The 72,089-nt window shown below is 39.7% G+C and overlaps 1 protein-coding gene across 1 annotated transcript; it reads left to right on the forward strand.

Moving 5' to 3' along the window:
* Positions 1-28,402: 28,402 nt before the first annotated feature.
* On the forward strand, positions 28,403-58,917 carry IRX6 (iroquois homeobox 6). The gene is made up of 8 exons (XM_033942898.1): positions 28,403-28,592; positions 47,479-47,531; positions 54,308-54,577; positions 55,008-55,117; positions 55,645-55,955; positions 56,642-57,238; positions 57,673-57,786; positions 58,631-58,917. The coding sequence occupies exons 1-7, from the start codon at positions 28,403-28,405 to the stop codon at positions 57,783-57,785; spliced, it is 1,644 nt and encodes a 547-aa protein (XP_033798789.1). The 3' UTR covers position 57,786; positions 58,631-58,917.
* Positions 58,918-72,089: the final 13,172 nt, after the last annotated feature.

A 72,089-nucleotide genomic window follows, 5' to 3' on the forward strand; every position in this document is an offset into this window, starting at 1 on the left:
TTATTTTTTTCTTTGTCTTTGACTTGAGCAGTGAAAGGAAATTCAAACGACAGCATTTGCCAAATGAAGAGAGTATATTGTTAAAATTTTCACTCTAAAAATTCCACTTCATCTTTTTCACTTAATATTAGTATTATTCTGTACATAGAGAAGACATTATGATGTACGGGGCAAACTCATTTACGACATAGTTGTGAGTTGTCTGCCTGGGGGTATACTGCTGTTTGCAGTTCCCCAGTACTGAGGTCTTTCTTTTTAACACTCTCCTCATTTTGGTTTAGGTAAAAAAGGTTTATTGTCTTTCTATTTTCTTTGCCAAAATTTCTTTGGAATTCTACGTCTCAGCTGGCCATATAACACCTGGAAATTTAGTGCCAAATTTCCTGTTTTGCCACAGACTGCAGGAGATAACTGGCTGATTTCCATGGTCAATATTGGGCAGGTATTCTTTAATAATCTAGGTCTGGGCACCTAAATATAGCAATGAACATTAATTTGCAATATTCTGTAAGGTACAACGAGTGAAGTGATTAAATTTGCAGATGACACTAAACTGTTCAAAGGATTAGGGGTGGAGAAGAAGGCAGGACCGCCACCACCCCGGGTGCCTCCTACCCTTGCTATACCACTTTCCCCTATTCCGGTCTCCCTCAGAGCAATCGCTAGTAACAATTTTTATAGGCAACCTAAGCTGGTATTGCAGTTTTCTCTCTACTGTATCACCACTAGTGAAAGGATGTTACATCATTGAGGGCAGGATGCAATAGAGGGATGCCTGTAGAGCCGTTGTGGGTTGCCTATAAGATCTGCCACCAGTGATGACTCTGAGGGAGACTGGGGGAAACTAGACGAGATGTTTCAGAGAAAGATGGGAAGATGCCAGGCCAGAACATCCATGGAGGAGCAGAATGCAGATTTGTAGTAGAGAACATAAGAACATAAGAATTGCTGCTGCTGGGTCAGACCAGTGGTCCATCATGCCCAGCAGTCCGCTCATGCGGACCAGTGCCCTAACTGAGACTATCCTTACCTGTGTAAGTTCTAGTTCAGGAACTTGTCTAAGTTTGTCTTGAATCTCTTGAGGGTGTTTTCCCCTATAACAGCCTCTGGAAGAGCGTTCCAGTTTTCTACCAATCTCTGGGTGAAGAAGAACTTCTTTATGTTTGTACGGAATCTATCCCCTTTTAACTTTAGAGAGTGCCCTCTCGTTCTCTCTACCTTGGAGAGGGTGAACAACCTATCTTTATCTACTAAGTCTATTCCCTTCATTATCTTAAATATTTCGATCGTGTCCCTCTTTTCAAGGGAGAAGGAGCCCAGTTTCTCTAATCTCTCACTGTACGACAACTCTTCCAGCCCCTTAACCATTTTAGTCGCTCTTCTCTAGACCCTTTCGAGTAGTACTGTGTGCTTCTTCATGTACAGTGACCAGTGCTGGATGCAGTATTCCAGGTGAGGGCGTACCATGGCCTTGTACAGCGGCATGATAACCTTCTCCAATCTGTTTGTGATCACCTTCTTAATCATTCCTAGCATTCTGTTCACCCTTTTTGCCGCCACCACTCATTGCGCGGACTTCATTGACTTGTCGACCATTGCTCCCAAGTCTCTTTCCTGGGGGGTCTCTCCAAGTACTGCACCAGACATTCTGTATTCATGTATAAGATTTTTCTTACCAACATGCATCACCTTACACCTATCCACGTTAAACCTCATTTGTCATGTCCCCGCCCATTTCATGAGTGTTTTATGTCTCGTTGCAGGTCTTCACAATCCTCTTGCATCTTCACTACTCTGAATAAATTTGTATCATCTGCAAATTTAATCACCTCACTCGTCATACCAATTTCCAGGTCGTTTATAAATATGTTGAAAAGCACAGGTCCAAGCACCAAACCCTACGGCACTCCACTCATGACGCTTTCCTAGTCTGAGTATTGTCCATTTACCCCCACACTCTGTTTCTTATCTGCCAGACAGTTTTTAATCCACATTAGTATTTTACCCTTGATTCCATGGCTCGCAATTTTTCAAAGTAGTCATTCATGCGGAACCTTGTCGAATGCTTTCTGAAAAGCAGATATACAATGTCAACTGGTTCACCCTTGTCTATCTGCCTGTTTACTCCCTCAAAGAAGTGCTGCAAGTTCGTCAAGCAAGATCTTCCTTTGCTGAAGCCGTGCTGGCTGGTCCAAATTAGAGAGTTGCACGGGGACAGAAATCCCATCCATCCCTGCCCATTCTCGCCAGGATCCTCTCCGTCCCCACCCGTCCCCGTCAGGATCCTTTCCGTCCCCACCCATCCCCGCAAGGAATTACCTCCATCCCCACCCATCCCCATAAAAAGCAGCAATTACTTCTGACAGGATCATCAATTCCAGTTTCTTTTGTGTTTGCGCTGCTGTTTTCCTTGTGGAATCTCTTTGGTGGAACCCTTTTTTTGTTTTCTGTTCAAGTAATTAACTTATAAACCTCCTCTTTTACTAAGGCTGATGAGTCCATTATATATATATTTTTTTTTTAATTTTATATTTATCATTTCAATTTATCATTACACACAATGATAAGGAAATACTGAAATACAATACAATCAGTTCATGCTGATAAGCAAATTAACATAAGGAAATATTAAATTCAACATAGTCCACAATAGGTGGAGGAGAGAAAAAAAGAGTATAACAACCCCCAGGGAAAGGGGTACATTAACCATTTTAAGAATTCCAAAAATAAAGAGCAGTAACAGCCTTCCAAAAATTAACGCCAAACAATCCTGTTTCAATCTGGGTGCGTAGGGACACCCTTACCTTCTAAGAAAAAACCTAATTGGGCAGGTTCAAAAAATGCATATTTAGTTTCCTGAAGGGAAACCACACATTTACAAGGGAATCTTAACTGAAAAACTGCCCCTAATGATATCACTTTCATTCGGTATGTTAAAAATTATTTTCTTCTAGATTGCGTCCATTTTGAGACATCAGGAAACATATATATTCGTCCTCCCAAGTAGGACACTTGTTTCAATTTAAAGTACAATTTCAGCAGCAATTCTTTATCTTGATGAAATACAAGAGAGACTAGTAAAGTAGCCCGACCCTCTATTTCGATATCAGATGATTGTAATATATCAGATATATCCATCTGGTCTCCACCTCAAGTTGATTCTCCTTCTTTATTTAAATTTTTCTTTAAGGAATAAATTTTTTGTAGTGGTGGAAGATCAGATTCTGATATCTTCAATATAGTTATCATGAAATTCCTAAAAATTTCCCGGGGTGACATAAACTTGGCTATTGGAAAATTTAAAAGTCTCAAATTCAAACTTTTATGTTGGTTCTCCAAATTTTCAATCTTCCTCAGGAGAAGCATTTTATCAGAAACTTGTTTAGTCATCAAATTTTTAGTCTCTGTTGTTATTTTCTCTAAATTCTTTATCTCTGTTTATTGCTGCTGAAGTGATGTCTCCAACAGGTCTATCTTAGAAGCTGAGTTTAAAGTAATTAACACAAAGTTAGCACATACCGAATGCAGGTTCTCCAAAGCCGTCCAAATTGAATCAAGTGTGACCGCCTGAGGCCTCACAAGTGGCTTGAGGGGGGAAATAGTCGCTAGCTTCTCCTCTGCGACTCCTCCAGGTGCCGAATCCTGGGTTCCCTCAGCCTCTCCACCACTTGCTGCTCGGGGTTCACTACTCCCTTGCCGCTGCGACTCCCCGGCAGGAATCGACGTCGGCGTTGATGTAAGCACTTCCCGGTCAACATCGGGTCTCGGTAGTGTCTCTCCCGCTACATTCGGGGAGCTCCCCCACAGCGACCGGTCCCTCGATGTTCCTCCAGGCATTGGGGGCATGTGTGGCTCTCTCGGGCTCAGCGACAAATCGCCGTCCAAGCTGAGACTTCCCCTAGACTCAGCAGCAGATCCGCCCGAAGTAGTTGGCTGGACTGTAAACGATGGTATTACAGTCTGTCGCATATTGGAGGAGACAGAGGTAAGTGGAGGGAGTCCCCTCTGTTTCCCACGTCTTTTGGGCATTAGATAGCTATAATAATTATATTTAATTCAAAAGAAATTGCCCCGTTGACGGAGAGCACTCCAATATGTGCTCTGCTCAAGACGCCATCGTTTTTCTCTCTCCCATGATGAGTCCATTATATTATATGGATGAACCCTGCTTCCAAAGCCTTCCATCCCTGTGGGAGTCCCATTGGCTAGAGGGGGGTCCCCGTGGGAGTCCCGTGGGCCAGAGGGGGATCCCTGTGGGAGTCCTGTGGGTTAGGGGGGATTCCCATGAGACCCCCGCGGGACCCACGGGATTCACGCGATCCCCGTTCCCATGCAGACCTCTAGTCCAAATCAGATTGTGTCCATTAAGGTGATCAATGATGCACTCCTTTATCGTGCCTCTACCATCTTTCCCGGTACCATTAGGGTTAGAGGAGATGAAAAGGAAGAGAGAGGGAGACATAGAGGGGCAGAGCGGAAGGTTAAAAAAAACTATTTATGTATGAGGTGGAGGTGGTGTAGGCAGGGTAGGCCCACCCATGTTAAATCTGGGCCCACCCAAATGGGAAGGTCTGGTTACACCCCTTCAATAAAGACTGTATTCAGTCACTACTGCTAATTTTTCTCAGACTGAATAAGAGCCTGCATTCTATCTTAAAACTGGTGCATCTGAATGATGCCTGTTGTGGCCATATTGATTGTTGTTGCTGCTACTATTTAATAATTGAAGATATCAGTCTTCATTTATTAATGCCTGAGGAGGATATCTGTAAATATTTTCTACTTTCCTAGTTAAATGTTACTCTGTTCAAAACCTCAACTGTAGCAGTATGTCTAGACTTTTTACATGGTGAGAACAGTTTCTTTAACATTTCATCAGTACAGCACAATAGGACTAAATCTATCTATAGAGGGGTCTGGCCCACCCTTTTCTAGTGAGATAATTCATTCCTAGGTTTATGAAACATTCCTATTATTAGCAATTCAGGTGGAATCCACACAGGTGGAACTCCCTCTCCCTCTCCTGATCCACTTCCCCTTGCCTGGTCCCACCCGCTCTGCTCCCCACCCCCCTTTTAACTCCCTCCAACTTTTCTTCCTTCTCTGAAATCATGAAGGAAGAAACTGCACAACTTCTGTCCTCATCCAAACATACTACATGCCCCACTGACCCTATTCCCATCCCTCTACTTGACCCCTCACCTCACCTATTGTTATTCCTCCCATTTGCCATGTTCTCAACCTATCCATTTACACTGCAACAGTCCTCGATGCCTTCAAACATGCAGAGGTTAAGCTGTTTCTCAAAAATCCCTCGCGCCTCTCTGCCCTTCCAACTATCGCCCTGTCTTCTTTCTTCCATTCCTATCCAAGCTACTCTGTCACTGCCTTAACTTCCTTTCATCTTGACAGAATCTTGATCCTCTACAATCTGGCTTTTACCCCCTACACTTCACAGAGACTGCCCTTACCAAAGTCTACAATGACCTGTTCCTGGCCAGACCTAAAGACCTTTACTCTATTCTCATACTTCTTGACCTGTCTGCTGCTTTTAATAGTATTAATCACTGCTTACTCCTTGATATACTGTCCTCACTTGGATTCCACAAATCTGTCCTCTTCTGGCTTGCCTCCTACCTCTCTCATTGCACCTTTAGTGTATGTATCGGTGGGTTCTCCTCTGCTGCTATCCCGCTAGTCTTAGGACCTCTTCTCTTCTTTTTCTATACCTCTTCCCTTGGTGCCTTGATTTCGTCTCATGGCTTCCAGTATTACCTATAGGCTGATGATTCCAAGATCTATCTTTCCACACCTGAGATTTCATCTAAAATCCAAGAAAAAGTCTAAGCTGGCTGGTATTTCTGCCTGGATGTCCTGCCGCCACATGAAACTAAATATGGCCAAGACTGAACTGCTCCTCTTTCCTCCTAAACCATCTGTGCCTCTCCCTACATTCTCCGTCTCTGTAAATAATACTATCGTTCCTGTCTTCTCTGCTCATAATCTTGGAGTCGTCTTTGACTCCAACCTCTCATTTTCTACCCACATCCAACAGTCTGCTAAAGCCTATTGCTTCTATCTCTACTGTACAACTTCACCAAAATTTGTCTCTTCCTTTCTGAGCACACTACCAGGACCTTTGTAACCTCACACTTAGACTATTGCAATCTGCTTCTAACAGGTCTTGCACTGAATCACATCTTCCCTCTACAATCTGTACAAAACTCTGCTGCATGACTTAGTTTTACCTCTTACCTTAGTTTTAGAAAACTTCTCAAAACGCACCTCTTCCGCGAACAGGGCTCTTAATCCCCCTTGCCCCCTGCTTCTCCCCTTTCCCACTCTCCCCCCGTTCTGTCTGCTCCCCCTCCTCCCCCCCCCTCTCCCCACTAGGTCTCTCTCTCATTATCGCTTTCCTTCCAACCCTACCTTCTGTTTTACCGTTACTACTGCTAATTCTCAGTTAAAGAGTTCCCCACGCGCCACTCTTCATTGTATGTAATTTTGTTAAAATTTTGTAAATCCGTGTGTCACCGCGGATCATAATTAATGAATGTGAACCTCCTAGAACTTCTTTGGGTATGGCAGTATACAAGAATAAAATTAGTATTATTATTATCTTCTTCCAACCTCACTACTCTCAGCTCACTCCTCTCCTCAAATCACTTCACTTGATCCCTATTCTCCTTCGCATACAGTTCAAACTCCTAATACTAACCCACAAATATTTTCATTCTGCAGCCCCTCAGTATCTATCCTATCTTGTCCGTTCCTTAAATTGCTTTTATCTATACCCTTCTCCTCCACTTCCAATTCCAGACTTTGCTCCTTTCAGCTCATTGCCCTGTATGCCTTGAATAAACTACCTGAGTATGTCCGTCATTCCCCTTTCCTTCCCTTCTTCAAAAGTAGGCTGAAAACCCACTTTGTAAAAACAGTCTTCAGCTAATAACCCTACTCTCCTCTGCTCTCTGCTCACTATCCTAGCCAGCAGTTTAACCATGCCCTTTAACGTAACCCCTACTCTGGCATACTGTTTCTCTGTCTTGATTTCTAAAATTATAAGCTCATTCAAGCAGGGACTATCTCCTTTGTGACTTTATACAGTGTTGTATATGTCTATTAGAACTCTAGAAATCATTAATAGTAGTAGTAGTACGATGACATATTTGCCAACTTGCAGCAAGATATATAAAATCATAAAATGAATATGAAAATGTGTAAACCAATGGGTATTTTGAGGGTATATTCAAGAAGAACATACATACTTTATATTTTGCAAATACAGTATGTGTCATCACCTATTTGTAGAACAACTCTATTTCCTCATTTTCCGAGTCTGTTGTAAGAGCATATACTTGGATCAAGGTGACATTGATCGGCTTTCTCTGTAGATGGATTGACATGATTCTTTCACTGATAACATTGTACTTTAGTACTGTCTTTGAAAGCTTATTGTTGAGGATAAATGCCACACCATTTTTCTTGTGTGTTTCATGACCAGAGTAGCAGATCCAATACTCATTTGATTGAAAATGACCCTGTTCTGTTCATTTGATTTCAGTGATCTCTATCAAATCAATTTTGTTTGGGGTTTTTTTCCATCTTATCTTTAACAATTTCCAATTTTCCTTGGTTCATGCTTTGATGAACACGATCTGATGTGGACCAGCCAGCACAGTTTCAGCAAAGGAAGATCTTGCTTGACGAACTTTCTGCACTTCTTCGAGGGAGTAAACAGGCAGATAGACAAGGGTGACCCGGTCGACATTGTATATCTGATTTTCAGAAGGCGTTCAACAAGTTTGAAAACTTGCGAGCCATGGAATCAAGGGTGAAATACTCACGTGGATTAAAAACTGGCTGGAGATAGGAAACAGAGAGTGGGGGTAAATGGACAATACTCGGAATGGAAAAGCATCACCAGTGGAGTGCCACAGGGTTCGGTGCTTGGACCCGTGCTCTTCAACATATTTATAAACGATCTGGAAATTGGTGTGATGAGTAAGGTGATTAAATTTGCAGATAATACTAAGTTATTCAGAGTAGTGAAGATGCGAGAGGCTTGCGAAGATTTGCAACGTGACATAAACACGCTAGAGAAATGGGCAGTGACATGGCAAACGAGGTTCAACGTGGATAAATATGCGGTGATGCATATCGATAACAAAAATCTTATACATGAATACAGGATGTCTGGGTCATTACTTGGAAAGACCCCCCAGGAAAAAAAGACTTGGGAGTGCTGGTCGACAGGTCGATGAAGCCATCTGCGCAATGTGCAGTGGCGACAAAAATGGCGAATAGGATGCTAGGAATGATTAAGAAGGGGATCATAAACAGATCAGAGAAGGTTATAATGCAGCTGTACTGGGCCATGGTACTCCCTCACCTGGAATACTGCATCCAGCACTGGTCACTGTACATGAAGAAGGAGAAGGTACTACTCGAAAGGGTCCAGAGAAGAGCAACTAAAATGGTTAAGGGGCTTGAGGAGTTGCCATACAGCGAGATTTTAGAGAAACTGGGCCTCTTCTCCCTTGGAAAAGAGGAGACTGAGAGGGGACATGATTGAAACATTCAAGCTACTGAAGGGAATAGACTTAGTAGATAAAGATAAGTTGTTCACCCTCTCCAAGGTAGGGAGAATGAGAGGGCACTCTTTGAAGTTAAAAGGGGATAGATTCCGTAGAAATGTAAGGAAGTTCTTCTTCACCCAGAGAAAACTGGAATGCTCTTCCGGAGGCTGTTATAGGGGAAAACACCCTCCAGGGATTCAAGACAAAGTTAGACAAGTTCCTGCTGAACTGGAAAGTATGCAAATAGGGCTGGTCTCAGTTAGAGCACTGGTTTTTGACCTAGGGGCCTCTGTGGAAGCGGACTGCTGGGCACAATGGACCACTGGTCTAACCCAGCAGCGGCAATTCTTATGTTCTTATGTTTCAATGTTAAGAATATCTTTACAGCTTCTGATCTCCCTTTTCTGTCCTTCAATATCAGTATCAGGACGTCCTGGCAGTTTTGATTCATCAGCTTCATAAACACTTGGAATACTCTGAGTTATGATCAGCTCTTCCCTAGTACCATGGTGAGTGCCTTCAGACTTAGGGAACCATCTTCCAGCACTATATGTCAATTCTTTATATCTCATCATCATCAATTTTCTAAGCAGAATACAGAAGCAGATTGCTGGACCTTTCTTCTGGCAGGATAAATTCAATGTTGTGGCTGTTGTCACATCAAAAACAATCCTTCGCCTCCAACAATGCTCATTTGCTACTGCCCAGATGGGTTTTACATCATTAGTCTGGCATCTCCACTGAAACCTGTCTACCTTAGGAGACCCTGCTTGTAGTGATGTAGGGTCATGAAATGGTTAGCTTTGTTTAAAATATTGCTCTGGCCTACATAGCTGAAAACAGTGTATAATCTACTGACCTCATCTGCCTAAAATGTATGTCCCTAGCTTACCACATTGTAAGCTAAATAGATAAGAGTTTGAGCCATGATGTACCCTACCCTCCTGTACATGTAACATTTAGAACTGTAAGATTTAGATAAGCAGAGAAATGAGCTAGTTTTCTATAGGACTATAAGTTGTAGCCCTGAACCTATCATAAGTGCTGGCTTAGGACCAATAATAATTGTAGTAAAGTTATAGAAGTAACAAATGAGAAGTTGTAGTTTTTGCATGTATTAGTTTGCATATGTTTAGTGAAAAGGGCATAAAAGTCCGTGCATTTCCTGATTCTAACACTCTAGTAAGCAGGCTGTTCACTGCACTAGAGTCTGGCATGCTGTAAATAAACCTCTTGTACTTTCTTCACGCCTCTGACTTTGTGTGTCCAAGTGACCTTTCAGTAAAACTACCAATGGCATAGTTTTCAGCTTCTCAGATACATGCAAGCCCCAGTACAAAAGAACAAATATCAAAACATGATCTACTGATCGTTATGGGGGATTTCAATGCAAAAATAGGAAGTACACCTAGAGATGCAGTTGTTGGCAAGCACAGCATAGGAGAAAGAAATTAAGCTGGTGATAACTTAGGGCTCCTTTTACGAAGGCGCGTTAGGGCCTTACGCGCAGAATAGCGCACGCTAAAATGCCACACGTGCTAGCCGCTACCGCCTCCTCTTGAGCAGGCGATAGTTTTTCAGCTAGCACACCCTATAGCGTGTGCTAATCCGGTGCGTGCGCTAAAAACACTAGTGCACCTTCATAAAAGGAGCCCTTAGTACAGTTTTGCAAAACAAAAAAACTGTCAATCATGAATATGCATTTTTAAACACCACAAACATTGCCAGTAAACGTGGACTCTCCAAATGACATGTATTGAGATCAAATTGACTATATCTGCATAGGACGGAGATGTAAATCTTCAGTGTTTACTACAAAGACTAAACAAGGAGCTGATTGCAGAAGCAACCACAAGCTTTTGACATGCAAGATCAAATAAAGCTTTGCAAGAAGATCATTAGAGACCTCCCAAAATATGACATTGAAAATATTCCATAAGATTATTGGATAAATTCCAGTAATGGTATATGGGCTTGATGTGTCGCTGGGGCTCTGAGAAGCTGAAAGCTATGTCATCAGTAGTTTCACTACCTGGAGGTCCTCCCAAGTTGGACAGATTTCAGTGGAGATGTCAGACTAATGATGAACCATCCATCTGGGCAGCAGCAGATGAGCAGTTCTGGAGGCAGAGGATCACATTTGATGCGACAACGGAGATAACATTGAATTTATACTGCATAGAAGGGCCGGCAATCTACGTCTGTATTCTGCCAAGAAAACTTGATGATGATGAGACATAAAGAATTGACATATAGTGCTGGAAGATGATCCCCTAGGTCAGAAGGCACTCACCATACTACTAGGGAAGATCTGACTGTCTCCCAGAGTATGCCCAGTGTTTATGATGCAGATGGATTAAAGTCACCTGGACATCCTAATGCTGATGTTTCTGGACAGAAAAGGGAGATCAGAAGCTGTAAAGATATTCTCAACATAGGAACATGGAAAGTAGGAAGCATGAATCAAGGAAAACTGGAAATTGTGATAGAGAAAAAGTATCACAAATGAACCGAGTATTTCAACATCAAGTTTGGCAAGACAAAGAATGATATCTCAAGGATATTTGTCAGAAAATTGAATCAGAACATGGAAATGGAAAAAGCAGGAGATTAAGAGATTGCGGTAGAACTTCCAACCTCGACTGGGGATGCTTAAAGGCGCCAATGGAATAATATTGAATGATCAAGAAAGCATTAAAAAGAGATGGAAAGAATATACAGAAAATTTATACAAACAAGGCAACAAAGTTAATATTGGGGAAATTAAACTGGAAACTGAAGCCGATGAAGAACAATTAAAGCTTTATCGAAAAACAAGTCACCTGGTAGCAATGGTATTCCAATTGAATTAATAAAAGGCTCAGAAGGTACTATCAGTGCCCTCACTCAACTGTGTCAATAGATTTGGAAGGAAAAACCATGCCAACCAATTGGAGACGATCACTGTTCATATCTATACTGAAGAAAGGTGACGCCAAGGACTGTAACAACTATAGGGCAAGTACATTAATTCCATACACCAGCAAAATATTGCTGAAAATAATACAATGAAGGCTCCAATCATATGTTGAGCAAGAACTACCTAAAGTTCAGGCTGGTTTCAGCAAAGGTTGAGGAACAAGAGACATTATTGCCAATGTTACATGGATATTGGAGAAGAGCAAAGAATACCAAAAACCCCTATATCTTTGCTTCACCAACCAAAGCAAAGCTTTTGACTATGTGGATCACAAAAAAATATAGAAAACTTTAGTGCAAATGGGAATACCCAAACACATAACTCAGCTGATAAAGAGCTTTGAATTTTTGCCTAGAAATAGCTAAAAAGAAAAAAGTTAAAAAAATTTAAATTGAATCAGGTTGGACAAACTGGATGGACCATTCAAGTCTTTATCTGCCATCATCTACTATGAATTTGTCATCACTGATTGGTTTCCAATAAAACATGGCATCAGGCAAGGATACATCTTGTCACATTACCTGTTCAAACAGTATGGTTTCAAAGTTGGTGGCCAAAATATAAACCTGCGCTATGCAGATGATACAATGCTCATCACTAGCAGCAAAGAAGGCATACTGTATCTACTGAGAAAAGTCATAGCATGAGATTAGAACTAAACATAAACAGTGCTATATGAGGAGGGTGAGGGAACATTTTGGGGTAGGTGGGAGGGGTTGAAGGAGTTTTGTTTTGTTTTTTCTAAACCAAAATACTATTTATGTGGGTCCTGGTCTGATATTCAGCTAGAGCCTGCATAAGCTTATGAGTTGTCCTAAAATCACCCACTTATCTTATAAGGACCCCAGATGAATATTGCTGGTGCCTGCATAAGCCTCAGCTCCTCCATAGAACCACCCTCTGGCTTGCCCCTAACCAGCCCTTAACCAGCCCAGTTTTTTTGGAGCTGATCAGAGCCAATATTCATTAGCCTTGCCCACTTAGTGCCACTAAATATCAGCAGTTGGCCACTGATAGATGATTTAAGCAAGCATTTACACCAGCTTTATTGCTAGGGTAAGTGATCACATCAAAAATATAGACACATTTTTGTCCTGTTATAATAGTATTCTGTAAAATTTTTAAAAAAGTGTCTACTGAGCTTTATGGAATAGGGTAAAAACAAGTACTTTCTTGGCACCTAAATATAGGTACCATTTTATAGAATTACCGTCCACATCTACCACTGGCTTCTTACAAATACAAATTTCTCCTCCCTCTCACAACTGTGGGATTATCAAGTTAAATCACCAAAGTGTGACTGGGAAGTGACACCACCAGGGTTGATCTCCTTTTGCTGTGAAACTCCTCTTGAAGACTCAGAAGCTGTCACTACATCTTTCACCAGCTTCTCACAGGTATGATTCTTGCCTCCCTCTCATTATTTTGATATTTCAAAACATCATCTACTTCTTTAGAATATTTTTATAGAAATGGAGGCATCTTCAGTAGATATTATGTGTATGTAGGAACCTGGTTTATTTTGACTGCCTTTGTGCATTGTGCATCACATTTATTCTGAAAATAAGATGACAGAGTAAAAATTAATGCAGTGAAAACATTTCTTGAACATGAATCATCAAATGAAAATATGTTTAATCAAGGGCACAAGAGGCAAATTAGAGCACACTCCTAAAATATTGCTAACAGATCTAGTATTTTTGAATGTTGATTAAATTTTGCATACATTTGTATAGGAAGAAGGTTAGTTTGAAAAATATGACTATCTCAAATACTAGGCCATTTTTCCATCATTGACATAGGGTGATCTATATAGTTCCATGAGACAGAATCAGACAACTCTTGGCCCAGAGTTAACCATATAAGTCTAAGAAGGGCAATGATTATTCTGGAGAAAGGACCAAAAGTTATCCAGTGAGAGGCATCTCCCATAAAGGAAAACTAGGGACCTCCCTTCCCTTCAGAATCACCAAGCTCTGGAACAACCTTTCCTCCCCTCTACGGAACATGAGCTCCCTCCAACTTTTCCTCAAACATCTGAAGACCTGGCTATTCTCAAAAATCTGATTCTTTTCCCATGTATGACATCCTAAGCCCTCAAAAAACTCTTCATACTTGGTCCTCTAACCCTTCATTGTAGCTCCTTTCTTTCCCATCTCCTGTAAACCTATACCTTTCATTGTAGTTCCTTTCTATCTCATCTCTTATAAACCGTGCCGAGCTCTACGAATGTGGAGATGATGCGGTATACAAACCTAAGGTTTAGTTTAGTTTAGGCAAATTCATCTGCTGTCCAGATAGTATTATCTGTTTACTATAGCAGCAGAAAGTGCAGTCCTAACTTAAACTGAGAAATTATCTATTTAAGTTTAGGACCTTGTTATCAGCAATCCTACCTAAATAGACAGGGCCATTGAATATGTGATGTAAACTGGATAAGACATTTGCAAATCTTTATGGAGAAGCCAAGCAACTGAATGTTGACCCCCCTATGTTAGATCTAAGGCTAGGAGTTAGAATGATTTGCTCTAAGTCATATCAAGAGTAATTGGGAGAAGCAGGGCTGCAGTTAAGGAAGTCTCAGACTTTCCTTCAGCCCTCAAGGCTGCCAAGATTCCATTGTACTTCTGATCACACCACAGGGTCTGAGAGCAAAGAGATAAAAATGTGCTCTAAAAACAAATATAAACTGGTTCATGCAACAGTATTTATTCATCCATACTTTGAGTGTACAAATAGATCTGTCATGTGAAGTTAAAAGAACCTTTTCATTATTTTGCTTTAGTGGCAGATCCTTGCTTTCCCCTCTTAAATGTTTTGCCTGTGCTGATGTAATTATGCAACATCAAGAAATTTCTTCATATGAAAGCATTTGATATTTTATTTATAGGCATCAATCTCTTGCAGGAATCCAAATTTGGACAAATATGGCCCTATGTAATATTAATATAATGATCAATTCTGCCTTAGATAAGCTAACAATAGTTATCTCAGATTCAGTGCTAAGATCACATAGTCTTTCAGTTTTATAATAAGCACAAATTATAAAACGTAAGGCAGTACTTGTCAATAAAAAGAAAACCCTGCAGCAATAACATATTGACAAATTAGTTTCACACACAATAGTTTTGCAGCAAGACTGAGAAAAGTAATGATTAAGTAAGTCAATCAGTCATTAAAACTCAAGTTATTTAAGTAAATAAAAGATATCAATGTTTTTCCAGCTTGCTGATAGAATATTGGATATGTACCACAATGACTATCTCCAATTAAATAAGCCTCAAACAGTACTTCAAGACATTGACAATGTCCATTAATAGATATCAACATAATCCTGCTTCAATATTGTAGTACAGGAACAAGGCCTTGAGGTACCTCTGAGATATTTATGACTAAGCAACCAAGGCAAGATTGGAAAAGCTGCTTTGTAGTCAGTAGACAAACAAAAAAAAAAAATGTAATAGCATATACGTGATTTCCAATTTAAGAGACAGAAAATGTGAAAATCTGAGTTGTTTTAATGATAATCTTAAACATAAATTTGCTACCAGGGATACATAATCCTATGATCCCATGCCTTAGCATTTTCATGCTAAAGTATGATAGTTTTTAGTGGCAATCCAACCAAACTAGTGCTGGATTTTACAAAGCTGTAGTAGACATTTCTACCGCGGGCTGGCAAGGTAAATGCTCTGATGCTTATGGAATTCTGATGAGCATCAGATAATTTACATTACCAGCCTGCCATAGAAACCCCTACTGTGGCTTTGTAAAAGGAACCCTAGTTATTTATTTAAATTAAATTGGCTCAAAAGAAGTTTAAAGTGAACATGATAGATAGATTCTTCTACTTTGGAAATCCAACAAAATCCAGTATTGTCAGGGAATTTTTTGAGTTTGTGTTTCAAAATTCCTTCCCGTCCCTCAATTATCTGGTACAGCACACATTACATTAGTGATTTATATTCTTCCAATATCTTGCAGTTCAAGGCGGATTACATAAAAGTTTTCAGAAATTACATAAAGGTTTACAGGAATAGCATAAGAGAAGTCGTAACAGTTACATATGAATTACCAAAGGGTTGTTGAGATCTCAAGGTGATAAATGTTTGGGTAATAAGAATTACCAGAGAGTTGTCGAGATCTAAGGTGGTAAGTGTTGGGTAAATAGAGGCATTTAGCATTAGTTGGGGGCATATTAGAGTATATTAAGGGTATAGAGTGGGAAGGTGGGGTTTGGGTGGGAACTGGTTGTGTTAGATAGGTTTTATGTATTTTTTGAAGAGTAGGGTTTTAGTATCTTTCTTGAAGGTTTTGTAGTCTGTGGTCGATGACAACAAAGTGGTGATTTGTCTGTCCAGTTTAGATTCTTTGGTGGCTATTAGGTTGTCATATAATTTTCCTCATTTAACATTTTTGGTTGGTGGGTGTGTGAATAGTGAGTGGGTTCTCCTGTGCCTGGTTGAGGTGGATTGGGTTAGTTGGCTATTCCAGTAGGTTGGGCTTTCTCCGTTAATAGCTTTGAATAGTAGGCAGTAGAATTTGAAGTGTACTCTTGCTTGTATTGGGAACCAGTGAAAGTCATGGGCAGGGCTGCCATCAGAAATTTCTGGGCCCCTTACTGAGCAATCCTATTGGGCCCCCCCCCCCACGCACCCCTTCCCCCCACTTTTGTCCGGGGGGGTGCTATCAGGAAATCGGCAGGGGACAAAAAAAAGTATGACAGCAGTGTTTATTGTTTATTGTTGTGCACAGCAGAAGCATAATACAGGAATTTGTGCTATGGTGGCCTAGGACCAATGTTCCCTCTAAGGATTGATGAGGTGTGTGCAAAAAAAAATATGTATGAGCGACAAGTTACATACTCCACAAATTTATGAGCAGGCACGGAGGACACATTTTTAAACAAATGTAGTTTATCCTTGTACTCCTTATGTAATTTTAATCATCTATGGATATGTTTGTATGTTTATTGTTCAAATGGTTTTATTTATTTCCCCAAATTTATTTTTGTTATACGCATTGAAAATATTTGATATTGCGTTTAAATCAAAATCTCAATAAACTTGAAACTTGAAACGAGTGCCCGTGAGATTGTGGGAGGGTTAAATACTCAAACTTAGAAGAATAACAATTTACTTAAAGTTTTTGCTACACCAGCTTTCTGGTATCTTTACATACAGTGGCGTACCTAGCATATGTAACACCCGGGGCCCATCATTTTTTGCCCCCCCCCCATCTGTAAGAAAAACATGATTTTTAGTAACAAACCACACGTCACACATGAGTACCTAGGAAAAGGCAGCATCTTACATATTGCAGTGAGCAGTACATCAATACACTCATTGTAAAACTAAACAAGCCAGACCAGCACAGATCAATCCTACACCGTCAATCCTAACAGAAAACCATGCCTTTCGAACACACAGAACACAGAAAACACCTTCGCCTAGTATGGAATATGTCATCACAAACTAACCCCTCACTCTTTTACAAAACTGTAGTGTGGATTTTAGCCACAGTGGTAACAACCTTGACGCTCATAGAATTCTGAGCATCAGCGCTGCTACCACCACGGCTGGCGCTAAAAAACGCTCCACAGTTTTGTAAAAGGGGGGATAAAATAGAAATACACAGCTTCAATGATCTAGCTCAGGGGTGCCCAAACTTTTTGGGCTTGCGAGCTACTTTAAAATGACCAGGTCAAAATGATCTACCAACAATAAAATTAAAAAACACAAAGCACACTATACGCTGAGAAAATGTTAATTATCATTCCTATTCTGGGTTTTTTTCAAAGAGGTCAAGGCAGATGACTCTATGCATTATCACCTTAGTAACAACCATACAAAAATAGACAAATATACCCCCCTTCCTTTTTATTAAACCACAATAGCAGTTTATAGCACAGGGAACTGCGCTAAATGCCCAGCACTGCTCTCGACGCTCATAGGCTCCCTGTGCTAAAAAACACTATTGCGGTTTAGTAAAAGGGGACCATAGTGTAAAATATAGACAGCAGATATAAATTCAGACACATTTTGATCACTAAATTTAAAATAAAATCATTTTTCCTACCTTGTCTGGTGATTTCATGAGTCTCTGGTTGCACTTTCATCTTCTGACTGTGCATCCAATCTTTCTTCCCTTCTTTCAGCCTGTATGCTTCCTCTCCTCCACACCTCATTCCCTCCCCTAACTTTTTCTTCCTCTCTCCTTGCCCTTTCTTTCTTTTTTTTTCCTCTTGAAGCCCCCTTTCTTTTTTTCTGTTTCCCTTCTGTCTCCCTGCCTGCCCCCTTTTTTTCTCCCTACCTTCCACAAAGCCACTGCTGCCACCATCGGGGGAAACAGGCCCCAAAGCCACCGCTGCAACCATCGGGAGAAACAGGCCCCAAAGCCACCGTCGCAGCTGCCCCAAGCTCTCTCTGCTTCCCCCGACGTCAATTCTGCCGTCGGAGAGGAAGTTCCGCCCAGCCAGGCAGCGATTGGCTGGCCCAAACTTCCTCTCCAACTGCAGCCTTAGGGTGGGTGCACAGCCGGGGCGGACCGCCCCCCCTTGGTAGGACACTGAAGACGTGGCAGCGGCTCCTCTCACGAATCCCCACCTGCGTCGGAAGTCCGATGCAGTCGGGGATCTTGAGAGGAGCCGCCGCTGCATCTTTTAACTTTAAAATACAGGCCGCCGCCGCTGCTTTCTCTCACCTCCTCCCGCCCTCGAGTGAGCGACAGGGGAAAGCGTATGAGCGACGCCACTGAAAATAGTGAGCGATCGCTCATGTGCTCACCTTAGAGGGAACACTGCCTGTCCTGGGGGAGCCCGGGCCCCCTGACAGCTCCGGGCCCCTGAATGCAGTACTGAATGGTAGTACTGCCCTGATGGCGACCCTGGTCATGGGATGCTTCTGTGATATGGTCATATTTTTTCAATGAGTAGATGAGTCTTAGGGCTGTATTTTGTATAGTTTGTAATTGTTTTATCATGGTCGCTGTACATGGGAGGTATAATATGTTGAGGTAGTCTATTAATCCAAGGATAAGAGATTGGACCAAAAGTAGGAATTGTTTCCTGTCGATGAATTTTCGGATTTGTCTTAGATTTCTCATGGTCACGAATACTTAAGAACATAAGATTTGCCATTCAGGGACAGACCGAAGGTCCATCAAGCCCAGTATCCTGTTTCCAACAGAGGCCAACCCAGGTCACAAGAATCTGGAAAGATCCCAAGATGTAAAACAGATTTTATGTTGCTTATAATTATAATTGTCATTTCTCTTTATCCCTTTGTTTTCCCTAACAATTCTGCATGTCATCCTATTCATGTATTTCTTATGTTTTTGAATGCTATCTATAGATGAACATTTCTTTGAAATACAGGAAAACAACTGAACCTTTTTCTTTATCATCAATGATGTGCATTATTGTTCAAATAGTGCACTATTTCTCACTAATTACATTACATTACATTAGAGATTTCTATTCCACCATTATCTTGTGTGGATTACAAAAGAGTTAAAGAAGGTGGGTTACAAAAGAAGAACATTCGTCATTTCTAGAAACGGTAAAGAATAGATCAGGTAGAATTGGTAAGTCAGGAAGAGGAAGGTATTCGTGGTGTTAAGACTTTATCAGGGATTTCTTGAAGAGTATAGTCTTTATTTCTTTTCTGAACATCTTGTAGTCTGGGGTAGTTATCAGTAGATTGGAGATTTGGTTATCTAGTTTTGCTGTTTGAGTGGCCAGGAGGCCATCGTATAGTTTTTCCCGATTAACTTCTTTGATTGGAGGGTGAGTGAATGGAGTGTGTGTTTTTCTGTGTCTGGTTGAGGTAGATTGGATGAGGTGGTTGTTCAGGTAGGTTGGGTCATTGCCAGTTATAGTTTTAAATAGTATGCAGTGGGAGTTGAGGTATGCCTCTGTAATGTGGACGTGTTTCCTCAGAGTAAACAAGTCTCACAGCTGTATTTTGAATTGTTTGTAATTGTTTAGTCATTGTTACAGGGCAGGGGAGACAGAGGATGTTGCAGTAGTCTAGTATACCTAGAATTAGGGATTGTACTATTAGCTGGAATTGTGTTCTTTAGAAGAATTTTCAAACTTATCTTAGGTTTCTCATAACTGTGAATAATTTCTGTATTTTTTTATTTATTTGTGGCTGCATGGTGCAGCATCTGTCTATTGTCATTCCTAGTAGTTTTAGGGTGGTTTGAATGAGGTACTTTATTGAGTTGATTTCTAGGTTGGTTAAGGTAGGGACTTTGTTATTCTAGAGAAGAATGAATTTTCTTTTGTCTGGGTTAAGTTTCAGTTTGTGATCTTCCATCCAAGTCACTACTGTTTCTAGTGTTCGGTGTAGTGTGTCTGTCATGGAGGACTTTGTTTGATCAAACGGTATGAGAATGGTAATGTCATCTGCATAGCTTCAAGTTCAAGTTTCAAGTTTATTAGGATTTTATATACCGCCTATCAAGATTATCTAAGCGGTTTTTTACAATCAGGTACTCAAGTATTTTCCCTCTCTGTCCCGGTGGGCTCACAATCTATCTAACATACCTGGGGCTATGGAGGACTGAGTGACTTGCCCAGGGTCACAAGGAGCAGCGCAGGGTTTGAACCCACAACCCCAGGGTGCTGAGGCTGTAGATCCAACCACTGCGCCACACACTCCTCTATAGCTATAGGAGGTTACGCCTAGTTTGTTCAGGTATGTACCGAGGGAGGCAGTGTAGAGGTTGAAGAGAGTCGGGGATAGAGGGGATCCTTGTGGTATGCCACAGGGATTGGACCAAGGTTCTGATTTTTCTTTGTCCGATTTTACTCTGTATGTTCTAGATTTTAGGAAACCATCAAACCATGAGTATACTTTATCTGAGATACCTATTGTGTTCAAAATTTGCAGTTGGATGCTATGGTCTACCAGGTCAAATGCTGCAGTCAGGTCCAGTTGTATGAGCAGCATTTTTTTACCTGTGCTGAGGTGTTGTCTGGCTGTGTCAATAAGGGCACCTAGTAGAGTCTCTGTGCTGAAGTTGGTTCGAAAGCCAGATTGCATGGTGTGGAGTATGTTATGGTCATCTAGAAAGTTGGTGAGGAATTTGGCTACTAGACCTTCTGTTAGTTTAACATATAGAGGTATTGTGCAGTATTAATCAATAATGCATACTGTTTGGCCTCCTTATATCAAACCACAGTAGAGCTCTACCGCTGGTCAGCATGGTAAATGCTTTGACACTCATAGGAATTGAATGAGTGTTGGAGCATTTACCTCGCCTGCCCGTGGTAAAAAGCTCTACTGTGGTTTGATAAAAGGGACACTATCAGTAGATATATTATCGAAGAATAATGTGCACTGTTCCACAAATGACGACTATTAAGCAATAAGGCATGCTATTTGAGCAATAAAATGCATTATTGCTGATACTGTCCCAGAAATAAAAATGAATACATAAATTAAAACAAAGAACTTAGAATGAAACATCCAATAAATAATATGGGAAACCAAAGAAAATACTGTAAACATGTTTGGCCAGTGCATCCCAGTGCTAAGCTTATAATTTCCCTCTCTCTTTTTTCTTTTGTTAACCTGAACACACAGATAACTGCTGCTTTCCAATACTCCTTTTTATTGCTGGCCAACGTTCCTCCATAGCCTCAGATTCCCAATAGGGCTTCCTTAATAACATCACACATCATCTTCAATTCAGCTCTCTTGTTGTTCAAGATTTTAGTCTTAATATAGTTCACTTGAGATCAAATCTTAGTACAGTATATACAGTATATATGATACATGTCTATACATATTTCTGAAGATAGTAGGTGGTATGTAAAGAACTTTCTAGAATCTGAAATGTATATTACAGCGAGGCAATAAAGACCAGATTTGACAGATTTAACCATAGACATGGCTTGAAGAAAAAAAATGTTACAGCTCTCTAAGAGTTATCAAAATAAGTGCTCTAGGATTTTCTCATTTTGCTCACATAAAGGCAGACTTTAGAAAGAATGTAGATGCCAGAACTGAGACATCAAGGTTGGGATATCTCAAATTCTACTAGCATTTTAAAAAAGGATCGGCCAATGTAGAGCCTTTTCTTTAAAATACATGCAGGAATGGACATGTATGTGCTGGCTACGTGCAGCAGCACCCATTTTGCAAATATCAATGTCTAAAATAGGGCTGCCCAATTCCAGTCCTCGAGATCTACTGGCCGGCCAGGTTTTCAGGATATCCACAATGAATATGCATGAGAGAGATTTGCCTGCACTACCTTCTCGGTATGCAAATCTCTCTCATGCATGTTCATTGTGGATATCCTGAAAACCTGGCTTGCCAGTAGATCTCGAGGACCGGAATTGGGCAACCCTGGTCTAAAATATCGAAGGAAGCAACTGGCACATCAAGTGTCTGTGCATACATTTGCATGTTGGCAATGTACTAATAGTGAAATCAAAAGTTTGCTATGAGTTGCTGTTTTGTCATTGAAAGCTTAAATACCAAATTTTAAACAAAATGAGCCTCAGAGGCTTAAGTAGAACTGAAAATCTATGTGCTACTTATCGGAGCCAACTTTCTTATCATTGGCTCAATCTTTAAATGGAGAAAAACAGAATAGTAAAAAACTCAAAAGCATATGAGAAAAACCTGTTCTTCAAAAGCCCACACTTAAATCTAATGGTAAAAATTAAGCTTTCACTGGCAAAAAAACATCAATGCTTTCCCAATAGATTAGGAAGAGGATAAGCACTGTAAATATGCTAGAGCAAGCATGGTCCCTTTTTAAGGACATAGTCACAGAGGCACAAAATTTATATATACCGCGTATCAACAAGGGTTCCAAGAGGAACAAGAACAAGAAACCAGCTTAGCTCACTGTAGCAGTGAAGGAAGCAATCAGAGACAAGATGACTTTGTTTAAGGAATGGAAAAGGAAAAAAACGGAAGAAAACTTGAAAAAGCACAAACATCAAAGCAAGTGCCATAAGGTGGTAAAGAGGGGCCAAAAGAGACTACGAAGAAAAAATAACCAAGCAAGCCAAAAACTTTAAGGCATTCTTTCAATACATTAAGGGGAAACGATCCGCAAAGGAAGCGGTGGGGCCATTAGATGACCATGGAATAAAGGGAGTACTAAAGGAAGAGAAAGCCATGCCGACAAACTGAACACGGTTTTTGAATCTGTATTTACCGAAGAAGATATATCCAATATACTGGAAGCCGACAGGCTATACACAGTAAATGAAGACCGGAAACTGACAGGGACGACAGTCAGTCTAAAGAAGGTATGCAGGAAGATTGATAGGCTTAAAAATGATAAATCCCGGGACTGGATGGCATCCACCCGAGAGTAATCAAAGAACTGAAAGGGGTTATAGCTGAACTGCTCCAACTGATAGGAAATTTGTCGATCAAATCAGGAAAGATTCCGGAAGACTGGAAAGTGGCGAATGTTACGCCGATCTTCAAGAAAGGTTCAAAGGGAGATCCAGGAAACTGCAAACCGGTGAGTCTGACTTCAGTACCGGAAAAGATGGCAGAGACACTGATTAAGGACCGCATCATCTATCACCTTGATGGACACAAACTGATGAGGATCAGCCAGCACGGCTTCAGCAAAAGAAGATCTTGCTTGACAAACTTACTGTACTTCTTCAGAGTAAATGGGCAGATAGACAAGGGTAACCCAGTCAACATTGTCTATCTAGATTTTCAGAAGGTATTCAACAAGGTTCTGCATGAACTTCTACTTCAAAAAATTGCGAGCCATGGAATCGAGGGTGATATACTCACATGGATTAAAAATTGGTTGGCGGATAGGAAACAGAGAGTGGGGGTGAATGGACAATACTCAGACTGAAAAAGTGTCATGAGTGGAGTGTCGCAGGGTTTGGTGCTTGGGCCTGTGCTCTTTAACATATTTATAAACAACCTGGAAATTGGCACGATGAGTGAGGTGATTAAATTTGCGGACGATACAAAGTTATTCAGAGTAGTGAGGACACAGAGTGATTGCGAAGACCTACAAAGAGACATAAATATGCTTGAGGAATGGGCTGCGAAATGGCAAACGAGGTCCAACGTGGGTAAGTGCAAGGTGATGCATGTCTGTAACCAAAATCATATGCTCGAGTACAGGATGTCCAGTGCTATACTCTGAGAGAGCCCCCAGGAAAGAGACTTGGGAGTACTTGTGGACAAGTCAATGAAACCGTCCACGCAATGCGCGGAGGCAGCGAAAAGAGCAAACAGAATGCTAGGAATGATTAAGAATTGGATCACAAACAGATCTTAAAAGGTTATTATGCTGTTATACTGGGCCATGGTACGCTCCCACCTGGAATACTGCGTCCAACACTGGTCACCGTACATGAAAAGGACATAGTACAGCTCGAAAGGGTCCAGAGAAGAGCAAAAAAAAAAAAGGTTAAGGGGCTGGGGGATTCATAGACAAAACTGCGGAAGACAAAGGCGCGCGCCGACAACTGAGCGCAAGACAGAGGCACGCGCCAAAGAAAATGACAGTTTTTAGGGGCTCCGAAGGGGGGTTTTGTTGGGGAGCCCCCCCCCACTTTACTTAATACAGATCACGGCGACGTTGTGGGTGGTTTGGGGGGTTGTAACCCCCCTCATTAACTGTAAACTTAACTTCTCCCTGTTTTTAGGGAAAAAGTGAAGTTTTCAGTAAAATGTGGGGGGTTACAACCCCCAAACCCCCCCAACGCCCCCACAACGCGGCGCGATCTGTATAAAGTAAAGTGGGGGATTCCCCCACACACACCCCCATCGGAGCCCCTAAAAACAGTTATTTTCTTCGGCGCACGCCTCCGCACTGTGCTCAGTTGTCGGTGCGCGCCTTTGTCTTCCGCGGTTTTGACCTGACACCATCGCACCTTGATGAATCACGAGATTCAACAAACTGCGGTATCTCAAAGAGCTGAGGCTATTTTACTGTCATTTTTCAGCCCTAACATGACTTGTGCTATATTACTGCAAGTCACATTTGCTGATTAGCATAGTAATGAAATGCAAAACATGCATTTGCATCTTTTGCATCTCATTATGAGTAATGTCCGGTGACTTAAATCTTACCGTGCACTTTTTAGCCCTGCAGAGTAGAGCTGTTTAAGTCGCAGTAAGGACCATTTACCACGACTTGAAACCCTAACACTGCTTGATGAATTCCCTCTTAAAGGCTATTTAATATTAAGTTAGGCATGCAGCCAGCACCATTCTATAATCTGCATGCCCAAATTTGTGTGCTAGTTGGAAATTAGGGTGCACAACTTTATAAAATCTGGCTCAAAGGTTCCAGTGACCAAATACAAGAGTATCTAATCTATATTTGTTATTGGTATTTTCATAAAGAAGTAACAATAAACAACATAACATTGTAGAACATCAGGAGATTAGTACAAGCTGCAGGAGAATGAACAATGAGAAGTATGTGTATACTCACAAGTTATCGTAAGTAGAACTCAATTATATTACAGTGCAACAGAGATCTAAGGCTGCCCATATTTTTAGAAAGCTTGAGTGGGACTTGTTCTTGACAGCAACAATTTCCTCAAATTTTCTAATTGAACCAAGGTAATTCCACCATTCAGTGAAACATAATTGAGTATTGTATTTCCAATGACTATTATTAAATGGGTGTCTAGATCTAACATAATATCAAATAATTTTGAGAGATTATAAATCAGGGTTCAATGATCTAAATATAATGGCTTTGTATGTTACTTGTGTAGATTGAGTGAGTGGAATAATTTTACCTATTTTGTATGTGCAATTGTGATCTATTAAGAATAATTGTGATTCAATGGAATATTAATTAAAGAAAGTCAATTTAAATAGCCAAAAATATAATATTTAAAAAAGCCTATTTAGTAAAATCTACAGATTTGAAGTCTAAGACTGTGTTACTGAAATGTTCTCATCTTCAGTGTTCTATTAACATCCCTTTTACAGTGGGTTATGAATCACAATTATGATATCTTTAAATGAATGATCAATACTATACTTTCCCATAAAATGTTTGGTTTCAAATCCAATTTTAAGTGCATTAGAGTTTTTGTGCTGTGAATGAGTGAATGTCATAATAAATTGTCATCAAATATGAAAGAAATATAGGCTAGATTAATTGCTATATTTATTTATGAGTCTATAAAATACATTGTGAAAGTCCTAGTACATTTTGGGATACCAGTTTGAACTTTGAAGAAAGTTAAAAGCATTAAAGGAGACTGAAAGTAGATTTATTATTGGAGTGTTTTTAATTGCAGTTTCCACCAGACACAGGTAGTAGATTGGTTATGCCCTAATGGCCATGTCTCGTGTTTTTTTTTCCTTAAAAATGATATACATCCTATATTTTTATTGATTTTGGAAGATTTATTGTAGATTAGTGCTACTTCTGTGTGACATCACAAGTGGTCCCAGCCTCCCAAGAGTAGTATACTGCAGATGGCATGCAAAAGAAGCAGGGTCCACTTTTTATGCAACATTAAGAATTAAGCTATATCACACTGAAAAAAAAAACCTAAGGCCCCCTTTTATCAAGCTGCAGTAGAGCATTTTAGCATGAACCAGTGAGGTAAATGCTCTGACGCTCATTCAATTCCTGTGAACATCTGAGCATATACCTCACCGTCCCATGCTAAGACACTCTACCATAGCTTGATAAAAGGGGGACTAAATATATATATCATTAACAAAGAATATATGACTTATTATTCCAAGTAGTCTAAGGATGTGCAGCCTTTGTTGTTGTAGTGTTTTATTTTCTTTGTGGGTTCGGATTTATGTTACTATTTAATTTGTCATGGTTAGTATGTACTAAATAGTGCTAATGTACTCTAAGTGGGGTAATAATTCTATATGGAGCTGCCCATTCTTAGGCATCAAGAACACATGTAAGTGTTGGTATTCTTAGCACATAAATGACCAGTTTATGGTTACATGGTATTCTGTAAGTACATGCCAAAATACAATGGTACTAGCTTTGCAGGTGAGCATTCACATGGACAGAGTTTGGGCAGAACATGAAAGTGCAGACTTATGCACATAGAGGGGCATAATCAAAAGAAATGTCTAAGTCCCATTTGGACGTAGGGCGCTAGTCACCCAAAGTCGGCAGCACCAAAATGTCCATTCTCGAAAAGTATGTCCAATATTTTTTTCCCGAAAATCATCTATCTGTACATCCAAGCGGTTGATCGTCCAGACTGCCAATACGTCTATCTTTATACTATATTTTTGTACAAATATTCATCATATTCCCAGTGCCCAGAACAAGACCTTTTGGACACAGGAGGGGCCAGCATTGTAAAGGACTGGCCACCCAGGCATATCAAGAGAACAGTGGGGCACTTTACAGGGCACTGCTGTGAACTTCACAAAAAGGGTGCCACATAACATCTCACCAGAACTCCCTTATAGGTCAAGGTGAGCCCCCCAAAACCTACTATATCCACTTGTCTACAGCCCCAATAGCCTTTATGGCAGTACAGTTTATGGTGGACTCACATTTTTCACCATTAATGCAGTGGTTAGAGTGGCTTCTAGAATGAATTATGCTCGTAAACCAAGGTTCCATTGTACTATTTAATTTTTTTTATAAAAGGACCCTTGAAAATAAACCGGCAATATACCCATCTGATAACAAACCACAGGCAAGATCAACATCTTAATAGTTTGGCTCTCCCCCACCATGAAAGATGTAGAGGATTCCATTGCTCACACATTTCTGTGACCTTCTTTAACAAAAATTTTTCATTCTCTTTCATTGTGTCCTCCAACACTTCTATAGAAGCCCTTGTAACTCTGTATAGAGCCCTTGTATTGTAACCCCTCACAGAAGCTCTTTGTAACTCTGTATTGTAACACCTCTACAGAAGCTCATGCAAACCGCTCTGTAATGACTTCCTAGTCATTAGTAGCAGTATAGAAGCTCACAATAAACAATAAACATAACCAGTTAAGTTAGTGGCACTTAGCCAGTTAACATAGCCAGTCACTTGCCAATCTGTTGACTGGATATTCAGCAGAAGATAGCTGGCTATCTCCCACTGAATATCGGTGGTTAGTCGACTTAGTGTTCATGGCTGGCTAAGTGCGGCTGAATTTCAGGTGACTAAATCCTTTTTCATGGGCAGTGACTCATAATGTAGAACTTCTTGCATCATGTAGCTATAGTTTGGGTTGCTCTTTCCCACATGTATCATTTTGCTCACATTAAATGTTATCTGCCTTTTTGATGTCCAGTCTCCCAGTTTAGTAAAGTCCTCTTGCAGTTTTTCACAATCCTCTTATAATGTAACAACTCTGAACAACTTTGTGTCATCAAAAAATTTAATTACTGTATTTTTGCTCCATTAGACACTTTTTCTCCACCTAAAAGTGGGTAGAAATCTCGGTGCATCTTATAAAGCGAAGGTTACAAATTTTGTTACCCTCCCCCCATTGTAAAACCCACCCCCCGCTGCTGCACCACCTTTCTAAAACCACATGCCCGCTGCTGCCGCAACACCTTTTTAAATCCATCCACCCGCCCGCTGTCGTTGCACCACCTTTTTTTTACCCGTCCGTCCGTCCATCGTCGTCGCCGTTCCCCCTTTTTTAACCTGTTGGTCCAGCACCTTTGTGTTATTTTCCAGCCAGAAGTGAAACAAAGCAGCAACGCAGATGTCAGGAACAAGCTTTAAGCTCTCCCACTTGGCCCTGCGCTGCTTTCCGAATGGCTGCCGTAGGTTCTTGCGGGACTCGCAAGAACTTATGGCAGCCATTCATAAAGCAGCGCAGGGCCAAGCGGGAGAACGTACAACTTCCTCCTGACGTCCGCACTGCTGATTTGTTTCACCGCTGGCCGGGAAATGAGGAGCCCAGAAGAACAAAGGCTGCTGCAGCAGGAAGGGAGGGAGAGAAGCTGGCTGGAGCTGCTGGGCAGAATTAAAAAAGCTTGCCTGGGGCTGGCTGGCCTGGGGCTAGCTGGATGGTTTGGGGCTGGCTGGCTGCTTGATCTGGAGCTGGCTGGTTTGGGGCTGGCTGGCCTGGGGCTGGCTGGTTGGTCTGGAGCTGGCTGGCTTGGAGCGGGCTGGAAGGCTGGCTGGGGGCAGGCTGGCTTGGGGCTGCCTACCATTAGATGTGCCTGGCTGGCTGGCTGGTTGGCCTGGAGCTGGCTGGCTGGTTTGGGGCTGGCGGGCCTGGGGCTGGCTGGTTTGAGGCTGGTGGGCTGGCGGGCTGGCTTGAAGCAGGCTGGAAGGCTGGCTGGGGGCAGGCTGGCTGGGGGCTGCCTACCATTAGATGTGCCTGTACCCTGTTCTGGCCTACCACTAGACCACCAGAGTGGGGACAGGGTATAGGGCACACCATTTGGTTCAGAATTTTATTTCCTCCTCTAGAGGTGGGTGCATCTTATGGTCAGGTGCATCTTATGGAGTGAAAAATACGGTACTTCATTAATTATTTCCATCTCTGGATGTTAATGTGCTAAAAAGTAGCAGTCCTAGCACATACCCTGTATCTACCTTTCTCCATTGAGAATACTAACTATTTAACCCTACTCTCTGTTTTCTATCTGTTAACCAGTTCTTAATCCACAAAAGATATTACCTCCTATCCCATGAGTTTATAATTTTCTCACCAGCATTTTGAGGTACTTTGTCAAATGCCTTTTAAAAATCTAGATACACAGTATTCACTGGCTCACCTTTATCCACATGTTTATTCACCCCTTCGAATAGGTACCTGAAGTACCACATGGCTACTGCGAGAGGTCATAGCAGCTATATTGCTGTAGTAGCTGCTAAATGCAGGAGCAAATGGATTTTATTTCTGCCTCCACTGCCTCCCCCTCCACCCCCCACTAGACCACCAGAGATCCCAGGTAAACTCGGAAGAGCCTATCATAACTGGGTGGTGTGAGGAGGGTTTGTGTTGTGCTAACAGAGGGGGTATCAAAGGGAGGGGAATCTGAAGGAAGGAATCTGTCTCAGGTGGGTGGGTGGAGGATTGGAGTACAGTCATTCTGCTGTGTGTCACTGGGAGCTTTGGAAAACAAAAAGATATGTGGTCCATATTAGCATAGTGACATAATAACATGGTAAATGATGGCAGATAAAGTCCCAAATGGTCCATCCAGTCTGTCCAACCATACATGCTCTATAAATTAATGATTTAATTTAAATTTTTCTTTTTCTTAGATATTTTTGGGCCAGAAACCTAGAGCTCTGCTCGGTACAATGCTTAGGTTCCATCTACTGGAGTCTCCATCAAAGCTCACTCCAACCCATCTAAACCATCCAGCCACAAAGCCCTCCGCAGCTCATCCTTAACTGGCCTTCAATATATCCCAGTACTGGCCTTCAATATATACCCATTATTTTTTGATTATAGATTATCTGTGTTCATTCCGTGTTTTTTTTTAACTCTGTCACCGTTTTCCTCTCCACCTCCCTCAGGAGCGCATTCCAGACATCCACCATCCTCTCTGTAAAGAAGAATTTCCTAACATTACTCTTGAGTCTACCACCCCTCAACCTCAATTATGCCCAACTGAATATTGCCCAGGAGCTGAGAAAGCTCCAGTGGCCAGGACAACAGAAACTAGTCCCAGTTTTGGTACCCACATATGGGCTGGCACTAAATATCCAGAGTTAATTCAGCGAGTCACGGTCAGCATTTAAAAAGTTATTGGGTGTTGCTGGCTGAATATTGGCCATATTATTATTATTTTTTTCATATTATTATCAGTAATGAAATATTAGAGTTGATGTTTTTCACCAATCATATAAGGTGTCAAATATATGTTTTCAATTACTGTACCTCTAAGTTATAACATGATATTCAAAATGACAAGAGGTCATTCAGATAGGTATTACAGTATAAAAGTTACAAGTTGATGTTAAAAACGAAATGGCCAATGTCCAGTTAAATCATTTGGTCTGGGTTATCTGGTCATTTTCAGTGGTGCTTAACTGGTTAGAGCTGCTGAAAATGCCCAGTTCATGCCAAATGGCAATCAGACTAATTTGGGGGTTTCCCAGGGGTGGAGTCAGCATTTGACTGGTTAAATGCCTATATTCAGCACTTAGCTAGCCAGATTAAGCAAATAAATGGGACTGCATAAAGCAGTCCTATCGAGGTATAAAGGGGTAATAAAATTATTCTGTGAAGCCATGCACTTGCATTGTACTTCCTGGTTGCCCTGGTAACCAGGGTGTAAACATTCCAAATGCTGCAGTTGCTGGTGATTGTCAGTTGGGAGGGAGCTATGATAGTGTGTGAAGTCTATGTTAAGTTGTCCTGCACTCATAGCTGAAATTTGGTTGATTCCTTGAGTGTACACCTTGAAACCTTTCCTCTAAAGTTTAAGGGAGACTGTGTGAGTATGCATGAGGTTTAAAGGAATCAACCTGGTAAGAAAGACAGAGAGAAGTGGCTGAAAGAGCAAATGTGAGATGTTAGGCCTGCTCTTAGATAACTGTTTATAGAAGAAATAGGGATTTATAAAATAAAATTTTAAAAAAATCCCTAAGAAGTGTACATTTGTGCAAAGAAGCTTTGATGGCTGGCAGTCTGGTAAAGCTTTTGTAAGTAATGCATAGCTGCAAGTTAAGGCTTACCAGGAAAGGGTGGAAGAGTCACCAGTTTTCATTTCCCATAGGCAATGTATGAATTTTTTAAAAACCTGGGATTTTAAAAGAAAGACAAAGTGAAAGGTTGTGAAATCTTTGTTTCTATAGAGTTGGTTCAGTCTCTGTTACACAGAGCAGGACATTCAGTGCCTGTGAATTGTTTTGGGTTGACTGCAAACTATTGATATATTCCCTGATTGTATGAGAGCGTTATTTGGGGTTCTGGGTGGGAAAGTCAGGGACTGTTTTTGTTAAATGTTATTTCTTGGGGCTAGCTAGTTATTCAGTTATAAGAACATAAGAATTGCCACTGCTGGGTCAGACCAGTGGTCCATCATCCCAAGTCAAAGACCAGCACCCTAACCAAAACTAGCCCTACCCGAGTACATTCCGGTTCTGCAGGAACTTGTCTAACTTTGTCTTGAATCCCTGGAGGGTGTTTTCCCCTATGACAGACTTCGGAAGAGCGTTCCAGTTTTCTACCACTCTCTGGGTGAAGAACTTCCTTACGTTTGTACGGAATCTATCCCCTATCAACTTTAGAGAGTGCCCTCTCGTTCTCCCTACACTCACATAAAAATCACCAGGATACTCAGAATTACATATTGTTAGGGAAGTTGATTTTTATTATTAATTTGGTATAGATAGGCTAGTAGGTGTGCTGCTGAGATCGACGCTGGAGGTTCATGACCGTGGTGACCAAAAAGGAAAGACAAAGGCACCCAATATTCAAGAAAGCTCTGGGAAGAGAGGAGAAAGCTAAGTGGCCGATCCAGGTCACAGATTTAAAAAAATCTAGGTTTGAAGAAACTTAAGAGTGAATAATTTCAGAATTGCTTCTTTGAAATCTGTTAGTATTTTTAGCTAAAATATGAGTTTCTGTTAGAGGAATGGCTTATTTTAATAGAAATTGTTTTGTATGACAATTATTTTTTGTATGTATGTGTTATTTTGGAATCATAACTAATAAAAATTAATATATTTTTCTTGTGCAACATGCTGGCTGGTGGAATTTTAACTGGGAAACCCTAAAACCTGTGACAAAAATTAATTTTAAATATACCAACTGTAGTACCATCTTTCACCACCATTATAAACAGTCATCTAAGAGCAGGCCTAACATATTATATTTGCTCTTTCAGCCACTCCCCTCTGCCTTTCACCATTCTGTTTTCTTACCAGGTTGATTCCTTTCCTTTAAACCTCACACATACTCACAACGTGTACACTCAAGGAATCAACCAAATTTCAGCTATGAGAGCAAGATAACTTAATAAAGATATCACACACTATCATAGCTCCCTCCCAACTGACTCTCACAAGCATCTGGAATGTTTACACCCTGGTTACCATGGCGACCAGCAAGAACAATGCAAGTGCATGGCTACACAGAATAATTTTATCACCCTTTACAGTATATAACAACCAGTGGAGTGGGGGTGGACCACCCTGGGCTCCATCTTTGTGGAGGGCAACGGCCCCTCCTCTCCTCTCCACCCCATCCTTCCCTGTCCCTCCCCCACCGCCCGTGTGCCTTCCCTTCTCTTATGCGTCTAACTTCGCCGGCACAAGCAATAGCTCCAACCTGCTGTTCGTGCCTGTTTCAGCTCTCTCTCTGATGCTCCCATTCTCCTTTCTCTTATTCTCCAGTTTTTCACTATTTCCTTTCTCCCATTGCCATCCAGCACCTTCTCCCTCTTTACCCCTGCCATCCACCATCTCTTCCCTTTATCTCCTGCCATCCCGCATGTTCTATGTTTCTCCTGTTCCCACCAATATCCAGCGTCACATCTCATCTATCTCTCCTCCTGCCAGTTAGCATTGCCTCTCTCATCTTTTTGCCCCCTCCACCATCAAGTATCTTCTCTATCTCTTTCCCTTTTCCCCACTATCCAACATTATCCCTATCTGCCACCTTCCATATCTAGCATTGTGCTCTTTTTCTCTCTCTTGCTCCCATGCTGTAGTCTCTGCCTCTCTCACCTCCTGCCATCCAGCATCTCCTCTGACTCTCCCTACATTCAGCACATTCAGTTCCTTCTTCCTCTCATCCAGCATCTCCTCTATGTCTTTCCTCTGTGTCATCCTTCTGATATCAAGCATTGCCTGTCTGTCTGTATGTCTCTCTCTGGCATTCAGCAATGCCTGTTGTCTCTCTTCTCAGCTCCTTACACCATTCAGCATTGCCCTTGCCTATTTCTCTTCCTTTCACCCATCCAACAATGCCCCTCTCTGTCTCTCTCAGATCAGTTAGGTGCCATCGACTCATGCTCGAGTCCTAGCGACTCACTAAATTACAGATCTAAAAAGAAATTGGTTTTATGTTAGTCTGATAAGCCCCTTTCCTTCCCTTGTTTAAAAGCAGACTGAAAACCCACATTTTTGATATGGCTTTCAATCCTTAACCCTACTCCTCTGCCCTCCAACCCAGCCCGCTGATTAACCGTTCCCCTTAACTGCATCCTGTTTGTCTGTCTTGCCTGTTTAGATTGTAAGCTCTTTTGAGCAGGGACTGTTTTCTTATTCTTTGTGACTCTGTGCAGCGCTGCGTGCATCTGGTAGCACTATAGAAATAATTAATAGTAGTAGTAGTAGTCTATCTCACCCCCTTCTATAATATATTTCCCCTTTTTAATGTTTCTCATTCTCAAGCTCATAGTCTGTCTTCCTCTCTTTATCAGGGGCGCAGCAGAGGAAATCACCAGCAGAAGCAGCCTGTTTAGAATGCTGCGGCTGCCGACGCTGCTGGAGGGAGGTTTGTCAGTCGTCTCGTGGAGGGATGGTCAGCGAGGGAGGGCCCAGGGTGATGGTGCTGCTGCCGGTGAATCCAGCGAGGGTGAAGGAGATGCCCAAATGGCCCTAAAACACCGCACCGGCGGGCCCCACTAACCATTTTGGGCCCTAGGCCCATGCCTACTGGGCCTACCCTTTAATCTGACCCTGGGAATGATAACAGTACTATTTACAGAGATGGAGAATGGAGGGAGAGGAGTATAGGATTTAGGAGGAAAGATAATAAATATAAACTGCTTTGGTTGTACCATAGAAAAGCAGTATTTCAAATCCATGATCCTTTACCTTTTATATACCTTCATTTGGAATTAAAAAAAATAATAATTTAACTTAATAATAAAAGGCTTGCGGAAAAGGCACTATCACTGCTTGATTAAAGGAACCCAAAATTTGCTGAGTTAGATCTTTCAAGGCTTTATTTTATTACATTAATATGATTTCCTTTGAGAATTCTTGCAATTAATTAATTAGTAACAATGATCCTTAAGGGCTTGTTTAATGAAATGTTCTAATTTCTTGTCATACCTAGTGAGGACAAAAAAACTTTTAATATTTAATGAATTAGCCATTTATTTTCTTAACTAAAAGGGTTGTTTCCTTTCCAATCCTCTTCTCACAACCACTATCATCAAGTTGACTTTGATTTTTTTTTTTTAATTTGACTTTAAGATTATGCTGTAAAAGTAGAGTATTTGGAAGATTAGATTCTACTTTCCACATTGAAACATTAATCCTACTTACTGATACTTACTGATCCATTTACATCTCTACATAGCTACAGTATATTTACAATGTCTGGATGTGTCTGAAAGGACTAAGTTGTAACTTGTGTCATATTACCAAGAAAGACCTTTTAGTGAGAAGGAGATTAAAAAATTATCTGACCACCACTTTGGTTCTTTCTTTACGAAATCTTTCAAAAATATTTCAATAGTACTCCCATTATGAGAAAATAAAACAGATCTTATTTTGCATACCTGTACATATCTATACATTCAGGCCCCGATTCTATAAATGGCGTCTAACTTGGTAGGCGCCAAGGAACGCAGCGCTTACCGCATGGCAATCTGAAGTTAGGCACCATTTATTGAATTGTGCCTACTAGTGCCTAAAGTGGACTTAGGTGCCAGTAGGCATCCTTATCTTAAGTGCTCCCTATTTATGCCAGGGTTTCCTTGGCTTAAATGCTAGTGCCTAAGTCATGTTTGTCTCAAATAGACTGTAAGTTCTATACAGCAGGGAATGTCTCTTATGTGTCTGTGCACAGATAGAAATAACAAGCAATAGTACCGGTAATAGTTCTACTTTTCACATTCTGTTTTCTAAAAGGCTAAAGTTCAAAGTGCATTAAAGAAGGAATTTGCTTCACTGATATAAATAACATACTCTATACTTTCAACATGAAAGAACAATGAAACTGGAAAATGATAGACCAGCTTGATAAAGTCGAGATTGGATGAATCTCTTCATAAAGGTGGTTAATAAATCTCAATAAATAAATAAATAACAGATCGCATGGACCCGATGATATTAATCCTGGAGTTCTAAAAGTATTCAAGTATGAAATTTCTGGCCTGTTACTAGCAATCTAGCATTAAAATCATCCATTGTGTCAGTTTTTAAAAAGGGGTTCTAGGGTGATCTTGGAAACTATGAATCAGTGTGGCTCATGTCAGTGTTGGGCAAAGAGACAAATAAAATTATTGCACATTTAGAAATATACAGTAGACTCTCAGTTAATCAGCATCCATGGGGATTGATAGATGCCAGATAAATGTGGTTTCTGATTGCTTAAGAGTTACTATTAAAAATAGGCCTAATTAATACTATATCCCATACTATGCCATACCATAAACTGTTCCAGACAAACTACCGGTCATGTGGTAGGCAAAGCGTGGGTGTACTCAGATGTGGCATGCCAAGTTTACACTTAAAGTTCTCCCAGAAACTGATTTTATTTTCATTTTTATTTAAAGTATTACAGGATTTCTTAGATCTTTTTTTGGTTGCTTTAGAGTTCTGGTTAATTGAGTTCCAGTTAACAGAGAGTCTACTGTATGTGATTTAATGGGAAAGACACAATATAGTTTTAGGGGCCTGAGGTTTTAGTTTATCAATCTATTGAAGCATCCGGTGCTATATATGAAAGTAGATAGGCATTTACTAGTTGATACAGTGTGCCATGATTTTAAGAATATATTTTACTAACTCACTCATTGGGAGATTTAAAAATAATGAGGTATAGGAGGTAATGTAATACTGTGGTTGATAACCAGTTAAAAAATGGGGGAAAGTGTTGGTGTAACTACGCTGAAGTAATAGTGGCTATTGATGTCAAAGCAAACTTGATGATGAGCTGGAATGACCAAAAGATAGTTTGGGGAGGATTTAAGTGATCTTTGCAGCTTATATGGGATAGCCAACAGAGCAAGATATAGGGCTCCTTTTACGAAGCCATGTTAGCGGCTTTTCGGCGCACGCTAACCCCCGTGATAGCTGAAAAACTACCGCCTGCTCAAAAGGAGGTGGTAGCGGCTAGCATGGCTGGCAAATCAGCACGCACTATTATGCACGTTAAACCGCTAACGCGGCTTCGTAAAAGGAGCTCATAGTGGTAGGCTAGGCTCTTGAAAACAGTGAGAAATCATAAGGACTTTGAATGGAATTCTATGAGCTACCAAGAGCCAGAGTTCAGAGAGGAAGTAGGATAATGTGATCACATTTCTTCAGATTTCAGAAAAGTCTATGGATTTGTGTTTGCGATAGGCCATGATATAGGGGATTGAAGTAATCCAAGCAGGTGATAACTAAGGTATGAATGAGTACCCAGAGAGAAGAAATCTCAAGTTGAGAATGCAGTGAATATATCTAGTATAGGGGATATAGCTTCTAGAAACCACAGCAGAGATTTGGGCATGAAATGTTAGGATATTTATTTATTTTACCTATTTATATGCTGCCTATTAATTGTCTAAGCAGTTTACACCCACATTACATGCAATCATTTGTCCCTATCTGTCCTGTGGGCTCACAATCTTTCTAATATACCTGGGGAAATGAAGGATTAAGTGACTTGCCCAGAGTCACAAGGAGCAGTGTAGGACTTGAACCCATAATGTCAGGGTGCTGAGGCTCTAGCTCTAACCATTAGGCCACACCTATTATCTTTAAAAGGGAGAAAAGTACTATGAATGCAAGGGGGGAAATATGCAGCTAAAGAGAAGTATGAAAAAAAATATAATGGATTCAGATTTTATGGGGTTAACTTTAAGTTCATCATTCTGTCCCCATTTGCATGGAAGCAGTTTATAGTGTTTGTATGTATTAAATACTGTTGTATTGTGGACTACACATTTCTGTAGTTTTGTACTTCTTAGGAAATTTGTCTGAGTTTTGTGGTCTTCCGTATTGGCTTGTCCTATCTCCAGGCATGCAGGGTAAGGAGCCTGCTATGCCCTCCCATCATGTTTGAGAAAAACATAGCAAGGTTACTTAAGCAGAATCTGCCTATGTTGTGATCTGACTACTTAGCTTTCCAGATATTTATGGATGCGTATTTGCAACATTACCAGCTAGCTAGCTGTATAGCTAAATCCCCAGCCTTTTTTGCTTGAGAGGTCTTCTTAAGAAAAGGCTTACCCCCCCCCCCCCCCCCCTTTTACTAAGCTACGGTAGAAGTTTCTACCATGGTCCAGAGCGCTAAATGATCCGATGCTGCTCTGATGTTCAGGCTTAGTAAAAGAGGGCCTTGGTTTACAGAAGGTAGCAACTCTTATTTTAATATATCTCAGTAGTAAGTCTTATTTTTCTTTATCCTTTCATTAACCACTTTGAATAATAATTTGATCAAGAGTTTGGGGCTATCTGTTATAGGGGAAAACACCCTCCAAGGATTCAAGACAAAGTTAGACAAGTTTCTGCTGAACAAGAATGTGCGCTGGTAGGGCTAGTCTCAGTTAGGGTGCTGGTCTTTGACCAGAGGGCTGCCGCATGAGCGGACTGCTGAGCATGATGGACCACTGGTCTGACTCAGCAGTGGCAATTCTTATGTTAAATACATATTTAACTGCATATCAATATTGTGATCTACTATGTGGGACAGATCCTTCATTATCAGATAACCAGTCAGCTATCTAGGCCAGATCAGTAGAGATAGTCAACAGAAAGTGTAGAAACCAAGTACAATAACAAAACAGAAAAAGAATATCATAATAAAACAGTATAGGTTTTTCTTGTAGTTCCTTTGTCCTTTACCATCACCCCTTTTACAAAACCGCAATAGCAGTTTTTAGCGCACGCCGGCGCGCTGAATGATCTGCACTGCTCCCAACACTCATAATAGAGTTCCTATGAGCGTCAGGAGCAGCGCAGAGTATTCAGCACACCGGCCTGTGCTAAAAACCACTATTGCGGTTTTGTAAAAGAGGGATTTATAGACAAGTGAATTCTATATTGATGATGGTACATAAATGTTATGTTTTAACATATACTATCTGTTATATTACGATATTCATTTTCAGTTTTGTTATTGTTTTCCATTTTTTATTAACCCCTGATGTAGCCTTTAATGTGGGTAAAGTACAGCCTGTGTCGGTTGTTGTTTTTTTTTTTTCTTTAATTATTATTGTGTATTGAATTTTTTAATATCAAAGAATAGAATACCGGTACTTTGACAAAGGAAATAAAATAAGATAATAAAGAAATACAAAACCCCAAAGAAGACTGGTGAGATAGGGGAAAAAAAACAATATCCCACTCTCATCTACAAATACTATGAACATGGTCCACAATTGAAGAGAAAAAGCCATAATCAAGAGAAGTTGAAGTTAAGAATAATCATAACAGGAAATACAGAGATCTTTGGGGTTAATTACTTAATAGCCTGAGTTGCAGGTATGCTGGAGATTCTGGAGTTTTTATAACTGCCTTGCTTTCCAGGAAGTATTGCAATTGATCCGGATCATAGAAAATATATCTATTACCCTGATAAGTAATGCAACACTTACAGGGAAAGCGAAGCTGAAAAGTAGCTCCCAAAGATATGACCGATTGATGATAAGTCAGAAATTTTTCCCGCCTGGACTGAGTCCACTTTGAGACGTCTGGAAAAATAGCAATCTTGTGACCTTGAAATTCAGCATTCTCAGTCCTGTAGAAAAGACACAGGATAGCTTCTTTATCTTGCATGAAGACAAAAATCACCAGTAATGTAGCCTTGTGGAAACTTGGATTTGTGAGATTTCTAACAACATGGTAAGATCCAAATCGGGTTGTGGCACTAAATTATACATGTGATGGTCAGTATATCAAGCCTTAAATAAACTTGAAACTTGAAACATATTAGTCTCAGGATATTTTAGTACTGAAACCAGAAAAAGCTGGAAAAGTTCCTTAGGTGATTGCAATCTAGAGACTGGAAAACTGAGTAATCTTAAATTTAAATTTCTGTTTGCATTTTCTAAATTTTCAATTTTCCTAATCAATAAATTTTGGTCCTTTAACAGAGAATTAAAGGAAACTTTTAAATCCGAGACCAAACTCTCAATTTGATCACTGTGTCGGGTTTTATATGATGAGTTTTATTTGATGTCTACACTTTTTGGCTGTGCTGCTTTTTGATGACCACCATTTTGGATTTTGCAAGCCGCCTGCCCTGTTGTTTTCTGAGAAAGTCAACAGAGAAAAAGGACAGTGTGGGTCAAGGTGGGATAGGATCTAAATGTCACCTAAGTAAGGCAAAAGACAGCAAATTGGGACTTTTCAATCCGATTATTTATCAGATATGGTACTCAGTGAAGGGGCCTAGCATTGGGAAGACTGGGCATCCAAGTGGCAGATGAAATTTAATTTGGACAAATGCAAAGTGATGCACATTGGGAAGAATTACCTGAATCACAGTTACCGGATGCTAGGGTCCACCTTGGGGGTTAGCACTCAAGAAAAGGATCTAGGTATCATTATAGACAATACAATGAAACCTTCCGCCCAATGTGCGGCGGCGGCCAAAAAAGCAAACAGGATGCTGGGAATTATTAAAAAAGGGATAGTTAACAAGACTAAGAATGTCATAATGTCCCTGTATCGCTCCATGGTGCGACCTCATTTGGAGTATTGCATTCAATTCAATTCTGGTCTCCTTATCTCAAGAAAGGTTCAAAGAATAGCGACCAAGATGGTAAAGGGGATGGAACTCCTCTTGTATGAGGAAAGACTAAAATGGTTAGGGCTCTTCAGCTTGGAAAAGATAGGGCTGAGGGGAGATATGATTGAAGTCTAAAAAATCCTGAATGGAGTAGAACAGGTACAAGTAGATCGATTTTTTGTTTCGTCAAAAATCACAAAAACTAGGGGATACTTTTAAAACCAATAGGAGGAATTTTTTTCACTCAGAGAACAGTTAAGCTCTGGAACACATTGCCAGAGGATGTAGTATGGGCAGATAGCATAGCTGATTTTAAGAAAGGTTTGGATAAGTTCCTGGAGGAAAAGTCCATAGTCTATTATAGAGAAAAACAAGGGGGAAGCCACTGCTTACCCTGTATTGGTAGCACAGAATATTGCTACACCTTGGGTTTTGGCCAGGTACTAGTGACCTGGATTGGCCACCATGAGAACGGGCTACTGGGCTTGATGGACCATTGGTCTGACCCAGTAAGGGGCCAAAAGAGACTACGAGGAAAAAATAGCCAAGGAGGCAAAAAACTTCAAGCTGTTCATTCGATATATTAAGGGGAAACGACCCACGAATGAAGCGGTGGGGCCGTTGGATGACCATGGAATAAAGAGAGTGCTAAAGGAGGACAAAGCTATCACCGAAAAACTGAACACATTTTTTGCGTCTGTGTTTACCGAAGAGGATATACACAACATACCAGACACCGACAGGCTATACATGGGAAACAAAGACGGGAAACTGATAGGGTTGATGGTCAATCTAGAAGAGGTATGCAGGCAGATTGATAGGCTTAAAAATGATAAATCCCCAGGACCAGATGGCATCCATCTGAGGGTAATCAAGGAACTAAAAGGGGCTATAGCTGAACTGCTTCAACTAATAGCCAATATGTTGATCAAATCGGGAAGAATTTCAGAAGACTGGAAAGTGGCGAATGTTACGCCGATCTTCAAGAAAGGTTCAAGGGGTGATCCAGGAAACTACAGACTGGTGAGTCTGACCTCGGTACCGGGAAAGATAGTAGAGGCGCTGATAAAGGACCGCATCATTGAGCACCTTGACGGACACGATCTGATGAGGACCAGCCAGCATGGCTTCAGCAAAGGAAGATCTTGCTTGATGAACTTGCTGCACTTCTTCGAGGGAGTAAACAGGCAGGTAGACAATGGTGACCTGGTTGAACTTGTATATCTGGATTTTCAGAAGGCGTTTGACAAGGTTCGAAAAATTGTGAGCCATGGAATCGAGGGTGAAATACTCACGTGGATTAAAAACTGGCTGGCGAATAGGAAATAGAGAGTGGGGGTAAATGGACAATACTCAGACTGGAAAAACATCACCAGTGGAGTGCCTCAGGGTTCGGTGCTTGGACCTGTGCTCTTCAACATATTTATAAACGATCTGGAAATTGGTACAATGAGTGAGGTGATTAAATTTGCGGACGATACGAAGTTATTCAGAGTAGTGAAGACACAGGAGAATTGCGAAGATCTGTAACGTGACATAAACACACTCAAGAGATGGGGCATGACATAGCAAATGAGGTTCAATGTGGTTAAGTGTAAGGTGATGCATGTCAGTAAGAAAAATCTTATACATGAATACAGGATGTCCGGAGCAGTACTTGGAGAGACCCCCCAGAAAGAGACTTGGGAGTACTAGTCAAGTTAATGAAGCCGTCCGCACAATGCACGGTGGTGGTGAAAAGGACGAACAGAATGCTAGGAATGATTAAGAAGGGGTATCAAGAACAGATCGTAGAAGGTTATCATGCCACTGTACCGGGCCATGGTTCGCCCTCACCTGGAATACTGCATCCAGCACTGGTCGTCGTACAAGAAGGACTCAGTACTTCTCAAAAGGGTCCATAGAAGAACGACTAAAATGGTTAAGGGGCTGGAGGAGTTGCCATACAGCGAGAGATTAGAGAAACTGGGCCTCTTCTCCCTTGAAAAGAGGAGACTGAGAGAGGACATGATAGAAACATTCAAGATACTGAAGGGAATAGCCTTAGTAGATAAAGACAGGTTGTTCACCCTATCCAAGGTAGGTAGAACAAGAGGGCACTCTCTAAAGTTAAAAGGGGAAAGATTCCGTACAAACATAAGGAAGTTCTTCTTCACCCAGAGGGTGGTGGAGAACTGGAACGAACTTCCAGAGGCTGTTATAGGTGAAAACACCCTCCAGGGATTCAAAACAAAGTTAAACAAGTTCCTGCTGAACCGGAACATACGCAGGGCACTGGTCTTTGACCTGGGGACTGCCGTGAGAGCGGACTGTTGGATACGATGGACCACTGGTCTGACCCAACAGCGGTAATTCAAAAAAAAAAAAAAAAGAGGGCATGAGATGAAGTTATGAAGTGAAAAGCTCAGGAAAAATCTAAGGAAATACTTTTTTTACAGAAAGGGTGGCAGATGTGTGGAATAGTCTCCCGGTAGAGATTGTGGAGACAAAGACTGTGTCTGAATTCAAGAAAGTGTGGGACAAGCATATAGAATCTCTTAGGAAGAGGAAGAAATAGTGGATGCAAGAGATGGGCAGACTGGGTTGGCCATTTGGCCTTTATCTGCTGACATTTTTCTGTGTTTCTATGTTTCTAAAGTATCAGAGAGCCTCCAGAGGTAGAGAGAGAGGTTAGGAAATAAACTGTGCATCTGTCTATAACTCACTTAAAACTCAAATTTGAAAAAGGCAAATAATGAATCTATAATCCATATTCACATTCATCTAGAGCAGTTAAGTTCTGAAACTCATTGTTAGCGAGTTAAAAACTGCACTGAAACTCTCTGCATTGCTAGCCCAAAGTAAAACAATGTTAAACCCATTATAACCACATGGGGCATTTTCTATATCTGCCCCTCCGTTTTTTCTTGTTCTCCTCCTTGATCCCACTTCCTTCTCCTTTCTTTCTTTCCTTTTCTTTCTTTCTTCAGCTCCCTCATTCCCCGTCCTCTCCCCTTCTGTCATTTTCTTCCTCTGAGATGCTCTCTGCCTCTTCTGCAATCCCTTCTCTTCCCACATCTCCATTCTCTATTTCTTTCACCCTACTCTGCATCGATCAATAAGCTGTATCATCCACCCCAAAGAAAAAGAAATCAAATAATTAACTGACCATACAAGAAATGTTAAGAAAATACTTTCTGTCCAATATTCATAACCATTTAACCAAACAACAAGGAAATCCAACGGTGTCTGCAATTCAAGAACAGCAAGCAAAAAACAAAAGAAAAAACTGCAGACAGTATGGACAAGATGCAGGCTCTGTTTATTAAACCAAATATAAAATGCGGTAACTATTGTCACCCTTTGTTTTACAAACCCTGGGACCCGACATGGTCCATGTTTCGGAGAGCACGCCTTCTTCAGGGGTCCATGAGTTGTAAGGGTTAAAACAAACCGCAATATAAATTGGTAATAAGCAAAGCGCCTGTGTTAAAGCAATCAGTGCGATCCAACTGTACACCGCAAAAGCGAAATGCTTATTACCAATTTATATTGCGGTTTGCTTTAACCCTTACAACTCATGGACCCCTGAAGAAGGCGTGTTCTCCGAAACATGGACCGTGTCAGGTCCCAGGGTTTGTAAAACAAAGGGTAACAATAGTTACCGCATTTTATATTTGATTTAATAAACACAGCCTGCATCTTGTACATACTGTCTGCAGTTTTTTCTTTTGTTTTTTTGCTAACCATTTAACCAGCCAGAAGTGTGTCCTGGATGGTTAAATGGCATTGGAGGAATGGCTTAGTGGTTAGAACCCATGCTTCTTCACCCTGAGGTTGTGAGTTCCATTCCCATGCTGCTCCTTGTGACCCTGGGCCAGTCACTTAACACTTTGTTGCCACAAAGATTGTAAGCCCACTGGGACAGATATGGAGAAATACTTAAAAGTACCTGAATGTAAACTGCTTTGAACAGAAGTGGTACATAAGAAATTAAAATAAATAACTGTGGATTTTCAGCACAGTTGGATATTGAGTGCCAAACCAGCTATGTTTAGCGGTTAAGAGAGGCCATAAAATAGTAGACCTATCTTTAACTGGCTAGTGGTGAATATTGCTTAACCGGTTAAGTTGCTGTGGTCAAAAGTGAAACTGGATATTCAGTGTCTTTGGCTGGAAATGGCCCAGCATTGAATATCCAGGATGAACACTGGCAGCAGGCAGAAGTGCTGCCTGCCATTGGCTGAAGATCAGACCCTTCATTTTTAAAAGGTAAAACTGCGAGGGGATCTGATCGAGACTTTCAAAATACTGAAAGGATTCGACATAATAGAGCAGGGAAAGCAGCTATTTACAATGTCCAATGTGACACGGACAAGAGGCTGAAGCTGAGGGGGGACAGGTCCAGGCCGAATATCAGGAAGTTCTGTTTCACACAGCGAGTGTTGGACGCCTGGAATGCTCTCCCGGAGGAAGTAATTGCTGAATCCACCGTTCTAGGATTTAAGGGTAAACTAGATGCACATCTCCTTAGGAGTGGCATAGAGTGACACGGGTAAGGGTATATTAGGTGCACATCTCCCTTGGAAAGCATACAGTGACATGGGGACTTAATTTATGCTAGGGCACACCTGGCAGGGCCTCCGCATGTGCGGATCACCCGACTTGATGGACCCAGGGTCTGATCCGGAGATGACAACTCATGTTCTTACATGTGTCACAGAATTTTCCCACTCTTGAATTACCATATAAAACAGGGTTGCGCTAGTTTATTTTTGCTATGTGATTTTTGCTATGTTATTTTTGCTATTTGCTATTCTCACTTGAATAAATCTTACAAAAACATATCAAAAGTATATGTTTTTTTAGAAATGTAAGGGTTATTTTCACCATTCTGTTCAGAATGGCAGCAGAAAGGAGGGGAACATGAGGAGTATTTGATTTTTGTGGCATGGGCTTTGTAAAGCTTTATGGGTAGGCCTTAAATGTGCAGCAAGCAGAAAGTGTTTATTGTACTTTTCATTCCATTCAGAAACAGGTTAACTCTATTTACTGTTTCTTTTGTTTTCTGCGTTATATTTCATCATCCTGATCTTGTGTTTTGGTCTGTTTGGGTTTTGGTTTTTTTTTTTCTTTCCACATCGCATCTCTATCTCTTCACTTGTGGCTCTTTAGCGCCACTCTTAGAAAATCAGAGCAATCACATCTCAATCTGTTGGACAGTTCAGGGTTTTAATGAAAGGACTGAGAGGAAGAGATAGCCTTATTGCAGATGTGCGTTTCATCTTGAGTCATTCAGATTTAATAAACAGCAAAGATTACTAAAAGTGTCTTGTTATACACACATAAGAACTATCTCCCCTTTTATCAAGCTGCGTTGCCAAGCAGTGCGAGCTAAATGCCGAGCCGCCAATTCCATTCCTATGCGTGGCTCGGCATTTAGCTCATGCTGCTGGGCAGCACAACTTGATTAAAGGGGGGGGGAGGGTTGTATAGTTTTAAAAAACAATGCATGTGATTTACAGTTCAATAATACAATTCAAACCAAAAGTAGTTTGTTTTATATGGCATGCATTTACAAGTTATTGTATGGCTATAATATATAGCATAGTACATAAGTCATCATGTTTACTAGGATTTATAACCGTCTAGACCTTTTATTTAATTAAACAATACGATATTACTGTAGTGAGTCTTAGGGTGCCCAATAGCAAGGGCACAAAATTTCAAATCTGTGAACATTAAATATCTTGTCTCTTGTGCACTGTATTTACACTTCCTTCACATTCATTGATTTCTTTTACCTAACAAGCCTAGGAAACAGAGGCTCCTAGGTGTTGAGACTTTAAAGTATCCTTTTCCACGAGATCTCACCTCAAAGGCAAATTTGCTCAGTGTTAGTTGCTGGTTAAACAAGGGCATTTCCATTTGTTAATTGATACAATTACCCAGCAATGGTAATGGCACACTGGTCTCCAGGCAGCCATCAATCACACCTCCATTGACCTGTCAAAGCCTTTCAAGGCATCCAAGCAGTACTGCTGGGGCCATTTCTAGGTCTAATAGAGAAAAATGGATACCTCATCATCATTAATTAGGTACCAACCCCTTCGGCCATAGATCCGAATGTTTGGAAGACAACTGAGGAAGGAAAGACTAATTCAGAACTCTCAAAGGGCCGTATTTGATTATTAGACTGTTGTCTTTATGGCCGAGGTTAAAACAATGTGTCTCTTGGGTCCTCTTCTGCTTTTCCTCCTGTCTCTTTGTGAATGTGTGCTAGAGAGAGAGAGAGAGAATGAATGAACAGAGGAAGTTCAGCATGGATGTGGGAGTAAATCTTTTATGCAGTGGTGTTAGGGTTTGGAGAAGCGAAGGACATTTTACATAATGAAAAAGTTGTGATATTAGTAAATAAAATGTGGCCCCCTTTTATCAAGCTGCATTAGAGGATTTTAGTGTAGGCCAATGCAGTAAATGCTCTGATGCTCATAGAATCCCTATGATCATTGGAGCACTTATCTTGCTGGCCCATGTAAAAACCTCTAGCACAGCTTGATAAAATAAGGTTATAGTTCTTAAAGCTTATAGAAAAAGGCCAAATAAATTGACACATGATTATAATTGAATTCGGACAAGCAGTATTCATTATTAATAACTATAAAAAGACTTAAAACTGTCATACTCATGATGAGTTGTTTCTGCTTCCTTTTTAAATAATTGTCTATATTTATGCACAGCCTCTGGTAAGAAATCACAACATATATTATCTAAGCTTGTTCTTTCTTTTCCCTTTTTGTTTGTCTTGAAGTGTTGAAAAGTTTGAATTCCCTAGGTTACATTTAGTGGGTTTTATATCCACTACTTCTCAGAACTAATCTGAGTTGTATCATAAAATGGCTGCAAAACAGTGCAGGTCTTTGCAACCTTTGACGCACATCAGAGCAACACATCAAAAGAACCTGAAACAAGTGTCGAGTGTATCTTAGGATATTGGATGTTAGATATGATTGGCAAAAAACATTCCTATATCCTTTGCTGTCCTGTCGTTTCAAGATTACTCTATGACATCACTTTGATTTTCTTCCATGAATGAATGCTAAAGAACTATAGAGCAGCAAATAATACAAGAAGTCTCCATACCTTGAAAGTCTTACAGGGATTATTTTTCTCCTTAAAAAAAAAAAAATCTTGCTCTGCTAAAATTGCTATCTGTGATTTTCAGTCTTTAGGAATGGGGTAACTCCTCCTATTGATATGCTTTGCTCTTCTTAATCACAATCATCTATAACTGAGTAAAAGACCATACTGGAAATATATGTCTGAAGCTGCAGCTGAAGAGATTTATAGTAACAATTGACCAGAAGGGGAATATAGTTGTTAATGAAAAGAAATTAAGGATCAGCTATGTCCTTTTCTCAGTTTGGATATCCTTACAGCATCACATCACAGGTAAGAGAGATGAGCAACATTCACCTTTGGTAATCTCATTGCCTTTTTCAGCCCCCCCCCCCCCCCCCCCCCCAAGTCTGGCTGCCTTTTCTGCCTTTCAAAAGAACCCATAGGATGCTTTCTTTGTGCTGGATTGTTTGTTGCATTATGATAAGCAAAGACCAAATCGCCTTTTAGCAAGGCATATAAATGAATGGGTTGCCATAGTTTAAATGCCAAGTGTAAAACACAAGGATTTAACTTCCAGATCTTTAGCAATGCTTCTGTGACCTTGCAATGATTCAATGACCTTGATGTAAGCTTCAGATTTTCATGTTTAAGGAGAGAGCTATGGTCCTTATGGTAGGCAGCACAAGTTAACACGGTGTTGGGTTATGAGTAAATGCCCTCTGATCCACCCCCTCTTCCTCCTTTCCAGCATGATTATATTGTAGTGATGTGTAGATGACTGTGCGGTACCAGCGTGCCTTCTGATTTGTTGGGGGTTCCTGGTTGAGCAGATTCAGTGGCTAGCCCATGGAATTGAAAATAAGGAAGGGTTGCAGTTCCTTTGTGCCCTTTCCTGTGTAATCCTCTATTGTTTTTTGTTTTTCATTGGATTTGTGGTACTCAAGAAAGCCACATTGGGCAGTGGTACAGAAGAATGTTTGTGGACTTCAATTTGTGAAGTTGTCAGTTTGACTACCATTCAGACAGACATTCACCTCGCTGGGTCAGCATATCACAACTTGGTTTACAATGCCATGGGGAAGAAATTGCACAGCACAAGTATGCAACAGCACAGATACCATTTAGGCTGCAGTAGAAAAATCATCTCAACCTCTTCCTGAAGTTGCAGTTGTTGAATCAGTTGAGACCATCTCAGAATTGAATACACCTCTATCTTTTCCTGCTGTGGACCTTACAGTTGCTCTTCCTGTGCCTGTTTCTAGATCCTCTAAGAGGTTTCAGAGACCACCTGAACATTATATCAATTCAGCAGACCTGCCTCTCCCATGAGCCATTTTGTTCTCAGAGCGCCCACATAACCAGGCAAAAGTAGCACCCCAGGAGTAAAATAATGTTGCACCCTTGTGCAGCATGATGCAGCATTGCAATCACCTGAATCTAAAGCTAGTCACCACATGTACGCACAGCAGCTGGACAGTGAAACTACTTCTCATGCTAGCAGAGTCAGTTATGATAGTAGAACTTGCATAGAACACCACCAGCGAGTCAATAAAGAACACAGTCAAGCAAGTTCAATGTGTCACAGACGAGTATACACCCAGGATGGGCACAACTAGTAACTGAGCTAAATATCTTTTTTTTTTGCGTTTGATTGTTGGATTTATTTTATTTCATTTTTTTTAAATTCTTTATTCATTTTTAAATCAAATATATAGTGCAAACAAGTGAACAAAAGTAATATAACAAAATGCATTCTATTCCAATCACATACTATAAAGTTGTTAAACTCCACATCCCCCCTCCCCCTTCCTGGATGTGCAATCTTTCAAAAATCAAAGGGAATTAATATTAATATATCATAATTTGCAATATTTTGTTAATGGGCCCCAAATTTCCTTAAATTTATTATGATGACTCCTCTGCATGGAAAAAATGTTTTCAAACTTATAAACTTGACATACGGACTCCCACCAAAAACTATAATTCAAGTTATCCCAATTTTTTATTATCATCTGTATGGCCACTCTTGTCATGATGAGGAGTGATTTATTCTGATTTGCACTTATAGGTTTTTTGGTTAAAAATATTGTTCCAAATAATATTATATCATATGAAAGAGATAAAGGGACTTCCAATATCATAATAATTTGACCCCAGATGGATTTCCAGAAGTTGAGTATCAAGGGACAATAGTATAGTAAATGATCCAATGTCCCTATGTCAAGATAACAGCATAGATCAGCATCTATGAGACAGACTTGGTTTTTCTTATTGCATAGATCTTTTTGGACCCCGGTTAGATTGCAATGGTTGGATAGTTCTAAATCTAATAGATGCTGGCACTGAGCTACATATCCAGATCCTCACCTCCGAGGTCCCTCAGTGACAGTTACTATAGCCCATGCTACTCTGCATGACATTTTATAAGTCCATTATCTTACCAGAACCACACAAGCATTGGGACCCCATTTTGGAACCATGTGACTATCCTGATATGCTGAAAGGATTGTGCTCCAACCAGTCGTCAATGGCTCATATTATCACCTTAGAAAGCCACAAGACTCTTAAATCCAAATTTCTAAGGTGTTTATGTATTTTTCATCTTTTCCACCTTCATACTTTAAGTATTACATATAATATTTTTCCTTAAGACCTCAGAACCACCACTCCTCCATCCCACTCTAGGTGTTATTTCCCGGGGAGATTCATGTGGTAACTCGTCACCGGTCTAGGCTACTTTTTAACCATTTGTGCAATTTTATGCAGTTAGTATAACCCTTTAATTTTTATGTTTTTAATTGTCTTAGTAAAGGAGGAGTGGTGGTTCTGAGGTCTTAAGACAAAATATTGTATGTAATACTTAAAGTATGAAGGTGGAAAAGATGAAAAATACATAAGCCCATAGCCCCAGGTACGTTAGATAGATTGTGAGCCCACCAGGACAGATAGGGAAAATACTTGAGTACCTTGATTGTAAAACCGCTTAGATAACCTTGATAGGCGGTATATAAAATCCTAATAAAACTTGAAACTTGAAAAAAAACTTGAAAACTTAAGCAGCTTAGAAATTTGGATTTAAGAGTCTTGAAGGGATAGTGCTGGAATCACTAGTATACTACGAGAGGTTATTGACTGGTGAGGAAGCTTCAGAGACTGTTCTTCAAGCTACTCATCTCTTCCTTACAGAGAGCACAGTTTACCTGAGACATACCTGATGACATGATAGAGCCCATCATTCTGTAGAGAATTACCCTGCAGTCTCTCAGCCTTCCTTGAGGGTAGGGCTCCTACTCAGAACTAGGATACCACTCAATCACAGCCTCACCAAGCACAACAGAGCCTAGCAGAAATGAACAAGATTCCTTTCCTGTCTACCACTGTGATACAAGTTCCCCCAAGCACTGAGCAAACAGAAGTCAGAGGAGCTGATGATAAGAAAGTCAAGAAAGGTAAGAAGCATAAGAGAAGCGAGAGAGCTTCCTCTTCTAGTAGCAGCAATTTGTCCTCCTCTTCATCCTCCTCCTTTGCTCCCTAGCAGAGCAAGAGACTGCAGGGCAACAGGCAGTACAGGCTTGCTCCCACAGCTCAACAGCTGCTGAACTTTGGAAGTGCCTCATGTCATTATGGAAGAAAGATCTCAAGAAGGGTATTTTGACATCTTTAAACTGTTGGAAGAATGTTGGGGAAGAGACAGTAAAAGATAGGTGAAAAACAGTGACCTTCTTTTTGCCCATATGATCGGCATTACCTGTGGAAAGAAAAACTGAGCAAGGTGGGCTCTGTCATGTCACCGGGTGTGTCTTGAGTGAATGGTGCACCCTGCAGGAAAGAAGAGTAGTCTGAGCACCAGTCTCTGAAGCATCCCCACCAATCTTGGGGTTCCCATTGATAATCTTTCATATCATATTCTTGATGTCAATGATATCCTCTGCATATAACAGGATCATCGAGAGGTTTCAAAACAGGAGTCCCAATGCATGTGTGGCTCTGGCTATTGCCATCACTATGTATGACTTCTGGAATGTCATATATAGTGGTCATACATAGTGGTAACTGTTACTGGGGAATCTTAAGGATGAGGATCTGAATGTAAGCTTAATTGCTGGTTGTGTGGCATGTCATGCCTGCTTGGCTGCATCTATTACCACCTAAAACTGTCAACTTGGTGTCTTGCATTGAGAGTCTAGATTTGTGCTGTTGGAGCTCTGTCCAGGTTCTACCATCATAGCTGACACACAGTTTGTAAAGGAGGCTCACAGTCCAGCTGTTGTGCAGACATGTAGTGGCCAAGTGTAGATTTCAGGTGACTGCAGCGGTGCATCATGCTGCATGGGAAGGGGTGGGGCAGGATTAAGCAACATTGTTCTGCTCCTGGAGTGCTGCTTGTGTTCTATAGCCCTTTAGCATGGAAGAATATCAAACTCATAGAGTAACCCCGAAATGACAGGACAGCAAGGATATAATAATGCTTTTGACAATCATATCTAACATCCAATATCCTAAGATACACTCGACACTTGTTTCAGGTTCTTTTGAGGTGTTTGCTCTGATGCACGTCAAAGGTTGCAGAGACCTGCACTGTTTTGCAACCATTTTATGAAACAACTCAAATTATTTCTGAGAAGCAGTGGATATAAAACCCACTAAATGTAACCAAGGGAATTCAAACTTTGCAACACTGTAAGACGAAAAAAGGGAAAGAAAGAACAAGCATAGGTAATATATTTTGTGATTTCTTACTAGAGGGTGTGGATGTACATAGGGCTCCTTTTACTAAGGTGCACTAGGGTTTTACCGCGCGCGCTAGACCTTAATGCCAGCATTGAGCTGGCATCAGTTCTAGACGCATAGCGCGCGGTGTAGCATGTGCACTAAAAACGCGTGCACTAAAAACGCTAGCGCACCTTAGTAAAAGGAGCCCATAGTCAATTATTTAAAAAGGAAGCAGAAACAACTCATTATGAGTATGACAGTTTTATGTCTTTTTATAATTTTTAATAATGAATACTGTTTGTCTGAATTCAATTATAATCACGTGTCAATTTGTCATTTGGTCTTTTACTATATAATAATAATAATTATTATTATTATTTATTTTTATATACCACCTAACCAGCAGTTCATAGCACTTTACACAATTAGGTACTCAACATACAATATAATAATAACAGTATAAACAATAAAATCAGAGTAACTAATACAAGCATTAAAACTAATGAATAAGGATAACATGATATCAACTAAAATACATGCAGATAAAAAGTACATTATAATTACATGATAATATGAAAATCAATAATGTATATTATATTGTTTAAATAAATGGGTTTTAAGATCTTTTCGAAATTGATAGTAATTAAGAAATGGAGAAACAAAAAGATTCAAACATGAATTCATGAATCCTGCTTGGAATGCTAGGGTCCTATCTAAACATTTATTAAAATCACAACTTTTTTCATTATGGTGATGTAAAACGTCCTTCTCTCCTCCAAACCCTAATACCACTGCATAACAGACTTAGTCCTACATTCATGCTGAACTCTCTCCATTCATTCTCTCTCTCTCTCTAGCACACATTCACAAAGAGACAGGAGGAAAAGCAGAAGAGGACCCAAGAGACACATTGTTTTAACCTCGGCCATAAAGACAACAGCCTAATAATCAAATACAGCCCTTTGAGGATTCTGAATTAGTCTTTCCTTCCTCAGTTGTCTCCAAACACCCCAATCTATAGCCGAAGGGGTTGGTACCTAATTAATGATGATGAGGTATCATATGATTGGCAAAGGCATTATTATATCCTTGCTGTCCTGTCGTTTCGGGATTACTCTATGACGTCACTTTGATTTTCTTCCATGGATGAATGCTAAAGAACTATAGAGCAGCAAATAATACAACAAGCAGTCTCCTTATCTTGAAAGTCTTACAGGGATTATTTCTCTCCTTTTTTATTTTTTTTAATCCTGTTCTGCTAAAATTGGTATGTGTGATTTTCAGCCTTTAGAAACGGGGTAACACTTTTCCTTTTGACATGCTTCGCTCTTCTTAAATATAATCATCTATAATTGAGCAAAAGGCCATACTGGAAATGTGCACAGGAAGCTGAATTCTGAAGCAGGTTTATACAGTAGTAACAGTCGACCAGAGGGGGAATATAGCTGATCCTTAATTTCTTTTCACCAACAACTATGTCCTTTTCTCAGTTTGGATATCCTTACAGCACCACATCACAGGTAAGAGAGATGAGCAACATTCACCTTTGGTAATCTCATTGCCTTTTTCAGCCCCCCCCCCCCCCCCCCCCCCAGTCTGGCTGCCTTTTCTGCCTTTCAAAGGAACCCATAGGATGCTTTCTTTGTGCTGGATTGTTTGTTGTGTTATGGTAAGCAAGGACCAGATCTCCTTTTGGCAAGGCACATAAATGAATGGGTTGTCATAGTTTAAATGCCAAGTGTAAAATACAAGGGTTTAACCTCTAGTTAATTAGCAATTCTTCTGTGACCTTGATCTAAGCTCCATATTTTCATGTTTAATTTCAAGGGAGCATTTTCTTTCTTTGAGGTTTGAATCCATCTTTGAGAGTACAGTTTCCTTACTCTTTCCCTAGCCAAGCTCTGTTTTGTTAGTCCAGTAATTGTTGTTACATTTTGCTTTTCTAAGCACTAAGACTTTCAAAGACACTTTTCTGAAGTGTATTTTCTGACAACCCACTTTTCCTCAACTATAATTTGGCATCTTTAGTGAAGTAAAATATTATTACTGATGCAGATTGCTGTTGTATCTATATCAAAATATAATTGATACAGTGAGAGATTTTATAGAAACCTGCTTTATTTTTTGGTTCATCAGATCCATTAAATGAATGATCTAATATTAAATATATATGTAATACTGCCATCATAGTTTAATCTCTCCTGTTATGATTCAGTATTATTCAGCTTACAATGATTCTAACTATAGCCAAAGTCTCTGTATGAAGTTTAGTTCTGCCCAGCACTTGAATGCCTTTCTTTTCCTTAAATGTGAACTTATTGTCATATCTATTCCTTTTTCTGGTTATCAGTTAGCTGTTTTTGCAATGTAATTACTTTAAAATCTCTATGTAGTTTTTTGTGTCACCAAACCCCACTACGACTTGTTGTGAATCTGTGACCAGATCTGTGTCAGATACGTCCTCTGGATCCACTCAAGCTGCCGCTATTTGCTATTCGTCTTATGAAAACACACTGCTGGCTAGCACTAGAACTGAACTCAATGCAGCACTGGGCATGTACAGCTCTCCCTATGCAGCAGCTGCTGCTGCTGCCGCAGCCAGTCAGAGTTATGCCAGCTATCTTCCCTACAACACAGACCCATCCACTCTATACACGGCACTGGTGAGTAAAAATCTAGTTTTCAATTGTCTCAATCTTTCTTAATCCCATATTTGTCTCCTGTCTGTGGAGCAATCCTTAAAGAACAAGGTCTGTTGCCCCATCTTGCAACACTTCCTAGCATTTTTTTAGAAAGATTTAAAAATTGATATTGGATAAAAAGGCACAAGCATTTATTACTGATAATATTTGAAATGATTTTATGAATGATAAAGATTTCTTATAGCTTGCACCTTCAAAGTATGGTGGAAAAGAATGACCGGTAACAATATACCGTTACCTGTCACAGGTAGACCACAATGTTTTAAAGCGCTGGAATGAATAGAGATCATCTGTTGAAGGGCTTTAGGAATGCAGAATGCAGGAAGACTTTATCATGTCCATCTTATTATATAAAGATGCATAAGTAAAGCTCTTGCTACTTTCCTTGCAGAACACACAGTATGAAATTAAAGATGGCACAAGCAGTTTGCACTCGGGAATTGCTCAGCCTGCCGCCTACTACCCCTACGATCATTCCTTAGGGCAGTACCAGTATGACAGGTAAAACCACTTTGATCGTTTAGTATAACACTGATATCCCTCTGCGATGCAGCAACAGACATCAAACCCTGCAATTTTGAAGTGACAAGTCCTATTCAGAGAACTCCACAATGAATAGCAGCTATTTGGGAAAGAATCTTTCTTTATCTCTTTATAGAAGCAGGCAGTCATCATTTGGCTTAAAATAGACTCACATTCATTTGCAACATGAATATACATGTATAGATGCTCTGTGTCATGCTATATCTCCCAATAGAAATCACTTGAAAATTATATAAATGCCTCAAACTGTTTACCATTCACATTTTCAGAAGTCCATTATAGTGCTATAAAGTTTTCTTTGTTATGATTGCAGATGGCGGTGTCCATGATCTATATGTACAGAGTAAATTCCAGAAAATAATTTTTAGAGACTTATACAATTGCTTTGAATGCATTGCATTTTCAGCATATTTAAACAATGAGATTTGCCTTTTCAGTGACAGTTCATCTAAGCTTTTTGTATAATGTTTCTTATTTAATGCAAGGTATAGTACAATGGATTTCAGTGGTTCCACCAGACGTAAAAATGCAACTCGGGAGACCACTAGCACCCTCAAGACTTGGTTATATGAACACAGGAAAAATCCTTACCCTACTAAGGGAGAAAAAATTATGTTGGCCATAATTACCAAAATGACTCTTACTCAAGTGTCCACCTGGTTTGCGAATGCAAGGAGGAGACTTAAGAAAGAAAACAAAATGACTTGGTCTCCAAAGAATAAAGCAGGAGAAGAGAGAAAACAAGATGGAAACAGAATAAAAGACAATGACTACAGCATAGACAATGATGACAAAGGTAAAAGGATTATTACAAAGTTGTTAAACTTTCAAAACTATCATGAATTTCAAGGCCCCGGCGATTAAATTACATGCCTGCAATGCTCAGAAATTTCAATAAAGCCAAAGATAAATATATAGGCATTTATAGAAAATGATGAACTCTTTTGTACCCTTTTATGTCTAGAGAAAACAATATAGTCACGTATCCCCCTTTTACTAAGGGCTCCTTTTACTAAGCTGCATTAGGGCTTTAACGCGCAGAATAGCGCTCGCTACAATGCCACGTGTGCTAGACGCTAATGCCAGCATTGAGCTGGCGTTAATTCTAGCCACGTAGCACGGGGTTAGCATGCACTAATCTGCTGCGTGCGCTAAAAATGCTAGCGCACCTTAGTAAAAGGAGCCCTAAGCCGCGGTAGAGGTTTCTATCTTGACCCGGAGCACTAAATGCCATGAACGTTGGAGCAGCGTTGGAGCATTTAGCATTCCGGGCCACGATAGAAACCTCTGTTGCGGTCTTAATTTTAAAAGCATTATAAGTTTCCAATGATATGAGAAGTCATAAGATGGGGTAAAATCATGAAATGTGGAAAGTTATCACATGGGTTATCTATTTTTTAAAATCTAATATCCTCTAAGGTGCATGATCAATGTTATTGTACACTAATGTATGTTATTTTTTTTTAATATTTTTTAATCTAGATCAGAAATCCTTCAAGGAAGAAAAGGAGCTAAGATTAAGTGATCTAGAAGATTTAGATGATGATGGTTCAGATAAAGTTCATAGTGACCAGAAGAGTGATTTAAGAGAAACCTCAAGTATCACTGGCTTAGCTGAGTCTGAGAAAAGTGACTGCAGTCTGACTTTTTCAAACAACTTTCACACCTTTTCTTACCGTAAAACAAATGCAACATCAGTGTCAGGCTTTCTAGAGCCTGTAGGACCTAAATCTTCTGACCAAGTAGAGAATTATCAGGTAACAGAAAAGCCCAGAATCTGGTCTTTAGCTCATACAGCAGGTGCTAGTGTTATAGTGAACTCTCAGAACGACGACCAGCGGACAGTTAGCCCCGACTGCCTGCTTGTTAGAGGAGGACAGCCTGCTCCTGGACAGTGCAGTGAGGTGAGACCCCTTCATAGTGTAAGACCCCAGCCTAGCAATGAAAATGCGTTTGAAGAGATACCCCATTCTACCAAGATTTTTAAAACTTCAAGTTTCCGCCTGCAGTCTTTACAGCTAAATTGTGCTTCCCATCCTGTATTGGGAGAGACCTGCCAGTATTCTTCTGGAGTTGAAGGTACCTGGACTTCCATGTTTCTGTTCAAGCTGATGGGGGAAAACACTCTAAAATTGAATAGTGTAATGTATATTCAATACCCAACAACAGCTTCTTTCTGTTAATGTCATATTTTTTTTGCAATAGTACATGCAATGTTTAATGCAAACTGTACACTTCTCATGCTACTGGAACCACTTAAAATCTATGCTTATGGCTATACAGCCAGTGAATTCTATTGGTTCTAGCTGTGATTTCATTGATTAAACGCAGATATATGGTTCTATAAATGATAGTCAAATACTGTACTGGAGGGGGGGGTATTGTTGTCTAATCAAAGAGGCTTATGAAGCTGAAAGTATGTGATTTATTTAGGCACACTAGTTCAGAAACGAGAAAGCAATCACTGTTGTAATATTCAAAAGTTGTTATAAATTGGTTGTGTCTATATGCAGGGTTTGCGAGAAATATGAAATCTTGCCAAGGAGCCATAGATCTCAATGAAGCTTGTCTAGTGCAACATACAGACAAACTGAGAACTGCTTTTAGGCCAGTGATGAAGAGGTGAGGTAGGTGAATATTACAGTCCTGCATAATAAGGCACATTAGAGACTTGTCAATAACACGATAAAGGTATGTGAGGCAGAAGACTATTTCAGTGCATGGGTGTATGTATAAGGGGAGAGAGTATATGTGTGCTTTGATTTTTCTTCTGCCTTCCTCTCCCTCTTCTGCATACACACAAAAATTTCTGTTAGTTCTTAACAGTTGAAAGGTTAAAGAAGTTCCTGAACCTTTGAGAAAGAAAAGGAAAATATAAGGTTGAAGTCTTGAGAACAAATAATTTTGCTATAAATGATGAATCGCTCCCCCAATACGAGATAATCAGGAATAATGAAAGTTATTTTGATTTGTAAAAAGCAGGATATAGGGCTCCTTTTACAAAGGTGCGCTAGCGTTTTTAGTGTGCGCTAGCCGAAAAATTACCACCTGCTTAAAAGGAGGCGGTAGCAGCTAGCGTGCGCGGCATTTTAGCGTGCACTAAAACCGCTAGCGCGCCTTTGTAAAAGGAGCCCATAGATTAGCTTCACACTTAGGGCTCCTTTTGCGAAGCTGCGTTAGCAGTTTAACGCGTGTAATAGCGCGCGCTAATTTGCCGGCCGCACTAGCCACTACTGCCTCCTCTTGAGCAGGCAGTAGTTTTTCAGCTAGCGCGGGGGTTAGCGCGCTCTAAAAATATGCGTGCGATAAAGCCGCTAACGCGGCTTCATAAAAGGAGACCTTAATTAATTTAAGCTGCAGCGTGACCATGACCATATCTGTAGTTGCTGGTTAGGTTTTGTTTTTTTCAGTAATATCACATATTGATGCTGTAATAATTTTCATATTTCTAATTTTATTTTTCTGTTTCAGAATGAAGCCCAGATATTCTAAACTTCTGGAGACTTATAAATAAAGCTTTAAAGACTATGCTGTACTACTCTACGTATAAAGGAAAAACTAGATTTCCTTCTTGTGCGTGGTGTTTTATCATGCCTAGAAAACTTATTTACCATTAAAATTAAGGCTCTTTTGTCTCTCACTGCTTCACTCCTGGATCTGAAAACATTGCAGTCGGGTCAGGAATGGAACCTGCACTTACCTACTCCGATAGAAAAAAGAATAGAAAGAGCTAAATCATATAACTTGTTGGATGCACTGAGTCACTGTAATTTCATCACGTTTACAAATCAGTTTTCTCTCTTCCCTTCTAATAGTTACAAAACTTCCACTCGCATGCTCTCTGAATGTCCAAGCATTTGGTAACATGTTAAAAAAGTCGGTGCTGATTCTGTTGAGAAAAAGTCTGCATTGCTTTTTTTAAAAAAAAAACAAAACAAAACTTTTTTTTTGGTGTTTCTGTGTCTTTTCTTAAGTCCTGGGATTTTTATCACATACAATAAGCTTGCAAAAACATGACATTGTTCTGGTGAACGGAATAGCATTAAGAATATCCTGCAAACTGCTGCGTTTTATTTTTTTTTTGCTTTTCTCATTCCATAAAACATGTTTAATAGTCTTTAAAATCTCCTAATGCAAACAAAGCCCTCGCATCATGGATAAATTAAAGTTCAGATAGAATGGCAACTGCAGTTCCCCTAACACAACAAGAACATGCACGTTTTATCCCTTATCATGCCCTTGAATTTTTGGGAAAACTCTCTGCTCTTCTAATGTAAGTATAAAAACTGAGCTAAAGTGACAAAGCTAGCCATTATTATAAGGGCCTCCTAATTTACTTAAAAGCGCAGCACTACAGTGCTGAGCTATTTCTGTTTAATGTAGATGACCACAAAACACATTTTGCTCTAATAAACCAAGCAAAGATGAGAAAGGATGTCTCTTTGTTTCAGGTTTTCAGAAGCACCAGCAATTTTTTAAATTAATAACGGCAGCAATTAAGAGGTCATCTACAGCTCAACGCAAACCTAGCTATTTCCAAGTTCACTGAGGTCAGCATTTACATTAAGTCATCTGTGGTCAATACAGTCCGATGAATTCTGTCCTTATAAATCAGAAAAATCAATTTGGAATATCGTGCAGACTTCTATATGTTTGTCATAAGCTACTTAAAGTGTGCTGTGGATATTTCTGATTCCTACTACAGTTTTAGAACATTTCAGCAAATAGCTGCATATTCATATATATATTTCAGAATCATTCAGGAAAAAAAGTGGGAATATTTGTCTTTTGGATCTTCCAGAGGAATTTAAAACTATTGCCTTAATTAAAGATGAAAGAAGTAGAGTCATTTTGGCTTCATACCTAGGTTAGACGATTTTGCCCACATCTTTTAGACGCTCATTAATTTTCAAATATGACATTTCTGGTTCAAATGTTTTATCTATTATCAAAAGAAATAATCATTTTTTTAATCTACTTGGTTAAAGCTATAGAATTCTATAAATATTATTAAATTGTGACCCTGTGGCCATATAGAATTCCTTCAGGTTTTGGTTGCTGAATGTTTACCAATCCAAAGAAATGTTTCCAGAAATCCAAATTAGAACTTTTAATACAGGACTATCAGTGTTTATTGAAATCTTGTTATTTAAGAAAACTTCAAAAATATTAGTCATGCTCATCCTAGTAGAAGGTAGACTGATGGATTACAGAGATTCTCTTTCATGAGCTAAACATTTGGTTAAAAATATAGTTTAAAGGGGGAGCTGAAAAGTTCTCAGCCTAACCAACAAAGTTGGAGCAGTCTCCATCAGAGGCTATACACTTAGTCCAGCGATTTCCCATATTTTTCGTTTCATATTTTGCTGATGGAACGAAAAAAAGTGGAAAAACGCTGGACTGAGTGTATAGCCCCTGGTGGTGACTGCCCCAGCTTTGTTGGTTGGGCTGAGAACTTTTCAGCGGCCTCTCATAAATTTTGCTTATTTGCACCTCCTCCTTATAAACCACTCATATAAGTTATTGTCCTTAATATTAAGACTTTTTAAAGAAAAAAAAGCAAATATCTGAACAAATGTTGCCTTTTTGTCCAAAAATTGTGTCATTTTCTCCTTCATTTTACTGTTATGATACCATCAGTGTGCTTCTGATCTGATAGCTCTCTTTATTTTGAATAAATTTTCAAACACTGATTGAAATGATTGTTTTACTATCATGATGTTCCCTGTAGATCATTTAATAGAAATTCTACTTACAAGACAGTTTCGGTCAAACTGTGTCACCTTTCACTGACATAACACAGGTGACACAATCTCTGTGTCCTTCAACCTTTCAGACAGGTACCAGAAAAATATATTTACAGTCTTTTGAATTTATATGTCCATATTACAAATTTGTTTCAAAAAATGAACTTACCACATGCTAAATTACTGTTAGTAAACTAGACAGGAATTCATCAATATACTTTGTCATTACATATTTTGGGGCAAAGTTAATGTAATTTATACAGTATATGGATGACCATGCATCCTTTCCTTTTTTTTTTTTTTCTAAAATTTTTTAAACGCCTATAACTAAGCCATTTACAGCGTAAAACAGTCACAATGATTCACAGTGGTTAAAGCTACAGCCTCAGCACCCTGGGGTTGTGGGTTCAAACCCATGCTGCACCTTGCGACCCTGGGCAAGTCACTTAATCCCCCCATTGTCCCAGGTACACTAGATAGATTGTGAGCCCACCAGGACAGACAGGGAAAAATGCTTGAGTACCTGAATAAACCGTTCTGAGCTCTCCTGGGAAAACGGTATAGAAAATTGAATAAATAAAATAAATAAAAATAACAATACTTTCAGTACACGCATTTAACCCATTAAAAATAGTAAGATTGCATATCATAGTTCAGATTCCTCTTTAAACATCTCCCTTCCACATAGAATCATAGGAAGGCATCTACATACAACTGAGTTTTTAACATTCGCTTAATAGCTCAGGTAGAAACCTATTTATGGTACTGCAGGTTATATTTTACACAGGCATTCACTGAGGCAACCTTGCAAATAAAGAACCTCAAATGTCTTTCAAGATAGTCTTTTAGAATGATAATATTGTGCTCATGGAAGGTTTTAAATAAATCCTTTTTCTCTTCTTTTTTTTTTTGTGTGTGTGTTTATACTCTTCTTATTTACTGCATATTTTCTTGCCCATCCAGTCCTGAGAAGGTCCGCTAGATATGTCTCTGCTGTAGCGATGCAACTCAGTGGATCTTTACATTTTAATTTCTAAGCCAAAAACCCTTTCTACTATCACAATGTTGAGTTCATATTGGAATTGTAAACATGTGTACCAAGTACACGTTGTGTTATGCACCCTAATTCCCCAGTTTTCATTATTCAGTAATAAAGCTGATTCATGATATTCTTTTACTGTTCTGTTGAAAGTATTTTAAATTCTGAACACATTCATTTTTCTTGGTGTTATGTATTGAGATACTTCTTTAAGCTGCAGCCATATCAGTCCCAGCTATGATTTTTTTTAATCAAAACATGATTCAGAATATGATTCAGGAAGATTATATTTTGTGAGGTTTTTTTTTATGCATATGACAGATTGCAGGGGGATTTTGAGCTGATTGGATAATCTGAGCTGCAGTTGATTGACCTTTACTAAAAAGAGTGAAATAAAATCTTAGGAGGCACACAGCAGGTCATACTCATTTAGTCAATCTACTCTTGAGATATATCTATGTTTATGCTTTAATCAATAGATCCATTTTTAAAAAAATATTTCCAAAATAAATGGCTAAGTGTTCTCATTTTAAATTAAAAAAATAACCTAGCAAGGCAATCCTGAAGAGGTGCTAATATTTGAAAATAAAAACACATATCTCCAAGATTTACCTTAATGCATTGAATGAAAAGACCAAAATCTACTTGCTTAACTAGCAGGTTTCAAAAACCTGCAAAGACAGGTGGGGATATAAAATATTAACATCTTTTGACCTTTGATGCAACGTATTGGCATCAAACTGCCCTGTAAAAAAGATAACAGAGATGCTCTAACTGAAAGGCTCAAGACACTTTCACTGCTTTGCAATAAGAAATATGAGTAAATAGTAAACATTATTGAATGCAGTTGCTATGCCAGGAATCAAAATCTAGATAAATTTTATATGACCACAGGTCACGATTTAATAATATTTATAGAATTATACAACTTTAACCAAGTCAATTAAAATAATTTTATTTATTTAGATAACAGAAAAAAAAATCTTGTTATAGAAAAAATCTTCAAAAATATTTGTCATACATTTTTCAGTTAGATTGATGGGTTATAAAAATTCTCTTTCCTTTGCTAATCATAAATGTATGTTAAAGGGAATAATGTTTGCTTATTTATACTAGAAAATTAAAGCTGTTTGCAGTCTTTTGTATTTATATGCCCATGTTACACATTTGGGTTTTTTTTAAAAGTGTTTCCCATATTCTAAATTATTCTTAGTAAACAAGGCAGGAATTGTTCTCTCAAGGTTTCACTTGCTGGCATCATGCTTGTTGGAGGTTTCCAGGTCTCACTGCATCTTGTCAAGTAGAACCAATGTTTCAGCCAACATGCTGTGGCTTTCTTCAGGGTATGCTGTGAAGTCTGAAGTTTCTCTTTACGAGGGTTCACTGAAAAGTTCTCAGTCCAACGTACAAAGTTGGGACAGTCTCCATTGCGGGCTATATACACTTAGTCCAGCAATTTTCCTCTTTTTTTCATTCCATATTTTTCCAATGGAATGAAAAAAAAGTGCACAATTACTACACTGTGTGTATAGCCATCGATGGAGACTGCCTCAACTTTGTTGGCTGGGCTGAGAACTTTTCAGTGACCCCTCGTAGGTCCTCAAGCCCTCAAGAGCCAACCAATCAGGTTTGATAACCTACCATATGAAGACAATATATAAAAAAACTTAAGGGCTCCTTTTACGAAGGTGCGCTAGCATTTTTAGCGTGCACGCTAGATGCTAATGGCTCCATAGAGCTGGCTTTAGTATTTTCTGTGTAGCGCGGGTTAGTGTGCACGGCAGTGTAGCGTGCGCTAAAATCGCTTGCGCACCTTTGTAAAAAGAGCCCTACGTGCCAGTTTACAGAAACAAAAGTGTCTGTTTTCACATTGTTTCAGATTAATGAATGAACCATATCCATGTCATTCTCTTCTTGGTTGGGCTGAGAACTTTTCAGCATCCCCTTTTAAAGTGCTTTAATTTGTCTTTGAAGATGCAGCCTGTTAGAATGATAATATTGTGTTCATGGAAGGTGTCAAACAAATCTTTTTCATCTTCTTCTTCCTTTTTTCTTTGCATTCTCTTTTTTTTATGCATTTTTGTTGCTGATCCAACTCTGAGAAAGTCAACTAAACTGTATATTTGTGCTGCAGTGATTCAAGTCAGTGATTCTTTACATTGTAATTTCTTAAAGCCATAAACCTTTTTTTTACTATCACAATGCAGTAGATAAGAACATAAGAATTGCCACTGCTGGGTCAGACCAGTAGTCCATCGTGCCCAGCAGTCCACTCCCGCGGCGGCCCCTAGGTCAAAGACCAGTGCCCTAACTGAGACCAGCCCTACTTGCATATGTTCCAGTTCAGCAGGAACTTGTCTAACTTTGTCTTGAATCCCTGGAGGGTGTTTTCCCCTATAACAGCCTCAGGAAGAGTATTCCAGCTTTCCACCACTCTGGGTGAAGAACTTCCTTATGTTTGTATGGAATCTATCCCCTTTTAACTATAGAGAGTGCCCTCTCGTTCTCCCTACCTTGAAGAGAGTGAACAACCTGTCTTTATCTACTAAGTCTATTCCCTTCATTATCTTGAATGATTCAATCATGTCCCCTCTCAGTCTCCTCTTTTCAAGGGAGTAGAGGCCCAGTTTCTCTAAGCTCTCACTGTATGGCAACAACTCCTCCAGCCCCTTAACCATTTTAGTTGCTCTTCTCTGGACTCTTTCGAGTAGTACCGTGTCCTTCTGGATGCAGTATTCCAGGTGAAGGCGTACTAAGGCCCGGTACAGCGATATGATAAATTCACCATTTTCCAAACAGATATTTTGTGTCTTATCATAAAAATTGTCCTGTACTGATTCAGTGTTGTTCTTAGAATGCTTTTGGGTGTGTATCATATGCAGGTAAATAAAATTACAAATATGAGTTCTTACATTGCTATAAATGTGCATATACTTATGAGGTGCTACAGTTTGTGTACTCTATATGAACTTTCATAAATGTGTGCTGTGAGCTATTCTGACCTGGATAATAAAAAAAATTCAAATAATCAAAGGCCAACTACTATTATAAAAAAAAATCTTCTAGCTTAAGGCAAAGGGAAGCAAAATATAAAAGACTCTCATTGTAAATATTCATAGTGAAGGTGGAATACTTTCTAACTTCATGTGCATACACAAATTAGTCACATGGAAGATTTTAATTAGGGAAGCATTCCATGGATTTAAAAAAAAAAATGATTTGATACCTCTTTAAACACGTTAGATTGCAGAAACAGCACTGTGCATACCAGTGATAGGTAGCCTAGAGTCTGGGAAATTAAGCTGCTAAAAGATAAATGTTATTTCAAGTCGGATTTGAAGGATTAGTACTTGTAATAAAAAGTATTAGGCCCCTTCAGAAGCTTCTCTGCAAGTCAATTGTTCCCTCCTTCTTTCTCTTGTCTGACTGATAGTCCCTTACTGCCAACTTTAGTAATACAAAAACCTCTATATTTAAATCATCTCAGACTCAAATAGGAATTGCTTTACTTATGCTTGTGCACAGTTTTCTTCATTTTTATCATTTTAGAGCAGATTGTAAAACTCTTCTAAAAGTAGACAACTTCTACACAACTTATTCAGCAAAATTATATGACCCAGATTCTAAAATATGAAGTCTTGGATTGTCTGGAGGGCTTATCCCCATCTTTTAATTTATTTAAAAAAAGTTAAGCAATTTACTGCAATTGTTAAAAGCTAATAACCTTAAAAATATCTCCCCTCCTTTAATCGAACTGTGCTAGAGATTTTTAGCATGGGTCAGTGAGGCAAGTGTTCCGATGCTCAGAGGAATTTTATGAGCATCGGAGCATTTATCTTGCCGGCCCTTGCTAAAAACCTCTAGTACAGCTTGATAAAAGCTGGCCAAAATTAATTTCTGCTTTTTGACATATCTCTGATTTTCTTAGGGTATGTAATTTTGTCTGAGAAGCTATAGGAAGTTGAGTCAGAGGAGAAGCTTCAAGGCAGCTGCTTATAATCTGTGAGAAGGCTGGTGTCCGGGCTGCTTGGAGAGAAAACTTTGATTCTGAAAAGCGCTGGCGAAGGTGACGGGAAAGGAGGGAGATGTGCCCATGAAGGGAAGTGGTCGAGTGACACTGAAGGGGGGGGGAGAGAGGAACAGACGCTCAATAGAAATGGGAAGGAGAGAGGAGAGAGCAAACGCCGCATGGAAGTGAGGAGGGGAGAGAGAGAGAGGGGAACAGACGATGAAGGGAAGTGGGGAGGAGCAAGAGAGGGGAGCACATACTGGATGGAAGGAGGAGATGAAGAAAAAAGGGCACATACTGGATTGGGGGAAGAGGATAGAGTTAGTGAGATAATAGAAGGGGTGAGGGAAAGAGGTGGCAAGCTGTAGGTAGACACAATGAAAGGGAAATTGAGGATTGGAAAGTAAGAAAGTAGACAAGAGGTAGAAAACAAATTGAGAAGGAAGAGAAGAAAAGAAAAGGAGAGGAGAGAGAGAGATACTAGAACATTGGGGTAGGAGGAGGAGACAGATCCAGATCTGAAGGGAGGAAAGGAGGAAAGAGATGCTAAAAAACACCTGGGGGAGGGAGGGAGTGATGGAAGGGAAAAAGACAGAGATACCAGACCATGGGGGAAGCGGAGGGAAGAAGATGGGTACCAGACCAATGGGGGGGGGGGGGAGGGCGGAGAGATGGAAGAGAGAGGCAGACAGTTTCTGGTAGAGACAGAAATAGAGCAGATTCCATATGGAAGAGGCATAGAGAAGGCAGAGAATGACAAGAAGATGAATGCAGAAACCATACAACAAAGGTAGAAAAAAAAATTATATTTCTATTTCTTTGTTTTAGGATAAATAGTACACTTCTCCCTCCATATTCATGGGGGTAAGGAGCAGAATCAGCCTGCGAATATTGAAAAATCATGAATAACTTTAGGGCCGACTCTGATCCACTCCTGCCTCCCGGACCTATCCACTGTACTTACTTTTTAAAGCCTACTAGTCTGGCAGTGAAGCGGGGCAGGAGCAATGCAGAGCCTGGGACAAAAATGGCTGTCGTGAGTTCCAGCAAGACCAAGGGAATTCATGGCAGTCATTTATGTTCCCTGTTCTGCACAGGGCAGGAGCATAGGAAGATTGTTCCTGCCCTGCTTCACTGCTAGACCACCAGGTTTTAAAAAGCAAGTAAGTGAAGAGGTCTGGGAGGTGGGGGTGGGTCACCCAGACGAAAACCACGAATAATTGGTCACGAGTTCAGAACCCGTGAATATGGAGGGGGATGTGTATTGGGGAAGTTTTGATAAACGTTTATAAACAGAGCCCTGCCAGCTGAAGATCTCTTCCTCTAGTTCAGCAGCCAGAACTCTGATTTATAAAATGACAATTGTACAGAATATTGTTTTCTTTTTATACTTTAATAAAATAAGTTCAGTATAAAACTATTTGAGGCTTGTGCAGATGGAATCAAATGGTTTGTGGGGATGGAGACCAAGCTCGTGGGAATGGGGCAGCGATAGGGACCGAGCTCCTGGGGACAAGGTGGAGATAAGGACCAAGCTCATGGGATGGTACGGAGACGGGGACAAATTTTTTCCCCATGTCATTCTTAAGTTGTAAAACTACATAAAGGCAGTATACAAGTTCCTTTCCTTTTCTTTTTGTTTAAGGCATCAAGATAAATCTTGGAGATATGCATTTTTATCTTCAAACATGTGCACCTCTTCAGGATTGCCTTGTTTGGTTATTTTTTATTTAAAATGGGAACACTTACCCATTTATTTTGGAAATATTTAAAAAATGGATCCATTGATTAAAGAATGAAAGCATAGATACTATATATCTTTTTTTTTTCCATGAAAGTTTATTGAAATTTCAAAGAAAAAATAACAATAAAACAAAAGAAAAAGTACAGAGGCATAATGCATTTACAGTAATACATAGCAAGATAAATCAGAGTCAGGTACAAGTAGTTTGCAAATATGTAGATAGAGGGGACCAGCTTGCAGATGTTTAATCTGACCTCTACGTCTGGATAACACCAATTCAAATTTGTGATGCTGTAAAACTAAATTCCACCAATGATGAATGTGGAGCAGATTTGAGGATTTCGAATTGGAAAGAATCAATTTTTGTGCTAGAATCAATAATATGTCAAAAAGTTTCTTGTGCAAATCAGGTAAAAGAATATCAGGAGATTGCGACTTAAACATCACTATCAAGAATGACAAATCACAATCTAAGTGGAAAATCAGTTTCACAGTGTTCCATACATCAGACCAAAAGGAATGGACAAAGGAACATTCATATAGCATATGGATGATGGAGCCTGGACATATCTTACAGTTCCAACAGACATTAGAAGATAAGAGGCCAGCAGTATGAAGTTTATGAGGGGTCCAAATAGCCTTGTGATATAAAAAGTACATAGACTGTAATGTACTAGCTGAAGATACTGCACGTATTGTTTTAGACCAAAGAAGTGTCCATGTTTTAATATCTACCTGACAGTCACAATCTCTTTCCCAAATGTCTTTGAGTACAATAAGCGGTGATACATTCCATGTTATAGCTTGTTTATACAGTCTAGAGGCGACATGCCCTGTTGTCAAATATTGCATAGCCAACTTGGGAAGGGTAGGTGGTTGGGAAATTGCCGAACTAAAAAGCAGTGTGGTAGACATACAATGGCGAAGTTGCATCCATTTAAAAAAAGAGGAAGATGGGAGACCAAATTTAGCTTGAAGAACATTAAATGGAAGCAACTTATTCTCTGGATCTAAAATATCTTGGAGGAAAAAGACACCTTTATCTATCCATTCTTTCCAGAGGAATGGTTTCTTATTAATGAGAATGTTAGAGTTAATCCATAAAGAAAGAGATAAGGATTGAAGATAGGAGTATTCTAGATGTGAGTCAAACTCCAGTAAGCATTGGGATGTCATTTTTATAATGGGATTATCAAGAGAAGCGAATGGGGCAATCAAGTACGCAGAAGGTTGGAGAGGCTGAATAAGTTGTTTTTCGAGTTCAAGCCATATGGGTGAGTAACTGTCATGATCTACAAACCAATAAAGACCTTGATGAATAATGAATGATTTGTGATAGGTAAAAAAATCAGGAAAGAGAACACTACCATTCTCTTTATTCATCTTGAGTTTCCGCAATGCTATACGCGGCTGTTTATTTTTCCAGAGAAAAGAGGAGAGAAGAGAATCAAGTTTTTTTATAGAAAGTGATGGGGAAAAGATAGGGGATCATAAGCAAGATATAATTTATTTTGGGCATAAACATAATTTTAATTGTTTCAAGGCGACCCCACCACGATAGGTGTAGAGGATGCCACGATTGGAGCAGGGTTCTGACAATTTGAAAGATACGTTGCATATTAATATCAACGGTGTCTGAGAAAGAAGCAGTGAGTTCAATACCAAGATACTTTAATTTTTTCAGGGCCCATTGAAGATTATAGGGTTTGATCATGGAAGAGTTGGTATAGTGATTTAGAGGAAGAGATTCTGTCTTATCTTAAAAGAGGAATAGTCTGCAATAGTTTGAAGGAGCTCTTTGAGTGAACTCTCAGGATTGGAAATGTAAAGAAAGACATCATCTGCATATGTAGAGAGTTTTATTTCAAGAGAGTTATACAGGATGCCAGAGATATTCGGGTTTTGCCTAATGCGAAGAAGCAAGGGTTCAAGTGCCAGATTAAATAAATAGGGGGATAGAGGACAGCCCTGCCTAGTTCCCCTATGGAGGCGAAAAGAGACGGAAAGCGAGTTATTTGCAATTATTCTAGCTGAAGGATTGGCATATAATACTTCAATCATTCGGATGAATGGAGACTGGGCACCAAACCATTGCAAGACATGAAAAAGATAATTCCATTTGATTCTATCAAAAGCCTTTTCGGCATCGAGAGATAAGGCTATGATAGGATGTTGGGAAGATTCAGCAATGTGGGCCAGATGGAAAAACAATCTAGTATTGTCAGCGATAAGTCTACTAGATATGAAACCTATTTGATTAGGGTGAATAACTTTGTGAATGATTAGTTTGAGTCTATTAGCTAAAATTTTTGTATATAACTTATAGTCCACATTTAAAAGTGAAATAGGTCTATAATTCTGTACCAAGAGAGGGTCTTTATTGAGCTTCGGGATAACTGTTATTATTGCTTCAGAGAAACAACTTTGTCTGACATTTTCAGGAGTCAAATATTGGAACAAATGGTGAAGATGGTTCAATATATCTCACTGAAAGATCTTATAAAATTCTACTGGAATTCCATCGGCTCCAGGGGATTTGTGGGATGGTAATTGTTTCAAGGCAACCTGTATTTCTTCTGTGTCAACTATTTTATCAAGAATAGAAGTATCAGAGATAGACCATGTGGTCGATCTAAGTCTTGTAGAAAAGAGGACAGTGAGGATGGAGTAGAGGGTGAGTCAGATTGGTATAATTTATCATAGAAGACCTGAAATTCTGCAAGAATTCCAAAATGGGAAGTGATATTGATATGATCACAGTTTTGAATGGCAGGAATCTGAAGTTTACTTTTTTTTCTTTTTAGATAAGAAGCCAACATTTTGCCTCTTTTATTTCCTTCTGCATAATATATAGCCTCAGTCATGAAAATTTGCATTCCAGCTTTTTTAGATAGAATGGAGTTATATTGATATTTAAGTTGACATAAAGTGTTATATTGGTTAGGATCCTTCGTAAGGGAAAATTTTTTTTTCCAAATCTGATATTTGAGTCTCTAAGTCTGTTAAGGTGGATTGTTCAGTTTTACGTTTATGGGAAGCAAGGGATATAAATTCCCCTCTCAAGGAGGCCTTAAAAGCCTCCCATGTTGTTAGAGGGTTAGTATCCGTGTAAGGATTTCGTTCAAAATAATTTTCAATAAAGAGTTTGATACGCTGTATGATCTGTTCATCCTCCAAAAGCGAAGTTTGCATTCTCCATAGAGGAGATTTAGGAACGTGATCAGCATTCCAAAAAAGAACACATAAAATTAGAGAATGATTAAATATAAGTATTGAAGATATATAAGAGTTGGCAATTGAATTCAAAAGTTGTTGAGAAACAAAAATATAGTCTAGACGTGAGAAGCTGTTATGAGGAATGGAATGATAGGTATACTCTCTAGCTGAGGGATGTTGAAGTTGCTAAGAATCCGCAAGGTGCAATTGTGTAATGAGTGAATGGAAGGATATATGAGATTTTTGTTGAGTTATTTTAGAAGTGGATTGTTTATCAATATGAAGATCAAAAGGAATATTGAAATCTCCTGCCATTATGATTGGTAAAGGATCAAAAGTTTGAATCGTTGTTAGTAGGTTTAGAAAAAACTCTGAAGAATCACCATTAGGTGCATAGACATTGATCAGTAGAAGCTGAATGTTACGCACCTCCACCTGTGCTATTATCCATCTGCCATTAGGATCTATTGCCTGATTAATAATGTGAGGTTGCAATGATGTGGAGAATAGGATAGATACTCCCCCTCTTCTCCCCATAGAGGGAGAGTCAATTGCTGAGGTGATCCAAGGACAAGACTTTGTCAAAATAGAGGTTGACGAAAGGTGAGTTTCTTGCAGCATAATTATATCCGGTTGCTTTCGTTTCAAATGCAATAAGACTTTTTTCCTTTTAATAGGATTCTTCAAACCATTTATATTCCATGAGACAACAGTAACTGGAGAATGTTTAGTCAAAGACATGTGGCTGAGATATTAATATAACCAGAGATAACAGGAAAGTGAAGTTATCTTCAAGAACACAGTATGAGATAAGAAAAATGCAATATGCCCAGTACAAAAAGACAAAAGAATAAAAAACCTCTGCAATAAAGAGCAAACTGCTCAGGCCAGAACAACAGGCATAAAGGACTAAGATAGTCCAGCCAAAAAGAACTAGAAAAAAGATTGGTTCCATTCACCAAGAAAACAGAGGCACATAGGAACTCCTCTCTCAATAGAAACATAACATGAACATGGAGCAAGAAAACTAATTTCAAAACTTGATACAATCAGTCGAACTGATTAGTCTAACATAGTTATTGCAATCAGATAAAGACATAAAGTGATCATTATCCAAATCAGAATTGAATGTGGGATGGTTAAAAGGAAATTATAATCCATTCGTCAAACAAATA

The sequence above is a fragment of the Geotrypetes seraphini genome, chromosome 4, assembly GCF_902459505.1.
Source record: "Geotrypetes seraphini chromosome 4, aGeoSer1.1, whole genome shotgun sequence".
In the NCBI taxonomy this organism is placed as follows: domain Eukaryota; kingdom Metazoa; phylum Chordata; class Amphibia; order Gymnophiona; family Dermophiidae; genus Geotrypetes; species Geotrypetes seraphini.

Bases quoted from the DNA above. Each gene is read 5' to 3' on its own strand.
- IRX6 (XM_033942898.1), top strand. From the start codon at position 28,403: ATGAGGAGCCCAGAAGAACAAAGGCTGCTGCAGCAGGAAGGGAGGGAG. The intron at 28,593-47,478 runs GTTGGTCTGGAG...AAAGAAATTAAG, and splicing joins GGCTGGCCTGGGGCTGGCTG to GATCAGCTATGTCCTTTTCT. The intron at 57,239-57,672 runs GTACCTGGACTT...GTCTATATGCAG, and splicing joins GTATTCTTCTGGAGTTGAAG to GGTTTGCGAGAAATATGAAA.